Genomic DNA, 72,089 nt, shown 5'->3' with positions numbered 1-72,089 from the left:
GTTTGGAGAGGCTGATACATGGTCAGTAAAAAAAAAGAAAATACATTGTTTAGGCAAGATTGCAACTATGAAGGGAAAGCAAAACAAAAACTTGTTACATTGCATTTAAGAAGAATGTGCAAGATCTATATTTTACAATAACTGTGACCATAGCGTCGCGAAAAAAGACGCAGTGGAAGTTAGCTGTTCTGCACAGAAACCTCCTCCTGCAGCAGTGATAACAGACAAACGCGAGTATAAACTGAATGAAGCTAGCTAGAGTTCTCAAGTATGAGCAATTAGCCAGCTAACTAGCTAGCTATGTCGCCAGGTACCTTTAGGATCAGAGTACAGGTCGCATCAAACTTGTCCTGATCCAACGGAAAAGGCTCCCGATCCTCCAGTTCTGCGAAAGATGTTTAAATAACCAGTGAAATATTTAACAAAAAGAATGTGGCTAGCTAGCTACAACATAGCCTTAGCTAAATATTAGCCGTTAAAAGGGTAAATTAGTTAGCGCTAGCTAAGAAGCTGAATTTCTTTTTTGTTACTGCAGCAATCCGTTGCCTTAGAAACAATAAAATGCAAACAAAAAACCCCTTTATGCTAAATTTAGTTATTAAATAGACGGGGTCTGACCGAAGAGAAACACTATGTTGTATCCATGACGGCGGAAGGTGATGTTACAAAAGTCGTAGAAGAGTGTGATTAAAACAGACGAACAAGCTAGCGTTAGCTAAGATAAGCTAAGCAACTAGCCAGCGTCATATAGTAGTTAGTTCTGCGAGGAATCAAGCTACGGCAGCTAGTTAGCTAGATAACTTATGTAGTTAGCTGGCCTGACTTTCAAATACAATAGTCCGTTCTTCGCTAGCTTGGTTAGTTAGCTAACTCACGGTCGCTGGGCTCAGTGTGGGTCGCAGCTTCTTCCACCGCCAGCTGCCGATCCCGGACACGCCACCTGTAAACAAGAAAAGAAGTGACAGCTACGGCTGAAATGCCAGCGGCACAAAGGACCGCCGGTCGAAGCCGGATACTAAGGACACGCAGAAGAAACTTCATATTCATAGCAGAGGATTCTGTTTAAGTGTAATGTAGCTCGAGCAAACTCTGAAAGCGCCTTGTTAGTTTGAGGGTCGGTATACGACTGAATGGTTTTAGGGTTTTGGCTTCGTCACCGTTCCACATAACATTCGATCACCTTGGTGATCTAAATTTATGTCAAAACATCTTGTTTTCCCAGACTACAATATGCAAAATTACACGTAGCAACGTGAGAGAAAACATTTAAAAAAAAATAGGCAAATGTTGGCAAAAGAGGAATTACCCGATACAGAGTAACAGCCTAAAAAAACGCCACAAAAAATATGTTGTCTCTATTTTTAAGGCTAATTTGCTAAAACGTTTTCATTATTACTTTGATATTCATCTGCAGGCCACATTTGGCACAAAAGTAGAAAAAGTCATAAAGACTGAATAACAGTGCTATTCAGTCATTCTTTCTGATTCATGCATGCGTGTATTCATTATTTAAAGGGCACATATGAAAAATTAACCTTTTAAGTGCTTGTGCACATATATTTGGCTATCTTGAGTGCCTACCAACACACCAACTGTGAAATAAGACAACTCAGTGTGATGGAAAATATTATTTGATCATGTATTATCATGTGATTCATATGTGATGATTCCTATATAATTATGTTAATCCTTTCCATCATATAATCCTATATGAATGGTTTAGTCTGCATACTCTGTCTCTGTATATTGTGTGAACAAATGATTGTGTTGTGACCTGCAGGGGTCGTAAAGAGGGATTAGGCTTTTGTTTTCTTGCAAATGGTGTCTGTCCTTTGAAGCGTCCTGGCATATGCAGGAATGTTCATCACCAAATGGAGCAGGGAGTGCGTGAACAAGATCACAGAGCACCACCTCCCTGGGGAGGGGGTTGAAGTTTAGATATAAGGAGTAGTCAGTCTACCCCTTTAGAGCTTTCGCTTTCGAGCATTAGCCCTCACACAGCTGTGTGTCCTTTTGTGTGTCCTATTTTCGTTATTATATGACTCTCTTAATCACGTGTGACTTGCTGTTTGTTCAAAATTCCACCACATCAGTAAGCATTTTAGTGGGCTGCCCATGTCAGAAAACATGAACTAAAACAAGCTGTTCAGATTTGGCTTCCCTTTCTACCCCAAAAGGGAGCCATTCGCTTTATGCCACCCCCGGTCTCAGTGTCTGCACCCACGGCTTGATAACTACCTTTGCGGAAGTGCGCAATTTATTTTGTCACACACGCCAGGTCCGCTATCACGTTGAAGGTAAGAGCCAACCCAGGCCATTTCAGTGAACACGTGTTATCTCCAACTCTAGGAGTCATGTTACATAGCTCATGGATGCTTTTCCTAAAATTGTAAACATTGCTTTTGCCTACCAACAAAAAATAAACATAAATGAATAATGTCTAATTGTATCAGGTCACTACTAATTCAACTCCCATCTTAATGTGCTTTTCTCAGCACAATCTACTGCATATTTGTTGTTTCTGATCATGCTGAGCTTTAGGAAATTAAGGACATTCACGCTTTGCCTTGGATTCATGTGGTAGCATAAGACAGGTGGATATTACTTCCCAAAACTGCTCAACAGCAGTAAACAAATTCATTCTTCTCCCAGCTGTCTGTCTATTTCTTCTTATAGTTTGGGTGTCTCAACCAAACCTACCTCTATGATAACGGCCTTGGGATGTTCTTCATAGTTTATTTGTTCTTATTCCATCTCTGGATCAAATCCTGTGGGGACTGACCAGTACAGGATCAGAGATCAATGTGGATCTCTGAGCTTTCTATCCATCAGGTGATGGTCATGTCTTTGTAGTTAGGTGGGTCTTAGAACGCAGTGTAGATCTACACCTTGAATGCATATTTGTCGACTGGAGTTTGGAAAGGATTCTGCCCCTAGACACACCCACTTCATTATACTGGCTCTCAACTTAAATTGTAAAGTGAGTGCTTGTAGGTTATTCAACAAAACATAAGCTCCTCCTGATGATGGAATAAGGAGATATATCCCAGATTTATTCCCCTATCTTATTTTCAGTCATAGTTTAGATTAACAAAAGCTACTTTTGTTTATGCATATTACTTGACTGATTAACTGGTTGGACCACGCATAAGAGTTAATGAGGAAAATACTGAATCACTCAAATGCCATTTCTGGATACATTCAACGTAAAACATGTTAGCCTGTAACTCACTAATGATGCATACAACAAACACTGAAGGTGAAAACAAGAAAATGTGACTCCCTTACAATGAAAGAAAATCATTTATTGATAAATATTTATAAAGCTGTAACAAACATTATTTACAAAATGTACAAAACATGATGAGGACGACTGCAGTGGTGATGATCTGGTGATGACCACTCCATGGATGGTGATTTTGTCCAACTCTTCGACGATGGTGATGGCACTAATAATCCTGAAGGATCAATTCTCTATGGCGATCGGTCCGCTGATTGGCCTTGTCTTTGTAGTCTGGTGTAGACCACAAAGTCTCAAATTAGCCTGAAGAACATCTTGTAAAGCCTTGTTGTTCTGGCCTGGTCCAAAAACTGATGTTGGCCTCTTGTCCTGGTGGGTTTCTTGGTGAGCTTCAGGTTGTCCCGTTGTCTGTAATCCAGGAAAAAGCCTGCACTGGAGAACTGCATGATGGAAAAGCAGGAAAAAGACTCAGCAAACATGGTTAGATGTTTTACTGAGAAATCTGGGAGATGTTTTAGGGTGACACAAACCTAAAAAGATGGAAAATTAAACAGGTGTAGGGGGTAAAGGGAAAAGAGAAGAAAGGTACAGACCTAAACTGCTCCAGTTTGGTGATCAGTCCATGTGATGCTCAAGCTTCTTGCGCCAACAGGTCAAGACCTAGGCCTCACATGGCTATGTGAAAACAGACTGCATCTGAAAAACACCCACATGCATACAAGAGCATTGAGGGTAAAATAAATTGTATGATACATAGCATATAATAAATCCTAAATGTGTATAATGTCAATCAAAGTGTTCTGTGGGTTATTAAAAGCCTGGAGGAGGAGGTGGAGGGGGTCCTCTTGGTGATCATGGTCCGTTAGAAAACACAGCGGGGTGCAGCGTCTCGACGGTCTGGGTGTGACTGTACTCAGATGACCTGAAAAGGCGATCTGAATCGATGGAAACACCCTTAAACGTCATGGACACCATGGTTTGCTGCAAAATACACACAGAGTAAAAATGTCACAAAATATAATTTTCTTAAAATGCCCACATCTCAAGCAAGTCTAATTCAAACCGATGCATTCAGGCAGGAGAAAGCACTAACCAGAAAAATATTCTGCACCGATGACTCTGTTGACTCGGCGCACAGGTAGAAGGTCGCCCCAGTGATGCCGGTTCCTCTGCGCTGAATTAACGGAGTAGATCCTGATTAATGTGACTCAAAATGGGACAAGCTAGTTAAAATGCTTTTAGTTGAGACAGATATTTACCTTGATGCCGGCCACAGCATTAACGCTGGCAAAGTTCTGGAGGGTAAGCTGCAAAAGCAATAAAAAGGTTAGGTGAGGGAAACAACCGTCATGTCCATTCTCACTGAAATTGGGAACTTGTTCCCATGACTTAGTCTCACCTCTGCACACACGTGGTAAAATGTATTGCTGAGCACCCACCAGTGCTCGCTCTCCAGCCCACTGTAGATGGATTTGTGCTGGAGCTTCACCTCTACCATCTACAATCATGCAGAAAAAAAGCATCTCAATCAACGTTACCACGACACCGGCTAGTGGAAACTCTCAGCTAACAAAATGTTTCTCTGTGCCAAAAGGCCTATTATAAAATGATTAAAAATTCAAGGGAACCTTTGTATCTGCAGAAAACATCTGCGATAAGGTGTAGGCAAACATCCTGTTTGCGTTGTGCAGAGTTTGGAGAGGCTGATACATGGTCAGTAAAAAAAAAGAAAATACATTGTTTAGGCAAGATTGCAACTATGAAGGGAAAGCAAAACAAAAACTTGTTACATTGCATTTAAGAAGAATGTGCAAGATCTATATTTTACAATAACTGTGACCATAGCGTCGCGAAAAAAGACGCAGTGGAAGTTAGCTGTTCTGCACAGAAACCTCCTCCTGCAGCAGTGATAACAGACAAATGCGAGTATAAACTGAATGAAGCTAGCTAGAGTTCTCAAGTATGAGCAATTAGCCAGCTAACTAGCTAGCTATGTCGCCAGGTACCTTTAGGATCAGAGTACAGGTCGCATCAAACTTGTCCTGATCCAACGGAAAAGGCTCCCGATCCTCCAGTTCTGCGAAAGATGTTTAAATAACCAGTGAAATATTTAACAAAAAGAATGTGGCTAGCTAGCTACAACATAGCCTTAGCTAAATATTAGCCGTTAAAAGGGTAAATTAGTTAGCGCTAGCTAAGAAGCTGAATTTCTTTTTTGTTACTGCAGCAATCCGTTGCCTTAGAAACAATAAAATGCAAACAAAAAAAACCCTTTATGCTAAATTTAGTTATTAAATAGACGGGGTCTGACCGAAGAGAAACATTATGTTGTATCCATGACGGCGGAAGGTGATGTTACAAAAGTCGTAGAAGAGTGTGATTAAAACAGACGAACAAGCTAGCGTTAGCTAAGATAAGCTAAGCAACTAGCCAGCGTCATATAGTAGTTAGTTCTGCGAGGAATCAAGCTACGGCAGCTAGTTAGCTAGATAACTTATGTAGTTAGCTGGCCTGACTTTCAAATACAATAGTCCGTTCTTCGCTAGCTTGGTTAGTTAGCTAACTCACGGTCGCTGGGCTCAGTGTGGGTCGCAGCTTCTTCCACCGCCTGCTGCCGATCCCGGACACGCCACCTGTAAACAAGAAAAGAAGTGACAGCTACGGCTGAAATGCCAGCGGCACAAAGGACCGCCGGTCGAAGCCGGATACTAAGGACACGCAGAAGAAACTTCATATTCATAGCAGAGGATTCTGTTTAAGTGTAATGTAGCTCGAGCAAACTCTGAAAGCGCCTTGTTAGTTTGAGGGTCGGTATACGACTGAATGGTTTTAGGGTTTTGGCTTCGTCACCGTTCCACATAACATTCGATCACCTTGGTGATCTAAATTTATGTCAAAACATCTTGTTTTCCCAGACTACAATATGCAAAATTACACGTAGCAACGTGAGAGAAAACATTTAAAAAAAAATAGGCAAATGTTGGCAAAAGAGGAATTACCCGATACAGAGTAACAGCCTAAAAAAACGCCACAAAAAATATGTTGTCTCTATTTTTAAGGCTAATTTGCTAAAACGTTTTCATTATTACTTTGATATTCATCTGCAGGCCACATTTGGCACAAAAGTAGAAAAAGTCATAAAGACTGAATAACAGTGCTATTCAGTCATTCTTTCTGATTCATGCATGCGTGTATTCATTATTTAAAGGGCACATATGAAAAATTAACCTTTTAAGTGCTTGTGCACATATATTTGGCTATCTTGAGTGCCTACCAACACACCAACTGTGAAATAAGACAACTCAGTGTGATGGAAAATATTATTTGATCATGTATTATCATGTGATTCATATGTGATGATTCCTATATAATTATGTTAATCCTTTCCATCATATAATCCTATATGAATGGTTTAGTCTGCATACTCTGTCTCTGTATATTGTGTGAACAAATGATTGTGTTGTGACCTGCAGGGGTCGTAAAGAGGGATTAGGCTTTTGTTTTCTTGCAAATGGTGTCTGTCCTTTGAAGCGTCCTGGCATATGCAGGAATGTTCATCACCAAATGGAGCAGGGAGTGCGTGAACAAGATCACAGAGCACCACCTCCCTGGGGAGGGGGTTGAAATTTAGATATAAGGAGTAAGTCTACCCCTTTAGAGCTTTCGCTTTCGAGCATTAGCCCTCACACAGCTGTGTGTCCTTTTGTGTGTCCTATTTTCGTTATTAAATGACTCTCTTAATCACGTGTGACTTGCTGTTTGTTCAAAATTCCACCACATCAGTAAGCATTTTAGTGGGCTGCCCATGTCAGAAAACATGAACTAAAACAAGCTGTTCAGATTTGGCTTCCCTTTCTACCCCAAAAGGGAGCCATTCGCTTTATGCCACCCCCGGTCTCAGTGTCTGCACCCACGGCTTGATAACTACCTTTGCGGAAGTGCGCAATTTATTTTGTCACACACGCCAGGTCCGCTATCACGTTGAAGGTAAGAGCCAACCCAGGCCATTTCAGTGAACACGTGTTATCTCCAACTCTAGGAGTCATGTTACATAGCTCATGGATGCTTTTCCTAAAATTGTAAACATTGCTTTTGCCTACCAACAAAAAATAAACATAAATGAATAATGTCTAATTGTATCAGGTCACTACTAATTCAACTCCCATCTTAATGTGCTTTTCTCAGCACAATCTACTGCATATTTGTTGTTTCTGATCATGCTGAGCTTTAGGAAATTAAGGACATTCACGTTTTGCCTTGGATTCATGTGGTAGCATAAGACAGGTGGATATTACTTCCCAAAACTGCTCAACAGCAGTAAACAAATTCATTCTTCTCCCAGCTGTCTGTCTATTTCTTCTTATAGTTTGGGTGTCTCAACCAAACCTACCTCTATGATAACGGCCTTGGGATGTTCTTCATAGTTTATTTGTTCTTATTCCATCTCTGGATCAAATCCTGTGGGGACTGACCAGTACAGGATCAGAGATCAATGTGGATCTCTGAGCTTTCTATCCATCAGGTGATGGTCATGTCTTTGTAGTTAGGTGGGTCTTAGAACGCAGTGTAGATCTACACCTTGAATGCATATTTGTCGACTGGAGTTTGGAAAGGATTCTGCCCCTAGACACACCCACTTCATTATACTGGCTCTCAACTTAAATTGTAAAGTGAGTGCTTGTAGGTTATTCAACAAAACATAAGCCCCTCCTGATGATGGAATAAGGAGATATATCCCAGATTTATTCCCCTATCTTATTTTCAGTCATAGTTTAGATTAACAAAAGCTACTTTTGTTTATGCATATTACTTGACTGATTAACTGGTTGGACCACGCATAAGAGTTAATGAGGAAAATACTGAATCACTCAAATGCCATTTCTGGATACATTCAACGTAAAACATGTTAGCCTGTAACTCACTAATGATGCATACAACAAACACTGAAGGTGAAAACAAGAAAATGTGACTCCCTTACAATGAAAGAAAATCATTTATTGATAAATATTTATAAAGCTGTAACAAACATTATTTACAAAATGTACAAAACATGATGAGGACGACTGCAGTGGTGATGATCTGGTGATGACCACTCCATGGATGGTGATTTTGTCCAACTCTTCGACGATGGTGATGGCACTAATAATCCTGAAGGATCAATTCTCTATGGCGATCGGTCCGCTGATTGGCCTTGTCTTTGTAGTCTGGTGTAGACCACAAAGTCTCAAATTAGCCTGAAGAACATCTTGTAAAGCCTTGTTGTTCTGGCCTGGTCCAAAAACTGATGTTGGCCTCTTGTCCTGGTGGGTTTCTTGGTGAGCTTCAGGTTGTCCCGTTGTCTGTAATCCAGGAAAAAGCCTGCACTGGAGAACTGCATGATGGAAAAGCAGGAAAAAGACTCAGCAAACATGGTTAGATGTTTTACTGAGAAATCTGGGAGATGTTTTAGGGTGACACAAACCTAAAAAGATGGAAAATTAAACAGGTGTAGGGGGTAAAGGGAAAAGAGAAGAAAGGTACAGACCTAAACTGCTCCAGTTTGGTGATCAGTCCATGTGATGCTCAAGCTTCTTGCGCCAACAGGTCAAGACCTAGGCCTCACATGGCTATGTGAAAACAGACTGCATCTGAAAAACACCCACATGCATACAAGAGCATTGAGGGTAAAAGAAATTGTATGATACATAGCATATAATAAATCCTAAATGTGTATAATGTCAATCAAAGTGTTCTGTGGGTTATTAAAAGCCTGGAGGAGGAGGTGGAGGGGGTCCTCTTGGTGATCATGGTCCGTTAGAAAACACAGCGGGGTGCAGCGTCTCGACGGTCTGGGTGTGACTGTACTCAGATGACCTGAAAAGGCCATCTGAATCGATGGAAACACCCTTAAACGTCATGGACACCATGGTTTGCTGCAAAATACACACAGAGTAAAAATGTCACAAAATATAATTTTCTTAAAATGCCCACATCTCAAGCAAGTCTAATTCAAACCGATGCATTCAGGCAGGAGAAAGCACTAACCAGAAAAATATTCTGCACCGATGACTCTGTTGACTCGGCGCACAGGTAGAAGGTCGCCCCAGTGATGCCGGTTCCTCTGCGCTGAATTAACGGAGTAGATCCTGATTAATGTGACTCAAAATGGGACAAGCTAGTTAAAATGCTTTTAGTTGAGACAGATATTTACCTTGATGCAGGCCACAGCATTAACGCTGGCAAAGTTCTGGAGGGTAAGCTGCAAAAGCAATAAAAAGGTTAGGTGAGGGAAACAACCGTCATGTCCATTCTCACTGAAATTGGGAACTTGTTCCCATGACTTAGTCTCACCTCTGCACACACGTGGTAAAATGTATTGCTGAGCACCCACCAGTGCTCGCTCTCCAGCCCACTGTAGATGGATTTGTGCTGGAGCTTCACCTCTACCATCTACAATCATGCAGAAAAAAAGCATCTCAATCAACGTTACCACGACACCGGCTAGTGGAAACTCTCAGCTAACAAAATGTTTCTCTGTGCCAAAAGGCCTATTATAAAATGATTAAAAATTCAAGGGAACCTTTGTATCTGCAGAAAACATCTGCGATAAGGTGTAGGCAAACATCCTGTTTGCGTTGTGCAGAGTTTGGAGAGGCTGATACATGGTCAGTAAAAAAAAAGAAAATACATTGTTTAGGCAAGATTGCAACTATGAAGGGAAAGCAAAACAAAAACTTGTTACATTGCATTTAAGAAGAATGTGCAAGATCTATATTTTACAATAACTGTGACCATAGCGTCGCGAAAAAAGACGCAGTGGAAGTTAGCTGTTCTGCACAGAAACCTCCTCCTGCAGCAGTGATAACAGACAAATGCGAGTATAAACTGAATGAAGCTAGCTAGAGTTCTCAAGTATGAGCAATTAGCCAGCTAACTAGCTAGCTATGTCGCCAGGTACCTTTAGGATCAGAGTACAGGTCGCATCAAACTTGTCCTGATCCAACGGAAAAGGCTCCCGATCCTCCAGTTCTGCGAAAGATGTTTAAATAACCAGTGAAATATTTAACAAAAAGAATGTGGCTAGCTAGCTACAACATAGCCTTAGCTAAATATTAGCCGTTAAAAGGGTAAATTAGTTAGCGCTAGCTAAGAAGCTGAATTTCTTTTTTGTTACTGCAGCAATCCGTTGCCTTAGAAACAATAAAATGCAAACAAAAAAAACCCTTTATGCTAAATTTAGTTATTAAATAGACGGGGTCTGACCGAAGAGAAACATTATGTTGTATCCATGACGGCGGAAGGTGATGTTACAAAAGTCGTAGAAGAGTGTGATTAAAACAGACGAACAAGCTAGCGTTAGCTAAGATAAGCTAAGCAACTAGCCAGCGTCATATAGTAGTTAGTTCTGCGAGGAATCAAGCTACGGCAGCTAGTTAGCTAGATAACTTATGTAGTTAGCTGGCCTGACTTTCAAATACAATAGTCCGTTCTTCGCTAGCTTGGTTAGTTAGCTAACTCACGGTCGCTGGGCTCAGTGTGGGTCGCAGCTTCTTCCACCGCCTGCTGCCGATCCCGGACACGCCACCTGTAAACAAGAAAAGAAGTGACAGCTACGGCTGAAATGCCAGCGGCACAAAGGACCGCCGGTCGAAGCCGGATACTAAGGACACGCAGAAGAAACTTCATATTCATAGCAGAGGATTCTGTTTAAGTGTAATGTAGCTCGAGCAAACTCTGAAAGCGCCTTGTTAGTTTGAGGGTCGGTATACGACTGAATGGTTTTAGGGTTTTGGCTTCGTCACCGTTCCACATAACATTCGATCACCTTGGTGATCTAAATTTATGTCAAAACATCTTGTTTTCCCAGACTACAATATGCAAAATTACACGTAGCAACGTGAGAGAAAACATTTAAAAAAAAATAGGCAAATGTTGGCAAAAGAGGAATTACCCGATACAGAGTAACAGCCTAAAAAAACGCCACAAAAAATATGTTGTCTCTATTTTTAAGGCTAATTTGCTAAAACGTTTTCATTATTACTTTGATATTCATCTGCAGGCCACATTTGGCACAAAAGTAGAAAAAGTCATAAAGACTGAATAACAGTGCTATTCAGTCATTCTTTCTGATTCATGCATGCGTGTATTCATTATTTAAAGGGCACATATGAAAAATTAACCTTTTAAGTGCTTGTGCACATATATTTGGCTATCTTGAGTGCCTACCAACACACCAACTGTGAAATAAGACAACTCAGTGTGATGGAAAATATTATTTGATCATGTATTATCATGTGATTCATATGTGATGATTCCTATATAATTATGTTAATCCTTTCCATCATATAATCCTATATGAATGGTTTAGTCTGCATACTCTGTCTCTGTATATTGTGTGAACAAATGATTGTGTTGTGACCTGCAGGGGTCGTAAAGAGGGATTAGGCTTTTGTTTTCTTGCAAATGGTGTCTGTCCTTTGAAGCGTCCTGGCATATGCAGGAATGTTCATCACCAAATGGAGCAGGGAGTGCGTGAACAAGATCACAGAGCACCACCTCCCTGGGGAGGGGGTTGAAGTTTAGATATAAGGAGTAAGTCTACCCCTTTAGAGCTTTCGCTTTCGAGCATTAGCCCTCACACAGCTGTGTGTCCTTTTGTGTGTCCTATTTTCGTTATTAAATGACTCTCTTAATCACGTGTGACTTGCTGTTTGTTCAAAATTCCACCACATCAGTAAGCATTTTAGTGGGCTGCCCATGTCAGAAAACATGAACTAAAACAAGCTGTTCAGATTTGGCTTCCCTTTCTACCCTAAAAGGGAGCCATTCGCTTTATGCCACCCCCGGTCTCAGTGTCTGCACCCACGGCTTGATAACTACCTTTGCGGAAGTGCGCAATTTATTTTGTCACACACGCCAGGTCCGCTATCACGTTGAAGGTAAGAGCCAACCCAGGCCATTTCAGTGAACACGTGTTATCTCCAACTCTAGGAGTCATGTTACATAGCTCATGGATGCTTTTCCTAAAATTGTAAACATTGCTTTTGCCTACCAACAAAAAATAAACATAAATGAATAATGTCTAATTGTATCAGGTCACTACTAATTCAACTCCCATCTTAATGTGCTTTTCTCAGCACAATCTACTGCATATTTGTTGTTTCTGATCATGCTGAGCTTTAGGAAATTAAGGACATTCACGCTTTGCCTTGGATTCATGTGGTAGCATAAGACAGGTGGATATTACTTCCCAAAACTGCTCAACAGCAGTAAACAAATTCATTCTTCTCCCAGCTGTCTGTCTATTTCTTCTTATAGTTTGGGTGTCTCAACCAAACCTACCTCTATGATAACGGCCTTGGGATGTTCTTCATAGTTTATTTGTTCTTATTCCATCTCTGGATCAAATCCTGTGGGGACTGACCAGTACAGGATCAGAGATCAATGTGGATCTCTGAGCTTTCTATCCATCAGGTGATGGTCATGTCTTTGTAGTTAGGTGGGTCTTAGAACGCAGTGTAGATCTACACCTTGAATGCATATTTGTCGACTGGAGTTTGGAAAGGATTCTGCCCCTAGACACACCCACTTCATTATACTGGCTCTCAACTTAAATTGTAAAGTGAGTGCTTGTAGGTTATTCAACAAAACATAAGCTCCTCCTGATGATGGAATAAGGAGATATATCCCAGATTTATTCCCCTATCTTATTTTCAGTCATAGTTTAGATTAACAAAAGCTACTTTTGTTTATGCATATTACTTGACTGATTAACTGGTTGGACCACGCATAAGAGTTAATGAGGAAAATACTGAATCACTCAAATGCCATTTCTGGATACATTCAACGTAAAACATGTTAGCCTGTAACTCACTAATGATGCATACAACAAACACTGAAGGTGAAAACAAGAAAATGTGACTCCCTTACAATGAAAGAAAATCATTTATTGATAAATATTTATAAAGCTGTAACAAACATTATTTACAAAATGTACAAAACATGATGAGGACGACTGCAGTGGTGATGATCTGGTGATGACCACTCCATGGATGGTGATTTTGTCCAACTCTTCGACGATGGTGATGGCACTAATAATCCTGAAGGATCAATTCTCTATGGCGATCGGTCCGCTGATTGGCCTTGTCTTTGTAGTCTGGTGTAGACCACAAAGTCTCAAATTAGCCTGAAGAACATCTTGTAAAGCCTTGTTGTTCTGGCCTGGTCCAAAAACTGATGTTGGCCTCTTGTCCTGGTGGGTTTCTTGGTGAGCTTCAGGTTGTCCCGTTGTCTGTAATCCAGGAAAAAGCCTGCACTGGAGAACTGCATGATGGAAAAGCAGGAAAAAGACTCAGCAAACATGGTTAGATGTTTTACTGAGAAATCTGGGAGATGTTTTAGGGTGACACAAACCTAAAAAGATGGAAAATTAAACAGGTGTAGGGGGTAAAGGGAAAAGAGAAGAAAGGTACAGACCTAAACTGCTCCAGTTTGGTGATCAGTCCATGTGATGCTCAAGCTTCTTGCGCCAACAGGTCAAGACCTAGGCCTCACATGGCTATGTGAAAACAGACTGCATCTGAAAAACACCCACATGCATACAAGAGCATTGAGGGTAAAAGAAATTGTATGATACATAGCATATAATAAATCCTAAATGTGTATAATGTCAATCAAAGTGTTCTGTGGGTTATTAAAAGCCTGGAGGAGGAGGTGGAGGGGGTCCTCTTGGTGATCATGGTCCGTTAGAAAACACAGCGGGGTGCAGCGTCTCGACGGTCTGGGTGTGACTGTACTCAGATGACCTGAAAAGGCCATCTGAATCGATGGAAACACCCTTAAACGTCATGGACACCATGGTTTGCTGCAAAATACACACAGAGTAAAAATGTCACAAAATATAATTTTCTTAAAATGCCCACATCTCAAGCAAGTCTAATTCAAACCGATGCATTCAGGCAGGAGAAAGCACTAACCAGAAAAATATTCTGCACCGATGACTCTGTTGACTCGGCGCACAGGTAGAAGGTCGCCCCAGTGATGCCGGTTCCTCTGCGCTGAATTAACGGAGTAGATCCTGATTAATGTGACTCAAAATGGGACAAGCTAGTTAAAATGCTTTTAGTTGAGACAGATATTTACCTTGATGCAGGCCACAGCATTAACGCTGGCAAAGTTCTGGAGGGTAAGCTGCAAAAGCAATAAAAAGGTTAGGTGAGGGAAACAACCGTCATGTCCATTCTCACTGAAATTGGGAACTTGTTCCCATGACTTAGTCTCACCTCTGCACACACGTGGTAAAATGTATTGCTGAGCACCCACCAGTGCTCGCTCTCCAGCCCACTGTAGATGGATTTGTGCTGGAGCTTCACCTCTACCATCTACAATCATGCAGAAAAAAAGCATCTCAATCAACGTTACCACGACACCGGCTAGTGGAAACTCTCAGCTAACAAAATGTTTCTCTGTGCCAAAAGGCCTATTATAAAATGATTAAAAATTCAAGGGAACCTTTGTATCTGCAGAAAACATCTGCGATAAGGTGTAGGCAAACATCCTGTTTGCGTTGTGCAGAGTTTGGAGAGGCTGATACATGGTCAGTAAAAAAAAAGAAAATACATTGTTTAGGCAAGATTGCAACTATGAAGGGAAAGCAAAACAAAAACTTGTTACATTGCATTTAAGAAGAATGTGCAAGATCTATATTTTACAATAACTGTGACCATAGCGTCGCGAAAAAAGACGCAGTGGAAGTTAGCTGTTCTGCACAGAAACCTCCTCCTGCAGCAGTGATAACAGACAAATGCGAGTATAAACTGAATGAAGCTAGCTAGAGTTCTCAAGTATGAGCAATTAGCCAGCTAACTAGCTAGCTATGTCGCCAGGTACCTTTAGGATCAGAGTACAGGTCGCATCAAACTTGTCCTGATCCAACGGAAAAGGCTCCCGATCCTCCAGTTCTGCGAAAGATGTTTAAATAACCAGTGAAATATTTAACAAAAAGAATGTGGCTAGCTAGCTACAACATAGCCTTAGCTAAATATTAGCCGTTAAAAGGGTAAATTAGTTAGCGCTAGCTAAGAAGCTGAATTTCTTTTTTGTTACTGCAGCAATCCGTTGCCTTAGAAACAATAAAATGCAAACAAAAAAAACCCTTTATGCTAAATTTAGTTATTAAATAGACGGGGTCTGACCGAAGAGAAACATTATGTTGTATCCATGACGGCGGAAGGTGATGTTACAAAAGTCGTAGAAGAGTGTGATTAAAACAGACGAACAAGCTAGCGTTAGCTAAGATAAGCTAAGCAACTAGCCAGCGTCATATAGTAGTTAGTTCTGCGAGGAATCAAGCTACGGCAGCTAGTTAGCTAGATAACTTATGTAGTTAGCTGGCCTGACTTTCAAATACAATAGTCTGTTCTTCGCTAGCTTGGTTAGTTAGCTAACTCACGGTCGCTGGGCTCAGTGTGGGTCGCAGCTTCTTCCACCGCCTGCTGCCGATCCCGGACACGCCACCTGTAAACAAGAAAAGAAGTGACAGCTACAGCTGAAATGCCAGCGGCACAAAGGACCGCCGGTCGAAGCCGGATACTAAGGACACGCAGAAGAAACTTCATATTCATAGCAGAGGATTCTGTTTAAGTGTAATGTAGCTCGAGCAAACTCTGAAAGCGCCTTGTTAGTTTGAGGGTCGGTATACGACTGAATGGTTTTAGGGTTTTGGCTTCGTCACCGTTCCACATAACATTCGATCACCTTGGTGATCTAAATTTATGTCAAAACATCTTGTTTTCCCAGACTACAATATGCAAAATTACACGTAGCAACGTGAGAGAAAACATTTAAAAAAAAATAGGCAAATGTTGGCAAAAGAGGAATTACCCGATACAGAGTAACAGCCTAAAAAAACGCCACAAAAAATATGTTGTCTCTATTTTTAAGGCTAATTTGCTAAAACGTTTTCATTATTACTTTGATATTCATCTGCAGGCCACATTTGGCACAAAAGTAGAAAAAGTCATAAAGACTGAATAACAGTGCTATTCAGTCATTCTTTCTGATTCATGCATGCGTGTATTCATTATTTAAAGGGCACATATGAAAAATTAACCTTTTAAGTGCTTGTGCACATATATTTGGCTATCTTGAGTGCCTACCAACACACCAACTGTGAAATAAGACAACTCAGTGTGATGGAAAATATTATTTGATCATGTATTATCATGTGATTCATATGTGATGATTCCTATATAATTATGTTAATCCTTTCCATCATATAATCCTATATGAATGGTTTAGTCTGCATACTCTGTCTCTGTATATTGTGTGAACAAATGATTGTGTTGTGACCTGCAGGGGTCGTAAAGAGGGATTAGGCTTTTGTTTTCTTGCAAATGGTGTCTGTCCTTTGAAGCGTCCTGGCATATGCAGGAATGTTCATCACCAAATGGAGCAGGGAGTGCGTGAACAAGATCACAGAGCACCACCTCCCTGGGGAGGGGGTTGAAGTTTAGATATAAGGAGTAAGTCTACCCCTTTAGAGCTTTCGCTTTCGAGCATTAGCCCTCACACAGCTGTGTGTCCTTTTGTGTGTCCTATTTTCGTTATTATATGACTCTCTTAATCACGTGTGACTTGCTGTTTGTTCAAAATTCCACCACATCAGTAAGCATTTTAGTGGGCTGCCCATGTCAGAAAACATGAACTAAAACAAGCTGTTCAGATTTGGCTTCCCTTTCTACCCCAAAAGGGAGCCATTCGCTTTATGCCACCCCCGGTCTCAGTGTCTGCACCCACGGCTTGATAACTACCTTTGCGGAAGTGCGCAATTTATTTTGTCACACACGCCAGGTCCGCTATCACGTTGAAGGTAAGAGCCAACCCAGGCCATTTCAGTGAACACGTGTTATCTCCAACTCTAGGAGTCATGTTACATAGCTCATGGATGCTTTTCCTAAAATTGTAAACATTGCTTTTGCCTACCAACAAAAAATAAACATAAATGAATAATGTCTAATTGTATCAGGTCACTACTAATTCAACTCCCATCTTAATGTGCTTTTCTCAGCACAATCTACTGCATATTTGTTGTTTCTGATCATGCTGAGCTTTAGGAAATTAAGGACATTCACGCTTTGCCTTGGATTCATGTGGTAGCATAAGACAGGTGGATATTACTTCCCAAAACTGCTCAACAGCAGTAAACAAATTCATTCTTCTCCCAGCTGTCTGTCTATTTCTTCTTATAGTTTGGGTGTCTCAACCAAACCTACCTCTATGATAACGGCCTTGGGATGTTCTTCATAGTTTATTTGTTCTTATTCCATCTCTGGATCAAATCCTGTGGGGACTGACCAGTACAGGATCAGAGATCAATGTGGATCTCTGAGCTTTCTATCCATCAGGTGATGGTCATGTCTTTGTAGTTAGGTGGGTCTTAGAACGCAGTGTAGATCTACACCTTGAATGCATATTTGTCGACTGGAGTTTGGAAAGGATTCTGCCCCTAGACACACCCACTTCATTATACTGGCTCTCAACTTAAATTGTAAAGTGAGTGCTTGTAGGTTATTCAACAAAACATAAGCTCCTCCTGATGATGGAATAAGGAGATATATCCCAGATTTATTCCCCTATCTTATTTTCAGTCATAGTTTAGATTAACAAAAGCTACTTTTGTTTATGCATATTACTTGACTGATTAACTGGTTGGACCACGCATAAGAGTTAATGAGGAAAATACTGAATCACTCAAATGCCATTTCTGGATACATTCAACGTAAAACATGTTAGCCTGTAACTCACTAATGATGCATACAACAAACACTGAAGGTGAAAACAAGAAAATGTGACTCCCTTACAATGAAAGAAAATCATTTATTGATAAATATTTATAAAGCTGTAACAAACATTATTTACAAAATGTACAAAACATGATGAGGACGACTGCAGTGGTGATGATCTGGTGATGACCACTCCATGGATGGTGATTTTGTCCAACTCTTCGACGATGGTGATGGCACTAATAATCCTGAAGGATCAATTCTCTATGGCGATCGGTCCGCTGATTGGCCTTGTCTTTGTAGTCTGGTGTAGACCACAAAGTCTCAAATTATCCTGAAGAACATCTTGTAAAGCCTTGTTGTTCTGGCCTGGTCCAAAAACTGATGTTGGCCTCTTGTCCTGGTGGGTTTCTTGGTGAGCTTCAGGTTGTCCAGTTGTCTGTAATCCAGGAAAAAGCCTGCACTGGAGAACTGCATGATGGAAAAGCAGGAAAAAGACTCAGCAAACATGGTTAGATGTTTTACTGAGAAATCTGGGAGATGTTTTAGGGTGACACAAACCTAAAAAGATGGAAAATTAAACAGGTGTAGGGGGTAAAGGGAAAAGAGAAGAAAGGTACAGACCTAAACTGCTCCAGTTTGGTGATCAGTCCATGTGATGCTCAAGCTTCTTGCGCCAACAGGTCAAGACCTAGGCCTCACATGGCTATGTGAAAACAGACTGCATCTGAAAAACACCCACATGCATACAAGAGCATTGAGGGTAAAAGAAATTTTATGATACATAGCATATAATAAATCCTAAATGTGTATAATGTCAATCAAAGTGTTCTGTGGGTTATTAAAAGCCTGGAGGAGGAGGTGGAGGGGGTCCTCTTGGTGATCATGGTCCGTTAGAAAACACAGCGGGGTGCAGCGTCTCGACGGTCTGGGTGTGACTGTACTCAGATGACCTGAAAAGGCCATCTGAATCGATGGAAACACCCTTAAACGTCATGGACACCATGGTTTGCTGCAAAATACACACAGAGTAAAAATGTCACAAAATATAATTTTCTTAAAATGCCCACATCTCAAGCAAGTCTAATTCAAACCGATGCATTCAGGCAGGAGAAAGCACTAACCAGAAAAATATTCTGCACCGATGACTCTGTTGACTCGGCGCACAGGTAGAAGGTCGCCCCAGTGATGCCGGTTCCTCTGCGCTGAATTAACGGAGTAGATCCTGATTAATGTGACTCAAAATGGGACAAGCTAGTTAAAATGCTTTTAGTTGAGACAGATATTTACCTTGATGCAGGCCACAGCATTAACGCTGGCAAAGTTCTGGAGGGTAAGCTGCAAAAGCAATAAAAAGGTTAGGTGAGGGAAACAACCGTCATGTCCATTCTCACTGAAATTGGGAACTTGTTCCCATGACTTAGTCTCACCTCTGCACACACGTGGTAAAATGTATTGCTGAGCACCCACCAGTGCTCGCTCTCCAGCCCACTGTAGATGGATTTGTGCTGGAGCTTCACCTCTACCATCTACAATCATGCAGAAAAAAAGCATCTCAATCAACGTTACCACGACACCGGCTAGTGGAAACTCTCAGCTAACAAAATGTTTCTCTGTGCCAAAAGGCCTATTATAAAATGATTAAAAATTCAAGGGAACCTTTGTATCTGCAGAAAACATCTGCGATAAGGTGTAGGCAAACATCCTGTTTGCGTTGTGCAGAGTTTGGAGAGGCTGATACATGGTCAGTAAAAAAAAAGAAAATACATTGTTTAGGCAAGATTGCAACTATGAAGGGAAAGCAAAACAAAAACTTGTTACATTGCATTTAAGAAGAATGTGCAAGATCTATATTTTACAATAACTGTGACCATAGCGTCGCGAAAAAAGACGCAGTGGAAGTTAGCTGTTCTGCACAGAAACCTCCTCCTGCAGCAGTGATAACAGACAAATGCGAGTATAAACTGAATGAAGCTAGCTAGAGTTCTCAAGTATGAGCAATTAGCCAGCTAACTAGCTAGCTATGTCGCCAGGTACCTTTAGGATCAGAGTACAGGTCGCATCAAACTTGTCCTGATCCAACGGAAAAGGCTCCCGATCCTCCAGTTCTGCGAAAGATGTTTAAATAACCAGTGAAATATTTAACAAAAAGAATGTGGCTAGCTAGCTACAACATAGCCTTAGCTAAATATTAGCCGTTAAAAGGGTAAATTAGTTAGCGCTAGCTAAGAAGCTGAATTTCTTTTTTGTTACTGCAGCAATCCGTTGCCTTAGAAACAATAAAATGCAAACAAAAAACCCCTTTATGCTAAATTTAGTTATTAAATAGACGGGGTCTGACCGAAGAGAAACACTATGTTGTATCCATGACGGCGGAAGGTGATGTTACAAAAGTCGTAGAAGAGTGTGATTAAAACAGACGAACAAGCTAGCGTTAGCTAAGATAAGCTAAGCAACTAGCCAGCGTCATATAGTAGTTAGTTCTGCGAGGAATCAAGCTACGGCAGCTAGTTAGCTAGATAACTTATGTAGTTAGCTGGCCTGACTTTCAAATACAATAGTCCGTTCTTCGCTAGCTTGGTTAGTTAGCTAACTCACGGTCGCTGGGCTCAGTGTGGGTCGCAGCTTCTTCCACCGCCTGCTGCCGATCCCGGACACGCCACCTGTAAACAAGAAAAGAAGTGACAGCTACGGCTGAAATGCCAGCGGCACAAAGGACCGCCGGTCGAAGCCGGATACTAAGGACACGCAGAAGAAACTTCATATTCATAGCAGAGGATTCTGTTTAAGTGTAATGTAGCTCGAGCAAACTCTGAAAGCGCCTTGTTAGTTTGAGGGTCGGTATACGACTGAATGGTTTTAGGGTTTTGGCTTCGTCACCGTTCCACATAACATTCGATCACCTTGGTGATCTAAATTTATGTCAAAACATCTTGTTTTCCCAGACTACAATGTGCAAAATTACACGTAGCAACGTGAGAGAAAACATTTAAAAAAAAAATAGGCAAATGTTGGCAAAAGAGGAATTACCCGATACAGAGTAACAGCCTAAAAAAACGCCACAAAAAATATGTTGTCTCTATTTTTAAGGCTAATTTGCTAAAACGTTTTCATTATTACTTTGATATTCATCTGCAGGCCACATTTGGCACAAAAGTAGAAAAAGTCATAAAGACTGAATAACAGTGCTATTCAGTCATTCTTTCTGATTCATGCATGCGTGTATTCATTATTTAAAGGGCACATATGAAAAATTAACCTTTTAAGTGCTTGTGCACATATATTTGGCTATCTTGAGTGCCTACCAACACACCAACTGTGAAATAAGACAACTCAGTGTGATGGAAAATATTATTTGATCATGTATTATCATGTGATTCATATGTGATGATTCCTATATAATTATGTTAATCCTTTCCATCATATAATCCTATATGAATGGTTTAGTCTGCATACTCTGTCTCTGTATATTGTGTGAACAAATGATTGTGTTGTGACCTGCAGGGGTCGTAAAGAGGGATTAGGCTTTTGTTTTCTTGCAAATGGTGTCTGTCCTTTGAAGCGTCCTGGCATATGCAGGAATGTTCATCACCAAATGGAGCAGGGAGTGCGTGAACAAGATCACAGAGCACCACCTCCCTGGGGAGGGGGTTGAAGTTTAGATATAAGGAGTAGTCAGTCTACCCCTTTAGAGCTTTCGCTTTCGAGCATTAGCCCTCACACAGCTGTGTGTCCTTTTGTGTGTCCTATTTTCGTTATTAAATGACTCTCTTAATCACGTGTGACTTGCTGTTTGTTCAAAATTCCACCACATCAGTAAGCATTTTAGTGGGCTGCCCATGTCAGAAAACATGAACTAAAACAAGCTGTTCAGATTTGGCTTCCCTTTCTACCCCAAAAGGGAGCCATTCGCTTTATGCCACCCCCGGTCTCAGTGTCTGCACCCACGGCTTGATAACTACCTTTGCGGAAGTGCGCAATTTATTTTGTCACACACGCCAGGTCCGCTATCACGTTGAAGGTAAGAGCCAACCCAGGCCATTTCAGTGAACACGTGTTATCTCCAACTCTAGGAGTCATGTTACATAGCTCATGGATGCTTTTCCTAAAATTGTAAACATTGCTTTTGCCTACCAACAAAAAATAAACATAAATGAATAATGTCTAATTGTATCAGGTCACTACTAATTCAACTCCCATCTTAATGTGCTTTTCTCAGCACAATCTACTGCATATTTGTTGTTTCTGATCATGCTGAGCTTTAGGAAATTAAGGACATTCACGTTTTGCCTTGGATTCATGTGGTAGCATAAGACAGGTGGATATTACTTCCCAAAACTGCTCAACAGCAGTAAACAAATTCATTCTTCTCCCAGCTGTCTGTCTATTTCTTCTTATAGTTTGGGTGTCTCAACCAAACCTACCTCTATGATAACGGCCTTGGGATGTTCTTCATAGTTTATTTGTTCTTATTCCATCTCTGGATCAAATCCTGTGGGGACTGACCAGTACAGGATCAGAGATCAATGTGGATCTCTGAGCTTTCTATCCATCAGGTGATGGTCATGTCTTTGTAGTTAGGTGGGTCTTAGAACGCAGTGTAGATCTACACCTTGAATGCATATTTGTCGACTGGAGTTTGGAAAGGATTCTGCCCCTAGACACACCCACTTCATTATACTGGCTCTCAACTTAAATTGTAAAGTGAGTGCTTGTAGGTTATTCAACAAAACATAAGCCCCTCCTGATGATGGAATAAGGAGATATATCCCAGATTTATTCCCCTATCTTATTTTCAGTCATAGTTTAGATTAACAAAAGCTACTTTTGTTTATGCATATTACTTGACTGATTAACTGGTTGGACCACGCATAAGAGTTAATGAGGAAAATACTGAATCACTCAAATGCCATTTCTGGATACATTCAACGTAAAACATGTTAGCCTGTAACTCACTAATGATGCATACAACAAACACTGAAGGTGAAAACAAGAAAATGTGACTCCCTTACAATGAAAGAAAATCATTTATTGATAAATATTTATAAAGCTGTAACAAACATTATTTACAAAATGTACAAAACATGATGAGGACGACTGCAGTGGTGATGATCTGGTGAGGACCACTCCATGGATGGTGATTTTGTCCAACTCTTCGACGATGGTGATGGCACTAATAATCCTGAAGGATCAATTCTCTATGGCGATCGGTCCGCTGATTGGCCTTGTCTTTGTAGTCTGGTGTAGACCACAAAGTCTCAAATTATCCTGAAGAACATCTTGTAAAGCCTTGTTGTTCTGGCCTGGTCCAAAAACTGATGTTGGCCTCTTGTCCTGGTGGGTTTCTTGGTGAGCTTCAGGTTGTCCCGTTGTCTGTAATCCAGGAAAAAGCCTGCACTGGAGAACTGCATGATGGAAAAGCAGGAAAAAGACTCAGCAAACATGGTTAGATGTTTTACTGAGAAATCTGGGAGATGTTTTAGGGTGACACAAACCTAAAAAGATGGAAAATTAAACAGGTGTAGGGGGTAAAGGGAAAAGAGAAGAAAGGTACAGACCTAAACTGCTCCAGTTTGGTGATCAGTCCATGTGATGCTCAAGCTTCTTGCGCCAACAGGTCAAGACCTAGGCCTCACATGGCTATGTGAAAACAGACTGCATCTGAAAAACACCCACATGCATACAAGAGCATTGAGGGTAAAAGAAATTGTATGATACATAGCATATAATAAATCCTAAATGTGTATAATGTCAATCAAAGTGTTCTGTGGGTTATTAAAAGCCTGGAGGAGGAGGTGGAGGGGGTCCTCTTGGTGATCATGGTCCGTTAGAAAACACAGCGGGGTGCAGCGTCTCGACGGTCTGGGTGTGACTGTACTCAGATGACCTGAAAAGGCCATCTGAATCGATGGAAACACCCTTAAACGTCATGGACACCATGGTTTGCTGCAAAATACACACAGAGTAAAAATGTCACAAAATATAATTTTCTTAAAATGCCCACATCTCAAGCAAGTCTAATTCAAACCGATGCATTCAGGCAGGAGAAAGCACTAACCAGAAAAATATTCTGCACCGATGACTCTGTTGACTCGGCGCACAGGTAGAAGGTCGCCCCAGTGATGCCGGTTCCTCTGCGCTGAATTAACGGAGTAGATCCTGATTAATGTGACTCAAAATGGGACAAGCTAGTTAAAATGCTTTTAGTTGAGACAGATATTTACCTTGATGCAGGCCACAGCATTAACGCTGGCAAAGTTCTGGAGGGTAAGCTGCAAAAGCAATAAAAAGGTTAGGTGAGGGAAACAACCGTCATGTCCATTCTCACTGAAATTGGGAACTTGTTCCCATGACTTAGTCTCACCTCTGCACACACGTGATAAAATGTATTGCTGAGCACCCACCAGTGCTCGCTCTCCAGCCCACTGTAGATGGATTTGTGCTGGAGCTTCACCTCTACCATCTACAATCATGCAGAAAAAAAGCATCTCAATCAACGTTACCACGACACCGGCTAGTGGAAACTCTCAGCTAACAAAATGTTTCTCTGTGCCAAAAGGCCTATTATAAAATGATTAAAAATTCAAGGGAACCTTTGTATCTGCAGAAAACATCTGCGATAAGGTGTAGGCAAACATCCTGTTTGCGTTGTGCAGAGTTTGGAGAGGCTGATACATGGTCAGTAAAAAAAAAGAAAATACATTGTTTAGGCAAGATTGCAACTATGAAGGGAAAGCAAAACAAAAACTTGTTACATTGCATTTAAGAAGAATGTGCAAGATCTATATTTTACAATAACTGTGACCATAGCGTCGCGAAAAAAGACGCAGTGGAAGTTAGCTGTTCTGCACAGAAACCTCCTCCTGCAGCAGTGATAACAGACAAATGCGAGTATAAACTGAATGAAGCTAGCTAGAGTTCTCAAGTATGAGCAATTAGCCAGCTAACTAGCTAGCTATGTCGCCAGGTACCTTTAGGATCAGAGTACAGGTCGCATCAAACTTGTCCTGATCCAACGGAAAAGGCTCCCGATCCTCCAGTTCTGCGAAAGATGTTTAAATAACCAGTGAAATATTTAACAAAAAGAATGTGGCTAGCTAGCTACAACATAGCCTTAGCTAAATATTAGCCGTTAAAAGGGTAAATTAGTTAGCGCTAGCTAAGAAGCTGAATTTCTTTTTTGTTACTGCAGCAATCCGTTGCCTTAGAAACAATAAAATGCAAACAAAAAAAACCCTTTATGCTAAATTTAGTTATTAAATAGACGGGGTCTGACCGAAGAGAAACATTATGTTGTATCCATGACGGCGGAAGGTGATGTTACAAAAGTCGTAGAAGAGTGTGATTAAAACAGACGAACAAGCTAGCGTTAGCTAAGATAAGCTAAGCAACTAGCCAGCGTCATATAGTAGTTAGTTCTGCGAGGAATCAAGCTACGGCAGCTAGTTAGCTAGATAACTTATGTAGTTAGCTGGCCTGACTTTCAAATACAATAGTCCGTTCTTCGCTAGCTTGGTTAGTTAGCTAACTCACGGTCGCTGGGCTCAGTGTGGGTCGCAGCTTCTTCCACCGCCTGCTGCCGATCCCGGACACGCCACCTGTAAACAAGAAAAGAAGTGACAGCTACGGCTGAAATGCCAGCGGCACAAAGGACCGCCGGTCGAAGCCGGATACTAAGGACACGCAGAAGAAACTTCATATTCATAGCAGAGGATTCTGTTTAAGTGTAATGTAGCTCGAGCAAACTCTGAAAGCGCCTTGTTAGTTTGAGGGTCGGTATACGACTGAATGGTTTTAGGGTTTTGGCTTCGTCACCGTTCCACATAACATTCGATCACCTTGGTGATCTAAATTTATGTCAAAACATCTTGTTTTCCCAGACTACAATGTGCAAAATTACACGTAGCAACGTGAGAGAAAACATTTAAAAAAAAAATAGGCAAATGTTGGCAAAAGAGGAATTACCCGATACAGAGTAACAGCCTAAAAAAACGCCACAAAAAATATGTTGTCTCTATTTTTAAGGCTAATTTGCTAAAACGTTTTCATTATTACTTTGATATTCATCTGCAGGCCACATTTGGCACAAAAGTAGAAAAAGTCATAAAGACTGAATAACAGTGCTATTCAGTCATTCTTTCTGATTCATGCATGCGTGTATTCATTATTTAAAGGGCACATATGAAAAATTAACCTTTTAAGTGCTTGTGCACATATATTTGGCTATCTTGAGTGCCTACCAACACACCAACTGTGAAATAAGACAACTCAGTGTGATGGAAAATATTATTTGATCATGTATTATCATGTGATTCATATGTGATGATTCCTATATAATTATGTTAATCCTTTCCATCATATAATCCTATATGAATGGTTTAGTCTGCATACTCTGTCTCTGTATATTGTGTGAACAAATGATTGTGTTGTGACCTGCAGGGGTCGTAAAGAGGGATTAGGCTTTTGTTTTCTTGCAAATGGTGTCTGTCCTTTGAAGCGTCCTGGCATATGCAGGAATGTTCATCACCAAATGGAGCAGGGAGTGCGTGAACAAGATCACAGAGCACCACCTCCCTGGGGAGGGGGTTGAAGTTTAGATATAAGGAGTAGTCAGTCTACCCCTTTAGAGCTTTCGCTTTCGAGCATTAGCCCTCACACAGCTGTGTGTCCTTTTGTGTGTCCTATTTTCGTTATTAAATGACTCTCTTAATCACGTGTGACTTGCTGTTTGTTCAAAATTCCACCACATCAGTAAGCATTTTAGTGGGCTGCCCATGTCAGAAAACATGAACTAAAACAAGCTGTTCAGATTTGGCTTCCCTTTCTACCCTAAAAGGGAGCCATTCGCTTTATGCCACCCCCGGTCTCAGTGTCTGCACCCACGGCTTGATAACTACCTTTGCGGAAGTGCGCAATTTATTTTGTCACACACGCCAGGTCCGCTATCACGTTGAAGGTAAGAGCCAACCCAGGCCATTTCAGTGAACACGTGTTATCTCCAACTCTAGGAGTCATGTTACATAGCTCATGGATGCTTTTCCTAAAATTGTAAACATTGCTTTTGCCTACCAACAAAAAATAAACATAAATGAATAATGTCTAATTGTATCAGGTCACTACTAATTCAACTCCCATCTTAATGTGCTTTTCTCAGCACAATCTACTGCATATTTGTTGTTTCTGATCATGCTGAGCTTTAGGAAATTAAGGACATTCACGTTTTGCCTTGGATTCATGTGGTAGCATAAGACAGGTGGATATTACTTCCCAAAACTGCTCAACAGCAGTAAACAAATTCATTCTTCTCCCAGCTGTCTGTCTATTTCTTCTTATAGTTTGGGTGTCTCAACCAAACCTACCTCTATGATAACGGCCTTGGGATGTTCTTCATAGTTTATTTGTTCTTATTCCATCTCTGGATCAAATCCTGTTGGGACTGACCAGTACAGGATCAGAGATCAATGTGGATCTCTGAGCTTTCTATCCATCAGGTGATGGTCATGTCTTTGTAGTTAGGTGGGTCTTAGAACGCAGTGTAGATCTACACCTTGAATGCATATTTGTCGACTGGAGTTTGGAAAGGATTCTGCCCCTAGACACACCCACTTCATTATACTGGCTCTCAACTTAAATTGTAAAGTGAGTGCTTGTAGGTTATTCAACAAAACATAAGCTCCTCCTGATGATGGAATAAGGAGATATATCCCAGATTTATTCCCCTATCTTATTTTCAGTCATAGTTTAGATTAACAAAAGCTACTTTTGTTTATGCATATTACTTGACTGATTAACTGGTTGGACCACGCATAAGAGTTAATGAGGAAAATACTGAATCACTCAAATGCCATTTCTGGATACATTCAACGTAAAACATGTTAGCCTGTAACTCACTAATGATGCATACAACAAACACTGAAGGTGAAAACAAGAAAATGTGACTCCCTTACAATGAAAGAAAATCATTTATTGATAAATATTTATAAAGCTGTAACAAACATTATTTACAAAATGTACAAAACATGATGAGGACGACTGCAGTGGTGATGATCTGGTGATGACCACTCCATGGATGGTGATTTTGTCCAACTCTTCGACGATGGTGATGGCACTAATAATCCTGAAGGATCAATTCTCTATGGCGATCGGTCCGCTGATTGGCCTTGTCTTTGTAGTCTGGTGTAGACCACAAAGTCTCAAATTATCCTGAAGAACATCTTGTAAAGCCTTGTTGTTCTGGCCTGGTCCAAAAACTGATGTTGGCCTCTTGTCCTGGTGGGTTTCTTGGTGAGCTTCAGGTTGTCCCGTTGTCTGTAATCCAGGAAAAAGCCTGCACTGGAGAACTGCATGATGGAAAAGCAGGAAAAAGACTCAGCAAACATGGTTAGATGTTTTACTGAGAAATCTGGGAGATGTTTTAGGGTGACACAAACCTAAAAAGATGGAAAATTAAACAGGTGTAGGGGGTAAAGGGAAAAGAGAAGAAAGGTACAGACCTAAACTGCTCCAGTTTGGTGATCAGTCCATGTGATGCTCAAGCTTCTTGCGCCAACAGGTCAAGACCTAGGCCTCACATGGCTATGTGAAAACAGACTGCATCTGAAAAACACCCACATGCATACAAGAGCATTGAGGGTAAAAGAAATTGTATGATACATAGCATATAATAAATCCTAAATGTGTATAATGTCAATCAAAGTGTTCTGTGGGTTATTAAAAGCCTGGAGGAGGAGGTGGAGGGGGTCCTCTTGGTGATCATGGTCCGTTAGAAAACACAGCGGGGTGCAGCGTCTCGACGGTCTGGGTGTGACTGTACTCAGATGACCTGAAAAGGCCATCTGAATCGATGGAAACACCCTTAAACGTCATGGACACCATGGTTTGCTGCAAAATACACACAGAGTAAAAATGTCACAAAATATAATTTTCTTAAAATGCCCACATCTCAAGCAAGTCTAATTCAAACCGATGCATTCAGGCAGGAGAAAGCACTAACCAGAAAAATATTCTGCACCGATGACTCTGTTGACTCGGCGCACAGGTAGAAGGTCGCCCCAGTGATGCCGGTTCCTCTGCGCTGAATTAACGGAGTAGATCCTGATTAATGTGACTCAAAATGGGACAAGCTAGTTAAAATGCTTTTAGTTGAGACAGATATTTACCTTGATGCAGGCCACAGCATTAACGCTGGCAAAGTTCTGGAGGGTAAGCTGCAAAAGCAATAAAAAGGTTAGGTGAGGGAAACAACCGTCATGTCCATTCTCACTGAAATTGGGAACTTGTTCCCATGACTTAGTCTCACCTCTGCACACACGTGGTAAAATGTATTGCTGAGCACCCACCAGTGCTCGCTCTCCAGCCCACTGTAGATGGATTTGTGCTGGAGCTTCACCTCTACCATCTACAATCATGCAGAAAAAAAGCATCTCAATCAACGTTACCACGACACCGGCTAGTGGAAACTCTCAGCTAACAAAATGTTTCTCTGTGCCAAAAGGCCTATTATAAAATGATTAAAAATTCAAGGGAACCTTTGTATCTGCAGAAAACATCTGCGATAAGGTGTAGGCAAACATCCTGTTTGCGTTGTGCAGAGTTTGGAGAGGCTGATACATGGTCAGTAAAAAAAAAGAAAATACATTGTTTAGGCAAGATTGCAACTATGAAGGGAAAGCAAAACAAAAACTTGTTACATTGCATTTAAGAAGAATGTGCAAGATCTATATTTTACAATAACTGTGACCATAGCGTCGCGAAAAAAGACGCAGTGGAAGTTAGCTGTTCTGCACAGAAACCTCCTCCTGCAGCAGTGATAACAGACAAATGCGAGTATAAACTGAATGAAGCTAGCTAGAGTTCTCAAGTATGAGCAATTAGCCAGCTAACTAGCTAGCTATGTCGCCAGGTACCTTTAGGATCAGAGTACAGGTCGCATCAAACTTGTCCTGATCCAACGGAAAAGGCTCCCGATCCTCCATTTCTGCGAAAGATGTTTAAATAACCAGTGAAATATTTAACAAAAAGAATGTGGCTAGCTAGCTACAACATAGCCTTAGCTAAATATTAGCCGTTAAAAGGGTAAATTAGTTAGCGCTAGCTAAGAAGCTGAATTTCTTTTTTGTTACTGCAGCAATCCGTTGCCTTAGAAACAATAAAATGCAAACAAAAAAAACCCTTTATGCTAAATTTAGTTATTAAATAGACGGGGTCTGACCGAAGAGAAACATTATGTTGTATCCATGACGGCGGAAGGTGATGTTACAAAAGTCGTAGAAGAGTGTGATTAAAACAGACGAACAAGCTAGCGTTAGCTAAGATAAGCTAAGCAACTAGCCAGCGTCATATAGTAGTTTGTTCTGCGAGGAATCAAGCTACGGCAGCTAGTTAGCTAGATAACTTATGTAGTTAGCTGGCCTGACTTTCAAATACAATAGTCCGTTCTTCGCTAGCTTGGTTAGTTAGCTAACTCACGGTCGCTGGGCTCAGTGTGGGTCGCAGCTTCTTCCACCGCCTGCTGCCGATCCCGGACACGCCACCTGTAAACAAGAAAAGAAGTGACAGCTACGGCTGAAATGCCAGCGGCACAAAGGACCGCCGGTCGAAGCCGGATACTAAGGACACGCAGAAGAAACTTCATATTCATAGCAGAGGATTCTGTTTAAGTGTAATGTAGCTCGAGCAAACTCTGAAAGCGCCTTGTTAGTTTGAGGGTCGGTATACGACTGAATGGTTTTAGGGTTTTGGCTTCGTCACCGTTCCACATAACATTCGATCACCTTGGTGATCTAAATTTATGTCAAAACATCTTGTTTTCCCAGACTACAATGTGCAAAATTACACGTAGCAACGTGAGAGAAAACATTTAAAAAAAAAATAGGCAAATGTTGGCAAAAGAGGAATTACCCGATACAGAGTAACAGCCTAAAAAAACGCCACAAAAAATATGTTGTCTCTATTTTTAAGGCTAATTTGCTAAAACGTTTTCATTATTACTTTGATATTCATCTGCAGGCCACATTTGGCACAAAAGTAGAAAAAGTCATAAAGACTGAATAACAGTGCTATTCAGTCATTCTTTCTGATTCATGCATGCGTGTATTCATTATTTAAAGGGCACATATGAAAAATTAACCTTTTAAGTGCTTGTGCACATATATTTGGCTATCTTGAGTGCCTACCAACACACCAACTGTGAAATAAGACAACTCAGTGTGATGGAAAATATTATTTGATCATGTATTATCATGTGATTCATATGTGATGATTCCTATATAATTATGTTAATCCTTTCCATCATATAATCCTATATGAATGGTTTAGTCTGCATACTCTGTCTCTGTATATTGTGTGAACAAATGATTGTGTTGTGACCTGCAGGGGTCGTAAAGAGGGATTAGGCTTTTGTTTTCTTGCAAATGGTGTCTGTCCTTTGAAGCGTCCTGGCATATGCAGGAATGTTCATCACCAAATGGAGCAGGGAGTGCGTGAACAAGATCACAGAGCACCACCTCCCTGGGGAGGGGGTTGAAGTTTAGATATAAGGAGTAGTCAGTCTACCCCTTTAGAGCTTTCGCTTTCGAGCATTAGCCCTCACACAGCTGTGTGTCCTTTTGTGTGTCCTATTTTCGTTATTAAATGACTCTCTTAATCACGTGTGACTTGCTGTTTGTTCAAAATTCCACCACATCAGTAAGCATTTTAGTGGGCTGCCCATGTCAGAAAACATGAACTAAAACAAGCTGTTCAGATTTGGCTTCCCTTTCTACCCTAAAAGGGAGCCATTCGCTTTATGCCACCCCCGGTCTCAGTGTCTGCACCCACGGCTTGATAACTACCTTTGCGGAAGTGCGCAATTTATTTTGTCACACACGCCAGGTCCGCTATCACGTTGAAGGTAAGAGCCAACCCAGGCCATTTCAGTGAACACGTGTTATCTCCAACTCTAGGAGTCATGTTACATAGCTCATGGATGCTTTTCCTAAAATTGTAAACATTGCTTTTGCCTACCAACAAAAAATAAACATAAATGAATAATGTCTAATTGTATCAGGTCACTACTAATTCAACTCCCATCTTAATGTGCTTTTCTCAGCACAATCTACTGCATATTTGTTGTTTCTGATCATGCTGAGCTTTAGGAAATTAAGGACATTCACGTTTTGCCTTGGATTCATGTGGTAGCATAAGACAGGTGGATATTACTTCCCAAAACTGCTCAACAGCAGTAAACAAATTCATTCTTCTCCCAGCTGTCTGTCTATTTCTTCTTATAGTTTGGGTGTCTCAACCAAACCTACCTCTATGATAACGGCCTTGGGATGTTCTTCATAGTTTATTTGTTCTTATTCCATCTCTGGATCAAATCCTGTTGGGACTGACCAGTACAGGATCAGAGATCAATGTGGATCTCTGAGCTTTCTATCCATCAGGTGATGGTCATGTCTTTGTAGTTAGGTGGGTCTTAGAACGCAGTGTAGATCTACACCTTGAATGCATATTTGTCGACTGGAGTTTGGAAAGGATTCTGCCCCTAGACACACCCACTTCATTATACTGGCTCTCAACTTAAATTGTAAAGTGAGTGCTTGTAGGTTATTCAACAAAACATAAGCCCCTCCTGATGATGGAATAAGGAGATATATCCCAGATTTATTCCCCTATCTTATTTTCAGTCATAGTTTAGATTAACAAAAGCTACTTTTGTTTATGCATATTACTTGACTGATTAACTGGTTGGACCACGCATAAGAGTTAATGAGGAAAATACTGAATCACTCAAATGCCATTTCTGGATACATTCAACGTAAAACATGTTAGCCTGTAACTCACTAATGATGCATACAACAAACACTGAAGGTGAAAACAAGAAAATGTGACTCCCTTACAATGAAAGAAAATCATTTATTGATAAATATTTATAAAGCTGTAACAAACATTATTTACAAAATGTACAAAACATGATGAGGACGACTGCAGTGGTGATGATCTGGTGATGACCACTCCATGGATGGTGATTTTGTCCAACTCTTCGACGATGGTGATGGCACTAATAATCCTGAAGGATCAATTCTCTATGGCGATCGGTCCGCTGATTGGCCTTGTCTTTGTAGTCTGGTGTAGACCACAAAGTCTCAAATTATCCTGAAGAACATCTTGTAAAGCCTTGTTGTTCTGGCCTGGTCCAAAAACTGATGTTGGCCTCTTGTCCTGGTGGGTTTCTTGGTGAGCTTCAGGTTGTCCCGTTGTCTGTAATCCAGGAAAAAGCCTGCACTGGAGAACTGCATGATGGAAAAGCAGGAAAAAGACTCAGCAAACATGGTTAGATGTTTTACTGAGAAATCTGGGAGATGTTTTAGGGTGACACAAACCTAAAAAGATGGAAAATTAAACAGGTGTAGGGGGTAAAGGGAAAAGAGAAGAAAGGTACAGACCTAAACTGCTCCAGTTTGGTGATCAGTCCATGTGATGCTCAAGCTTCTTGCGCCAACAGGTCAAGACCTAGGCCTCACATGGCTATGTGAAAACAGACTGCATCTGAAAAACACCCACATGCATACAAGAGCATTGAGGGTAAAAGAAATTGTATGATACATAGCATATAATAAATCCTAAATGTGTATAATGTCAATCAAAGTGTTCTGTGGGTTATTAAAAGCCTGGAGGAGGAGGTGGAGGGGGTCCTCTTGGTGATCATGGTCCGTTAGAAAACACAGCGGGGTGCAGCGTCTCGACGGTCTGGGTGTGACTGTACTCAGATGACCTGAAAAGGCCATCTGAATCGATGGAAACACCCTTAAATGTCATGGACACCATGGTTTGCTGCAAAATACACACAGAGTAAAAATGTCACAAAATATAATTTTCTTAAAATGCCCACATCTCAAGCAAGTCTAATTCAAACAGATGCATTCAGGCAGGAGAAAGCACTAACCAGAAAAATATTCTGCACCGATGACTCTGTTGACTCGGCGCACAGGTAGAAGGTCGCCCCAGTGATGCCGGTTCCTCTGCGCTGAATTAACGGAGTAGATCCTGATTAATGTGACTCAAAATGGGACAAGCTAGTTAAAATGCTTTTAGTTGAGACAGATATTTACCTTGATGCAGGCCACAGCATTAACGCTGGCAAAGTTCTGGAGGGTAAGCTGCAAAAGCAATAAAAAGGTTAGGTGAGGGAAACAACCGTCATGTCCATTCTCACTGAAATTGGGAACTTGTTCCCATGACTTAGTCTCACCTCTGCACACACGTGGTAAAATGTATTGCTGAGCACCCACCAGTGCTCGCTCTCCAGCCCACTGTAGATGGATTTGTGCTGGAGCTTCACCTCTACCATCTACAATCATGCAGAAAAAAAGCATCTCAATCAACGTTACCACGACACCGGCTAGTGGAAACTCTCAGCTAACAAAATGTTTCTCTGTGCCAAAAGGCCTATTATAAAATGATTAAAAATTCAAGGGAACCTTTGTATCTGCAGAAAACATCTGCGATAAGGTGTAGGCAAACATCCTGTTTGCGTTGTGCAGAGTTTGGAGAGGCTGATACATGGTCAGTAAAAAAAAAGAAAATACATTGTTTAGGCAAGATTGCAACTATGAAGGGAAAGCAAAACAAAAACTTGTTACATTGCATTTAAGAAGAATGTGCAAGATCTATATTTTACAATAACTGTGACCATAGCGTCGCGAAAAAAGACGCAGTGGAAGTTAGCTGTTCTGCACAGAAACCTCCTCCTGCAGCAGTGATAACAGACAAATGCGAGTATAAACTGAATGAAGCTAGCTAGAGTTCTCAATATGAGCAATTAGCCAGCTAACTAGCTAGCTATGTCGCCAGGTACCTTTAGGATCAGAGTACAGGTCGCATCAAACTTGTCCTGATCCAACAGAAAAGGCTCCCGATCCTCCAGTTCTGCGAAAGATGTTTAAATAACCAGTGAAATATTTAACAAAAAGAATGTGGCTAGCTAGCTACAACATAGCCTTAGCTAAATATTAGCCGTTAAAAGGGTAAATTAGTTAGCGCTAGCTAAGAAGCTGAATTTCTTTTTTGTTACTGCAGCAATCCGTTGCCTTAGAAACAATAAAATGCAAACAAAAAAAACCCTTTATGCTAAATTTAGTTATTAAATAGACGGGGTCTGACCGAAGAGAAACATTATGTTGTATCCATGACGGCGGAAGGTGATGTTACAAAAGTCGTAGAAGAGTGTGATTAAAACAGACGAACAAGCTAGTGTTAGCTAAGATAAGCTAAGCAACTAGCCAGCGTCATATAGTAGTTAGTTCTGCGAGGAATCAAGCTACGGCAGCTAGTTAGCTAGATAACTTATGTAGTTAGCTGGCCTGACTTTCAAATACAATAGTCCGTTCTTCGCTAGCTTGGTTAGTTAGCTAACTCACGGTCGCTGGGCTCAGTGTGGGTCGCAGCTTCTTCCACCGCCTGCTGCCGATCCCGGACACGCCACCTGTAAACAAGAAAAGAAGTGACAGCTACGGCTGAAATGCCAGCGGCACAAAGGACCGCCGGTCGAAGCCGGATACTAAGGACACGCAGAAGAAACTTCATATTCATAGCAGAGGATTCTGTTTAAGTGTAATGTAGCTCGAGCAAACTCTGAAAGCGCCTTGTTAGTTTGAGGGTCGGTATACGACTGAATGGTTTTAGGGTTTTGGCTTCGTCACCGTTCCACATAACATTCGATCACCTTGGTGATCTAAATTTATGTCAAAACATCTTGTTTTCCCAGACTACAATGTGCAAAATTACACGTAGCAACGTGAGAGAAAACATTTAAAAAAAAAATAGGCAAATGTTGGCAAAAGAGGAATTACCCGATACAGAGTAACAGCCTAAAAAAACGCCACAAAAAATATGTTGTCTCTATTTTTAAGGCTAATTTGCTAAAACGTTTTCATTATTACTTTGATATTCATCTGCAGGCCACATTTGGCACAAAAGTAGAAAAAGTCATAAAGACTGAATAACAGTGCTATTCAGTCATTCTTTCTGATTCATGCATGCGTGTATTCATTATTTAAAGGGCACATATGAAAAATTAACCTTTTAAGTGCTTGTGCACATATATTTGGCTATCTTGAGTGCCTACCAACACACCAACTGTGAAATAAGACAACTCAGTGTGATGGAAAATATTATTTGATCATGTATTATCATGTGATTCATATGTGATGATTCCTATATAATTATGTTAATCCTTTCCATCATATAATCCTATATGAATGGTTTAGTCTGCATACTCTGTCTCTGTATATTGTGTGAACAAATGATTGTGTTGTGACCTGCAGGGGTCGTAAAGAGGGATTAGGCTTTTGTTTTCTTGCAAATGGTGTCTGTCCTTTGAAGCGTCCTGGCATATGCAGGAATGTTCATCACCAAATGGAGCAGGGAGTGCGTGAACAAGATCACAGAGCACCACCTCCCTGGGGAGGGGGTTGAAGTTTAGATATAAGGAGTAGTCAGTCTACCCCTTTAGAGCTTTCGGTTTCGAGCATTAGCCCTCACACAGCTGTGTGTCCTTTTGTGTGTCCTATTTTCGTTATTAAATGACTCTCTTAATCACGTGTGACTTGCTGTTTGTTCAAAATTCCACCACATCAGTAAGCATTTTAGTGGGCTGCCCATGTCAGAAAACATGAACTAAAACAAGCTGTTCAGATTTGGCTTCCCTTTCTACCCTAAAAGGGAGCCATTCGCTTTATGCCACCCCCGGTCTCAGTGTCTGCACCCACGGCTTGATAACTACCTTTGCGGAAGTGCGCAATTTATTTTGTCACACACGCCAGGTCCGCTATCACGTTGAAGGTAAGAGCCAACCCAGGCCATTTCAGTGAACACGTGTTATCTCCAACTCTAGGAGTCATGTTACATAGCTCATGGATGCTTTTCCTAAAATTGTAAACATTGCTTTTGCCTACCAACAAAAAATAAACATAAATGAATAATGTCTAATTGTATCAGGTCACTACTAATTCAACTCCCATCTTAATGTGCTTTTCTCAGCACAATCTACTGCATATTTGTTGTTTCTGATCATGCTGAGCTTTAGGAAATTAAGGACATTCACGTTTTGCCTTGGATTCATGTGGTAGCATAAGACAGGTGGATATTACTTCCCAAAACTGCTCAACAGCAGTAAACAAATTCATTCTTCTCCCAGCTGTCTGTCTATTTCTTCTTATAGTTTGGGTGTCTCAACCAAACCTACCTCTATGATAACGGCCTTGGGATGTTCTTCATAGTTTATTTGTTCTTATTCCATCTCTGGATCAAATCCTGTGGGGACTGACCAGTACAGGATCAGAGATCAATGTGGATCTCTGAGCTTTCTATCCATCAGGTGATGGTCATGTCTTTGTAGTTAGGTGGGTCTTAGAACGCAGTGTAGATCTACACCTTGAATGCATATTTGTCGACTGGAGTTTGGAAAGGATTCTGCCCCTAGACACACCCACTTCATTATACTGGCTCTCAACTTAAATTGTAAAGTGAGTGCTTGTAGGTTATTCAACAAAACATAAGCCCCTCCTGATGATGGAATAAGGAGATATATCCCAGATTTATTCCCCTATCTTATTTTCAGTCATAGTTTAGATTAACAAAAGCTACTTTTGTTTATGCATATTACTTGACTGATTAACTGGTTGGACCACGCATAAGAGTTAATGAGGAAAATACTGAATCACTCAAATGCCATTTCTGGATACATTCAACGTAAAACATGTTAGCCTGTAACTCACTAATGATGCATACAACAAACACTGAAGGTGAAAACAAGAAAATGTGACTCCCTTACAATGAAAGAAAATCATTTATTGATAAATATTTATAAAGCTGTAACAAACATTATTTACAAAATGTACAAAACATGATGAGGACGACTGCAGTGGTGATGATCTGGTGATGACCACTCCATGGATGGTGATTTTGTCCAACTCTTCGACGATGGTGATGGCACTAATAATCCTGAAGGATCAATTCTCTATGGCGATCGGTCCGCTGATTGGCCTTGTCTTTGTAGTCTGGTGTAGACCACAAAGTCTCAAATTATCCTGAAGAACATCTTGTAAAGCCTTGTTGTTCTGGCCTGGTCCAAAAACTGATGTTGGCCTCTTGTCCTGGTGGGTTTCTTGGTGAGCTTCAGGTTGTCCAGTTGTCTGTAATCCAGGAAAAAGCCTGCACTGGAGACCTGCATGATGGAAAAGCAGGAAAAAGACTCACCAAACATGGTTAGATGTTTTACTGAGAAATCTGGGAGATGTTTTAGGGTGACACAAACCTAAAAAGATGGAAAATTAAACAGGTGTAGGGGGTAAAGGGAAAAGAGAAGAAAGGTACAGACCTAAACTGCTCCAGTTTGGTGATCAGTCCATGTGATGCTCAAGCTTCTTGCGCCAACAGGTCAAGACCTAGGCCTCACATGGCTATGTGAAAACAGACTGCATCTGAAAAACACCCACATGCATACAAGAGCATTGAGGGTAAAAGAAATTGTATGATACATAGCATATAATAAATCCTAAATGTGTATAATGTCAATCAAAGTGTTCTGTGGGTTATTAAAAGCCTGGAGGAGGAGGTGGAGGGGGTCCTCTTGGTGATCATGGTCCGTTAGAAAACACAGCGGGGTGCAGCGTCTCGACAGTCTGGGTGTGACTGTACTCAGATGACCTGAAAAGGCCATCTGAATCGATGGAAACACCCTTAAACGTCATGGACACCATGGTTTGCTGCAAAATACACACAGAGTAAAAATGTCACAAAATATAATTTTCTTAAAATGCCCACATCTCAAGCAAGTCTAATTCAAACAGATGCATTCAGGCAGGAGAAAGCACTAACCAGAAAAATATTCTGCACCGATGACTCTGTTGACTCGGCGCACAGGTAGAAGGTCGCCCCAGTGATGCCGGTTCCTCTGCGCTGAATTAACGGAGTAGATCCTGATTAATGTGACTCAAAATGGGACAAGCTAGTTAAAATGCTTTTAGTTGAGACAGATATTTACCTTGATGCAGGCCACAGCATTAACGCTGGCAAAGTTCTGGAGGGTAAGCTGCAAAAGCAATAAAAAGGTTAGGTGAGGGAAACAACCGTCATGTCCATTCTCACTGAAATTGGGAACTTGTTCCCATGACTTAGACTCACCTCTGCACACACGTGGTAAAATGTATTGCTGAGCACCCACCAGTGCTCGCTCTCCAGCCCACTGTAGATGGATTTGTGCTGGAGCTTCACCTCTACCATCTACAATCATGCAGAAAAAAAGCATCTCAATCAACGTTACCACGACACCGGCTAGTGGAAACTCTCAGCTAACAAAATGTTTCTCTGTGCCAAAAGGCCTATTATAAAATGATTAAAAATTCAAGGGAACCTTTGTATCTGCAGAAAACATCTGCGATAAGGTGTAGGCAAACATCCTGTTTGCGTTGTGCAGAGTTTGGAGAGGCTGATACATGGTCAGTAAAAAAAAAGAAAATACATTGTTTAGGCAAGATTGCAACTATGAAGGGAAAGCAAAACAAAAACTTGTTACATTGCATTTAAGAAGAATGTGCAAGATCTATATTTTACAATAACTGTGACCATAGCGTCGCGAAAAAAGACGCAGTGGAAGTTAGCTGTTCTGCACAGAAACCTCCTCCTGAAGCAGTGATAACAGACAAACGCGAGTATAAACTGAATGAAGCTAGCTAGAGTTCTCAAGTATGAGCAATTAGCCAGCTAACTAGCTAGCTATGTCGCCAGGTACCTTTAGGATCAGAGTACAGGTCGCATCAAACTTGTCCTGATCCAACGGAAAAGGCTCCCGATCCTCCAGTTCTGCGAAAGATGTTTAAATAACCAGTGAAATATTTAACAAAAAGAATGTGGCTAGCTAGCTACAACATAGCCTTAGCTAAATATTAGCCGTTAAAAGGGTAAATTAGTTAGCGCTAGCTAAGAAGCTGAATTTCTTTTTTGTTACTGCAGCAATCCGTTGCCTTAGAAACAATAAAATGCAAACAAAAAACCCCTTTATGCTAAATTTAGTTATTAAATAGACGGGGTCTGACCGAAGAGAAACACTATGTTGTATCCATGACGGCGGAAGGTGATGTTACAAAAGTCGTAGAAGAGTGTGATTAAAACAGACGAACAAGCTAGCGTTAGCTAAGATAAGCTAAGCAACTAGCCAGCGTCATATAGTAGTTAGTTCTGCGAGGAATCAAGCTACGGCAGCTAGTTAGCTAGATAACTTATGTAGTTAGCTGGCCTGACTTTCAAATACAATAGTCCGTTCTTCGCTAGCTTGGTTAGTTAGCTAACTCACGGTCGCTGGGCTCAGTGTGGGTCGCAGCTTCTTCCACCGGCTGCTGCCGATCCCGGACACGCCACCTGTAAACAAGAAAAGAAGTGACAGCTACGGCTGAAATGCCAGCGGCACAAAAGACCGCCGGTCGAAGCCGGATACTAAGGACACGCAGAAGAAACTTCATATTCATAGCAGAGGATTCTGTTTAAGTGTAATGTAGCTCGAGCAAACTCTGAAAGCGCCTTGTTAGTTTGAGGGTCGGTATACGACTGAATGGTTTTAGGGTTTTGGCTTCGTCACCGTTCCACATAACATTCGATCACCTTGGTGATCTAAATTTATGTCAAAACATCTTGGTTTCCCAGACTACAATGTGCAAAATTACACGTAGCAACGTGAGAGAAAACATTTAAAAAAAAATAGGCAAATGTTGGCAAAAGAGGAATTACCCGATACAGAGTAACAGCCTAAAAAAACGCCACAAAAAATATGTTGTCTCTATTTTTAAGGCTAATTTGCTAAAACGTTTTCATTATTACTTTGATATTCATCTGCAGGCCACATTTGGCACAAAAGTAGAAAAAGTCATAAAGACTGAATAACAGTGCTATTCAGTCATTCTTTCTGATTCATGCATGCGTGTATTCATTATTTAAAGGGCACATATGAAAAATTAACCTTTTAAGTGCTTGTGCACATATATTTGGCTATCTTGAGTGCCTACCAACACACCAACTGTGAAATAAGACAACTCAGTGTGATGGAAAATATTATTTGATCATGTATTATCATGTGATTCATATGTGATGATTCCTATATAATTATGTTAATCCTTTCCATCATATAATCCTATATGAATGGTTTAGTCTGCATACTCTGTCTCTGTATATTGTGTGAACAAATGATTGTGTTGTGACCTGCAGGGGTCGTAAAGAGGGATTAGGCTTTTGTTTTCTTGCAAATGGTGTCTGTCCTTTGAAGCGTCCTGGCATATGCAGGAATGTTCATCACCAAATGGAGCAGGGAGTGCGTGAACAAGATCACAGAGCACCACCTCCCTGGGGAGGGGGTTGAAGTTTAGATATAAGGAGTAGTCAGTCTACCCCTTTAGAGCTTTCGCTTTCGAGCATTAGCCCTCACACAGCTGTGTGTCCTTTTGTGTGTCCTATTTTCGTTATTAAATGACTCTCTTAATCACGTGTGACTTGCTGTTTGTTCAAAATTCCACCACATCAGTAAGCATTTTAGTGGGCTGCCCATGTCAGAAAACATGAACTAAAACAAGCTGTTCAGATTTGGCTTCCCTTTCTACCCCAAAAGGGAGCCATTCGCTTTATGCCACCCCCGGTCTCAGTGTCTGCACCCACGGCTTGATAACTACCTTTGCGGAAGTGCGCAATTTATTTTGTCACACACGCCAGGTCCGCTATCACGTTGAAGGTAAGAGCCAACCCAGGCCATTTCAGTGAACACGTGTTATCTCCAACTCTAGGAGTCATGTTACATAGCTCATGGATGCTTTTCCTAAAATTGTAAACATTGCTTTTGCCTACCAACAAAAAATAAACATAAATGAATAATGTCTAATTGTATCAGGTCACTACTAATTCAACTCCCATCTTAATGTGCTTTTCTCAGCACAATCTACTGCATATTTGTTGTTTCTGATCATGCTGAGCTTTAGGAAATTAAGGACATTCACGTTTTGCCTTGGATTCATGTGGTAGCATAAGACAGGTGGATATTACTTCCCAAAACTGCTCAACAGCAGTAAACAAATTCATTCTTCTCCCAGCTGTCTGTCTATTTCTTCTTATAGTTTGGGTGTCTCAACCAAACCTACCTCTATGATAACGGCCTTGGGATGTTCTTCATAGTTTATTTGTTCTTATTCCATCTCTGGATCAAATCCTGTGGGGACTGACCAGTACAGGATCAGAGATCAATGTGGATCTCTGAGCTTTCTATCCATCAGGTGATGGTCATGTCTTTGTAGTTAGGTGGGTCTTAGAACGCAGTGTAGATCTAGACCTTGAATGCATATTTGTCGACTGGAGTTTGGAAAGGATTCTGCCCCTAGACACACCCACTTCATTATACTGGCTCTCAACTTAAATTGTAAAGTGAGTGCTTGTAGGTTATTCAACAAAACATAAGCTCCTCCTGATGATGGAATAAGGAGATATATCCCAGATTTATTCCCCTATCTTATTTTCAGTCATAGTTTAGATTAACAAAAGCTACTTTTGTTTATGCATATTACTTGACTGATTAACTGGTTGGACCACGCATAAGAGTTAATGAGGAAAATACTGAATCACTCAAATGCCATTTCTGGATACATTCAACGTAAAACATGTTAGCCTGTAACTCACTAATGATGCATACAACAAACACTGAAGGTGAAAACAAGAAAATGTGACTCCCTTACAATGAAAGAAAATCATTTATTGATAAATATTTATAAAGCTGTAACAAACATTATTTACAAAATGTACAAAACATGATGAGGACGACTGCAGTGGTGATGATCTGGTGATGACCACTCCATGGATGGTGATTTTGTCCAACTCTTCGACGATGGTGATGGCACTAATAATCCTGAAGGATCAATTCTCTATGGCGATCGGTCCGCTGATTGGCCTTGTCTTTGTAGTCTGGTGTAGACCACAAAGTCTCAAATTATCCTGAAGAACATCTTGTAAAGCCTTGTTGTTCTGGCCTGGTCCAAAAACTGATGTTGGCCTCTTGTCCTGGTGGGTTTCTTGGTGAGCTTCAGGTTGTCCAGTTGTCTGTAATCCAGGAAAAAGCCTGCACTGGAGACCTGCATGATGGAAAAGCAGGAAAAAGACTCACCAAACATGGTTAGATGTTTTACTGAGAAATCTGGGAGATGTTTTAGGGTGACACAAACCTAAAAAGATGGAAAATTAAACAGGTGTAGGGGGTAAAGGGAAAAGAGAAGAAAGGTACAGACCTAAACTGCTCCAGTTTGGTGATCAGTCCATGTGATGCTCAAGCTTCTTGCGCCAACAGGTCAAGACCTAGGCCTCACATGGCTATGTGAAAACAGACTGCATCTGAAAAACACCCACATGCATACAAGAGCATTGAGGGTAAAAGAAATTGTATGATACATAGCATATAATAAATCCTAAATGTGTATAATGTCAATCAAAGTGTTCTGTGGGTTATTAAAAGCCTGGAGGAGGAGGTGGAGGGGGTCCTCTTGGTGATCATGGTCCGTTAGAAAATACAGCGGGGTGCAGCGTCTCGACGGTCTGGGTGTGACTGTACTCAGATGACCTGAAAAGGCCATCTGAATCGATGGAAACACCCTTAAACGTCATGGACACCATGGTTTGCTGCAAAATACACACAGAGTAAAAATGTCACAAAATATAATTTTCTTAAAATGCCCACATCTCAAGCAAGTCTAATTCAAACCGATGCATTCAGGCAGGAGAAAGCACTAACCAGAAAAATATTCTGCACCGATGACTCTGTTGACTCGGCGCACAGGTAGAAGGTCGCCCCAGTGATGCCGGTTCCTCTGCGCTGAATTAACGGAGTAGATCCTGATTAATGTGACTCAAAATGGGACAAGCTAGTTAAAATGCTTTTAGTTGAGACAGATATTTACCTTGATGCCGGCCACAGCATTAACGCTGGCAAAGTTCTGGAGGGTAAGCTGCAAAAGCAATAAAAAGGTTAGGTGAGGGAAACAACCGTCATGTCCATTCTCACTGAAATTGGGAACTTGTTCCCATGACTTAGACTCACCTCTGCACACACGTGGTAAAATGTATTGCTGAGCACCCACCAGTGCTCGCTCTCCAGCCCACTGTAGATGGATTTGTGCTGGAGCTTCACCTCTACCATCTACAATCATGCAGAAAAAAAGCATCTCAATCAACGTTACCACGACACCGGCTAGTGGAAACTCTCAGCTAACAAAATGTTTCTCTGTGCCAAAAGGCCTATTATAAAATGATTAAAAATTCAAGGGAACCTTTGTATCTGCAGAAAACATCTGCGATAAGGTGTAGGCAAACATCCTGTTTGCGTTGTGCAGAGTTTGGAGAGGCTGATACATGGTCAGTAAAAAAAAAGAAAATACATTGTTTAGGCAAGATTGCAACTATGAAGGGAAAGCAAAACAAAAACTTGTTACATTGCATTTAAGAAGAATGTGCAAGATCTATATTTTACAACAAATGTGACCATAGCGTCGCGAAAAAAGACGCAGTGGAAGTTAGCTGTTCTGCACAGAAACCTCCTCCTGAAGCAGTGATAACAGACAAACGCGAGTATAAACTGAATGAAGCTAGCTAGAGTTCTCAAGTATGAGCAATTAGCCAGCTAACTAGCTAGCTATGTCGCCAGGTACCTTTAGGATCAGAGTACAGGTCGCATCAAACTTGTCCTGATCCAACGGAAAAGGCTCCCGATCCTCCAGTTCTGCGAAAGATGTTTAAATAACCAGTGAAATATTTAACAAAAAGAATGTGGCTAGCTAGCTACAACATAGCCTTAGCTAAATATTAGCCGTTAAAAGGGTAAATTAGTTAGCGCTAGCTAAGAAGCTGAATTTCTTTTTTGTTACTGCAGCAATCCGTTGCCTTAGAAACAATAAAATGCAAACAAAAAACCCCTTTATGCTAAATTTAGTTATTAAATAGACGGGGTCTGACCGAAGAGAAACACTATGTTGTATCCATGACGGCGGAAGGTGATGTTACAAAAGTCGTAGAAGAGTGTGATTAAAACAGACGAACAAGCTAGCGTTAGCTAAGATAAGCTAAGCAACTAGCCAGCGTCATATAGTAGTTAGTTCTGCGAGGAATCAAGCTACGGCAGCTAGTTAGCTAGATAACTTATGTAGTTAGCTGGCCTGACTTTCAAATACAATAGTCCGTTCTTCGCTAGCTTGGTTAGTTAGCTAACTCACGGTCGCTGGGCTCAGTGTGGGTCGCAGCTTCTTCCACCGCCTGCTGCCGATCCCGGACACGCCACCTGTAAATGCAGACAGTATTCAGACAGGGAATCGATTTAGCGAGGAATATTTGCTCGTCAACTTTTGGGATAATGGCAAAAAGGGTAGGTTGGGCAAATGTTTTAAAAAGAGAATACTTGTTTAATACTACCTTACAACCAAGTTTTATCTAACTTTGTACTGAGAATTTTTGCTTCTTAACCCCCAGACCCTCTATAACCCTCTATTGGAGGATGATGAAGTAACATCTGATGATGCCTTTTGTATGGACCCATTGTGTCCGGTAAGATAAGGCTGTATTTTCAGACATTGAGTACTGTTAATAGAATAAAGTCTATGGGATGGATCTTTTCACATCCAGAATGAAATGTTACCACTCCAAAATCTATTTTTCTCTGTGTTTTGTCTGAAGGATTTTAAGGGGGCATTTTGGGGTCAAGTTGTGGTAAGTAGCACTACCTTTTCACAGATGTTTCAATAGGCTAAAGCTTTTACCCATAAAGCATGTTTTCAAGCACTGTCATGTGTCTTCTGAGTCAAACATGATCTTTTGTAAACAAATTAACTTGGTTAATGATAAATAATAAATAAATGATTGACATTCCTCATGATAAGAGGCTCATTCCACAGAAGTAGTTCTAAGTGTGACAGAGTAATGTCCTGACACACAAAACCACTGCAGTGGAATCAGACCTCTTTTTAGAGGTTTTTCTTATACATCTAGACCTAGACCTTTATACTCCACCTGGGTCTTATAGGAGGACAATGTGGAGACCCCCTTTGGCACTGTATGCTGCACCATGGCAGGTATCCCCAGGGATAACCGACCGGTCATCCTCACCTACCATGACATCGGAATGAACCGTAAGACTCTGATACTGTTGCTTGTGGCACGTAGCTGATTGCTCTAAAGTCTAAAACTTAGCATAAGCGTCATTTATTGTGTTGTAATGACCCTGGAATGCATGTCTGCAGACAAAACTTGCTTCGACGTTCTTTTCTATGATGAGGACATGCAGGAAATCATGCGACACTTTGCCGTGTGTCAGGTCAACGCTCCTGGGCAACATGAGGGTGCCAGCACCTTCCCTGCAGGGTGAGCGTGAGTGCACCATATGCCACAATGTTCTTTCAGGGGCTGAAAGACATTCCAAGGTTAAATCTAATCTAAAATGTGACCTTCAGCTACCCCATACAATTTTTTCCAGAATGTATATTTATCAGAACCTACTCCATAGCCCTCCGTCTGCCCTCAGACCACTCCTTCCTGGCAGTCAGACAGGACGACTCTATGCCATGGTGTTGGTGCCCACCTAAACTAACATCTGGAGGCCCTGACTGTCAGCATGTCTAGCTGGCACCGGCTTGTCATGCACCAGGGTTTCTTTCATGAACTTTTTTCTTAGCGTTCATATGCTACATTGATGGCTGTGGCTCCCAGTACATCATAGCTAGGTTTAGCAGGTTCAAATCCTGAAGAATCAGTGGCGTCCCTTAGAATTATAACTCACTCAGGGCAATTTTTTCCTGTAGATTCACATATCCCTCAATGGACAAGCTCTCCGAGACCCTCCCAATTGTGCTCAAGCATTTTAAGTGAGTGAACCAGATTAGCCATTTACTCTGAGATTAAACTGTCAATCCTTGTTCTAATCTGAAACCTTGCGCTTTAATGGTTTAAAGTTATGTACATTTTTTTCTCTCCACAGAATTAAGAGTGTTATTGGAATGGGTGTTGGAGCAGGAGCAAACATCCTCACACGGTTCGCTGTGAGTTGTAGCACTGTCTTTCTTCCCAATAGATTTTAACACAATGATCAAACAAGGATTACTCCTTGGTGAAATTCTTGCTTTGTAACAAAGTGTTGATACTTGCAGCATAATCCTAATCATTACACTGTCAAGATAGCTAGACATCAACTCTCCAGAATACTGACACTTCACTATTGTTCCTCTGCTTGCACATGTAAACAAACCTTTTTCTAAGTGCAATGTAAAGTGCAAGAATGCCAAATATGGAGACTCTTAATTGCTCATTTAACTACAACAGTTTGACATATAGTAAGTAATTTTGCCCTGAAGGTTCATCTCCCTTTGACTGCTCATGCATAAATGTCTTGCAGTTGAAGTACCCAGACTTGGTTGAGGGCCTTGTCCTGATGAACATTAATGCTCAGGCAGAGGGCTGGGCAGACCGGGCAGCATCCAAGGTATCACAGTCTAATGCAATAGTAATTATCATTCTGTTAACACCCTGCTTAATCATCACGATCCCTGTATCTCTACAATTATGTCGTTTAGCTGGTCCCACCTAGCGTCCATGTCTATGGTTTCCCTGTCTCATGTCTTTTGTTTTGCTTTACTTCCTTGTTGTGGTTCCGTTCCTTAGCTTCATTTTCTCCGCTCCTTATTATTTGCACCTGTCTTGTTTAACTCTTATTACTTCATGTATTTAAACTGTCTTGTTCCCTGTGTCTTGGCTGTTCACTGAATCCATATAACTTTCAATGTGATAACAAATAGTTCTCAGCATATTACTCTTAGTTTTCTGCAGTTTCCAGTTAACCTTTCATGCCAATCATATGCTGACAATCGACCCTATATTTTTATTCTTTTGGGATCCTTAGAAAAGTGTCAAGCCTCTTTTAATAAAGTAATGTATTTGATCAAAGCTTATGTGTACTCCAGCCACTAAAGATCAACCCACACTTTCCACAGATTTCCAGCTGGGCCCTTGGTCCCCCCAGTGTTGTCATCTCCCACCTGTTCGGTCAGGTACGAAATAACGCCTAAAATGAAATGTATATTGTATGTATTATTGAGCAGTACTTGTCAACCCAGTCCTTGTGATACATCTGACATCCCACATTTTCCCTCTATCCCAGCTCCTGACAACATCATCCTAGCTCCTAAACCAAGCCATTAGGAAAATGAACACCTGGTACAGTTGTACTGGGCTGGGTTAGAATAAACATGTGGGCCATTTCATGTGTACTGTGGACTGGGTCACTAAACACTGAACTAGAATATTTAAAAGTTAAATGCCTTATTACTAAAGATGAGTGTTCCAAATGAGCTGTCCTGAATTTAGACTGTGTCCTTTTCGTAACTAAAGAACCAGATGCCTACATTATTGTCCATCAAAAGGTCAACAATGTTTTTTTTTTTTTTTTTACATATTCCTTTTATTATACATTTCTGTCTCGAGTGCCTGTGCAGACTGTGCATATAGAGGAAGAGACATTTAAATTCATATTCACATCAAGTTTTAATGTTTTGTGACTGATTGCGTCTTGGACTGACTCCTTTATGGCACCGTGGCAGGAGGAGATTAAGAAGAAGGCAGAATTTGTAAAGACCTTCCGTCACAACATCAGCAAAAGGATTAACCAGACCAACCTTCTGCATTTTATGAAGTCCTACAACAGGTATGACTGACATCTGCATTCTATGGAATCTTCTGAGCTCTCTGCTTCTAGACTTGTTTGTCATATGAACAGCTCCCAGTCTTATTAGATCTGATCAATTTTCAGCCGAAGTAAACTGAACATTAAGAGAACTTCTCTGGGTAGAAAGACTCTAAAGTAAGTGAGAAACTGTTTCTCTTTTATCCTTATTCCATGTTATTTTTTGATGTAAAATGCCCCTGTGCCACCACATGCCTGAAAGGTTTTGTTGCTGTAGGTGTCACACTCTTCTGGTGGTAGGAGATGACTCTCCTGTGGTGGATGCTGTGGTATGTACAGCTTGTTTTACATGCAGAAGTTTAAAAACAACATTCAAAATCCAACCCAGCATTCAAATCAAACTTCTATATGTACCTGGGAGCCTGCGTGCAAATGTTTGTGTTTTCTGTCGTAGGTTGACTGCAATTCCAAAATGAATCCCTCAAAGACAACCCTCCTCAAAGTTAGTGACCTTCAAACCTCAGCAAAGCAATACTTAAAATGTTATGTTTTGCTTTTTTTATTTGACTCTCATTATAAATGCAGAAGTCATTATATGTCACTGGGGGCTTATAAATCATGAACGTTGTGATGAACTTGTGGTGAATAACATTGTCCTTCATGTTGTCCCTCATGAAGATGGCTGACTGTGGAGGTCTACCACAGCTTGATCAGGTCTGTCGTTACCCATTAAAATAATGCTCTTGCATTCAAACTGAGTGATGCACTGTGTAATCTATTGTGTCCTGTTCTTACCTTATAGCCTGGCAAGCTGGCAGAAGCCTTGAAATACTTCATTCAAGGACTGGGCTACAGTAAGTAAATACTGTAAACACACTGTCAAAAGGTCGAAATTAAAAATCGTTCAGCCTCTGCGCAATGTAAAACCCATAAATCCAGTTTAGAAAAGTTCATTACTGCCTGTTGTAGACCTTCAGGCTTTCACAACTATCTTTAAGTTATGCATGCTTTCTAAATGGTGCAGTTAAGTAGGGACCTTGAGCTATGTTACTTCACCTTGTCCTTCTGCTTATCTGCCTCTGACAGTGTCTTCTGCAGGCATGACACACCTGTCTCATTGGCACCCCACCTTCTCCACCAGAATGGCATTCTTCCACCCCTGGGCCATCACTTCCATGGAGAGCACCTCCAAGCAACGCTGAAGATGAGGCTCTCCTACCCGCTGCTCCATCCCAGTGTTGTCATGCTCAGTTGGGCTCCATTTCAAATAAAAAATACTCTAAATTGAGGGACCATTGATGTGTTGGTGTTAGTGTTTGTGTGTCATTGTCCCAGTGGACTAATTTAGACTTGCACAAAAGGGAAAAAAAAAAACCTAAATAATAAAAAGCTGTTTAAAATGTTTATACTTATCAGGCTCAGTGTTGTACCTTTATTTAGTAGCCATAAAAAAGTTGATGTATAGTACATCAATCAATGTATAACACTTTTAGTACTTAGTATATGAATCAATGTATAATATTTGGACTGTTTTAACACCAGTACAAAAGTTTAATATAATAAAGAAATAATGCACTGTGATTACGTGTGGCGGCCCGAGTGCCGTAGGGCGAGGGGCAGGACGCACAGACTCCACCGACTGGGACGAACATTTATTAACATAAATGACAGCGGCACTCACGTATTAGAAACAATAAACATGGACCTGAAACAAATGAAGTTAAACAAACATATAACACAAGAATACATCTAACATAAACACGTTACATTCAGACATTACACCGACAATGACCAACACCCTGTACACTTTAACACGGGTTTATATACATTGAGACGAACAAGGTGCAGGTGTGGTTGCAAACACAGTCCTCCCACTGAACGTGGCAGGCCAAACCACATGACTCGGGGGAGGCTAACATTCCATGACATTATGCTTCATCTTGTAAAAGCTTTACATGACTGACAATTTCAGCTTTTTCAGAGGACCTATTTAATTCTTTCTTACATTGTACTTCTTTCCATTCCTAGTCTAATCTTGAAATAAATTTAATTTTAATGGAAGTCTTCATAATGTGTGTTTCAGGTTATGCAAATACTTTGGGAGTAGTTTAAATCAGTCAATCTACTGAATTCCCCACCAACAACAGTATGAATAATTAATTGTCATTTACATTTATAACTTTTAACATACTAGCAGCATGAGTTTCATGAATTTGTACTTCATTAACTTTTTGTATCACATTATTTACATTACTGTTGTAATAGTAAAAATTCAATGGTAATAGGGCACATTGATTTGACACAGTTCAATGGCATTAAACTGCTATTAAATGAGTTCCAGTGAAGTAACTTGCTACTTGAGTATTCTTGTAACAGATACTTTCTTACTTTTTCTTAAGTAATAATTTAAATGACTACTTTTACTTCTACTTCAGTAGTTATTATTTTAAAGTAACAGTAATTTTACTTGATGACAGTTTTGCCTACTCTACCGACCTCTCTCTGTATTACAGTTAATGTCTTGATCTTTATCAAAAACCCATGTAGTGCCTGCATGGAGGGACTTCGTGTTGTATTGGAAAACTGTAATAAATGTCTGTATAACTGTACCCATCTTTCAGCTACGTACTCAGCTGCCGCTAAAAATAGGGATTTCACATATTTTTTAAACTTTTGACTTATTTTCCCAATGACCAAAATGTCAGCGCAACCCTGTAGTAACATCACAATGTCTATGACGTCACAATGGCTACGACATCACTACATCTATTTTAAAGGTGAGCGCAAGCATCTATATGTTATTTCACTTGACACACTTCAGCAGTTCAAAGGTTGGGAGACAATAGGGTGAATTAAACCTAACCATAGGTGGTGGATTACTACTGAATTTTACAGAACAAGGTACAGTGGAATCTTTAGTCTCTTAGGGATCATTTTGATGCATTTCAAACAGAGAAGGTCTGTCAGAAAAACAGCTGTAACATCCAAAACATACTTCATCAAGCATTAAAAAGTGGCATGGTGTTCTTGTCATATAGATTTTAGGGAATCTGTCATTAAACTGCTCAAAAGTATTTTAGTGATGTCATAATATTACTATTACAGGAGAGCTGCAAATATTCTAAATTGGAACTGCACAGCCTAATATCCAAATAAGTCTGTACTGAATCTCTGTGACCAAAAGGAAACGACCCTTACAGTGGCACCAGCAATGCAGACGGTATTCAGACAGGGAATCGATTTAGCGAGGAATATTTGCTCGTCAACTTTTGGGATAATGGCAAAAAGGGTAGGTTGGGCAAATGTTTTAAAAAGAGAATACTTGTTTAATACTACCTTACAACCAAGTTTTATCTAACTTTGTACTGAGAATTTTTGCTTCTTAACCCCCAGGCCCTCTATAACCCTCTATTGGAGGATGATGAAGAAACATCTGATGATGCCTTTTGTATGGACCCGTTGTGTCCGGTAAAATAAGGCTGTATTTTCAGACATTGAGTACTGTTAATAGAATAAAGTCTATGGGATGGATCTTTTCACATCCAGAATGAAATGTTACCACTCCAAAATCTATTTTTCTCTGTGTTTTGTCTGAAGGATTTTAAGGGGGCATTTTGGGGTCAAGTTGTGGTAAGTAGCACTACCTTTTCACAGATGTTTCAATAGGCTAAAGCTTTTACCCATAAAGCATGTTTTCAAGCACTGTCATGTGTCTTCTGAGTCAAACATGATCTTTTGTAAACAAATTAACTTGGTTAATGATAAATAATAAATAAATGATTGACATTCCTCATGATAAGAGGCTCATTCCACAGAAGTAGTTCTAAGTGTGACAGAGTAATGTCCTGACACACAAAACCACTGCAGTGGAATCAGACCTCTTTTTAGAGGTTTTTCTTATACATCTAGACCTAGACCTTTATACTCCACCTGGGTCTTATAGGAGGACAATGTGGAGACCCCCTTTGGCACTGTATGCTGCACCATGGCAGGTATCCCCAGGGATAACCGACCGGTCATCCTCACCTACCATGACATCGGAATGAACCGTAAGACTCTGATACTGTTGCTTGTGGCACGTAGCTGATTGCTCTAAAGTCTAAAACTTAGCATAAGCGTCATTTATTGTGTTGTAATGACCCTGGAATGCATGTCTGCAGACAAAACTTGCTTCGACGTTCTTTTCTATGATGAGGACATGCAGGAAATCATGCGACACTTTGCCGTGTGTCAGGTCAACGCTCCTGGGCAACATGAGGGTGCCAGCACCTTCCCTGCAGGGTGAGCGTGAGTGCACCATATGCCACAATGTTCTTTCAGGGGCTGAAAGACATTCCAAGGTTAAATCTAATCTAAAATGTGACCTTCAGCTACCCCATACAATTTTTTCCAGAATGTATATTTATCAGAACCTACTCCATAGCCCTCCGTCTGCCCTCAGACCACTCCTTCCTGGCAGTCAGACAGGACGACTCTATGCCATGGTGTTGGTGCCCACCTAAACTAACATCTGGAGGCCCTGACTGTCAGCATGTCTAGCTGGCACCGGCTTGTCATGCACCAGGGTTTCTTTCATGAACTTTTTTCTTAGCGTTCATATGCTACATTGATGGCTGTGGCTCCCAGTACATCATAGCTAGGTTTAGCAGGTTCAAATCCTGAAGAATCAGTGGCGTCCCTTAGAATTATAACTCACTCAGGGCAATTTTTTCCTGTAGATTCACATATCCCTCAATGGACAAGCTCTCCGAGACCCTCCCAATTGTGCTCAAGCATTTTAAGTGAGTGAACCAGATTAGCCATTTACTCTGAGATTAAACTGTCAATCCTTGTTCTAATCTGAAACCTTGCGCTTTAATGGTTTAAAGTTATGTACATTTTTTTCTCTCCACAGAATTAAGAGTGTTATTGGAATGGGTGTTGGAGCAGGAGCAAACATCCTCACACGGTTCGCTGTGAGTTGTAGCACTGTCTTTCTTCCCAATAGATTTTAACACAATGATCAAACAAGGATTACTCCTTGGTGAAATTCTTGCTTTGTAACAAAGTGTTGATACTTGCAGCATAATCCTAATCATTACACTGTCAAGATAGCTAGACATCAACTCTCCAGAATACTGACACTTCACTATTGTTCCTCTGCTTGCACATGTAAACAAACCTTTTTCTAAGTGCAATGTAAAGTGCAAGAATGCCAAATATGGAGACTCTTAATTGCTCATTTAACTACAACAGTTTGACATATAGTAAGTAATTTTGCCCTGAAGGTTTATCTCCCTTTGACTGCTCATGCATAAATGTCTTGCAGTTGAAGTACCCAGACTTGGTTGAGGGCCTTGTCCTGATGAACATTAATGCTCAGGCAGAGGGCTGGGCAGACCGGGCAGCATCCAAGGTATCACAGTCTAATGCAATAGTAATTATCATTCTGTTAACACCCTGCTTAAACATCACGATCCCTGTATCTCTACAATTATGTCGTTTAGCTGGTCCCACCTAGCGTCCATGTCTATGGTTTCCCTGTCTCATGTCTTTTGTTTTGCTTTACTTCCTTGTTGTGGTTCCGTTGCTTAGTTTCATTTTCTTTGCTCCTTATTATTTGCACCTGTCTTGTTTAACTCTTATTACTTCATGTATTTAAACCGTCTTGTTCCCTGTGTCTTGGCTGTTCACTGAATCCATATAACTTTCAATGTGATAACAAATAGTTCTCAGCATATTACTCTTAGTTTTCTGCAGTTTCCAGTTAACCTTTCATGCCAATCATATGGTGACAATCGACCCTATATTTTTATTCTTTTGGGATCCTTAGAAAAGTGTCAAGCCTCTTTTAATAAAGTAATGTATTTGATCAAAGCTTATGTGTACTCCAGCCACTAAAGATCAACCCACACTTTCCACAGATTTCCAGCTGGGCCCTTGGTCCCCCCAGTGTTGTCATCTCCCACCTGTTCGGTCAGGTACGAAATAACGCCTAAAATGAAATGTATATTGTATGTATTATTGAGCAGTACTTGTCAACCCAGTCCTTGTGATACATCTGACATCCCACATTTTCCCTCTATCCCAGCTCCTGACAACATCATCCTAGCTCCTAAACCAAGCCATTAGGAAAATGAACACCTGGTACAGGTGTACTGGGCTGGGTTAGAATAAACATGTGGGCCATTTCATGTGTACTGTGGACTGGGTCACTAAACACTGAACTAGAATATTTAAAAGTTAAATGCCTTATTACTAAAGATGAGTGTTCCAAATGAGCTGTCCTGAATTTAGACTGTGTCCTTTTCGTAACTAAAGAACCAGATGCCTACATTATTGTCCATCAAAAGGTCAACCATGTTTTGTTTTTTTTTACATATTCCTTTTATTATACATTTCTGTCTCGAGTGCCTGTGCAGACTGTGCATATAGAGGAAGAGACATTTAAATTCATATTCACATCAAGTTTTAATGTTTTGTGACTGATTGCGTCTTGGACTGACTCCTTTATGGCACCGTGGCAGGAGGAGATTAAGAAGAAGGCAGAATTTGTAAAGACCTTCCGTCACAACATCAGCAAAAGGATTAACCAGACCAACCTTCTGCATTTTATGAAGTCCTACAACAGGTATGACTGACATCTGCATTCTATGGAATCTTCTGAGCTCTCTGCTTCTAGACTTGTTTGTCATATGAACAGCTCCCAGTCTTATTAGATCTGATCAATTTTCAGCCGAAGTAAACTGAACATTAAGAGAACTTCTCTGGGTAGAAAGACTCTAAAGTAAGTGAGAAACTGTTTCTCTTTTATCCTTATTCCATGTTATTTTTTGATGTAAAATGCCCCTGTGCCACCACATGCCTGAAAGGTTTTGTTGCTGTAGGTGTCACACTCTTCTGGTGGTAGGAGATGACTCTCCTGTGGTGGATGCTGTGGTATGTACAGCTTGTTTTACATGCAGAAGTTTAAAAACAACATTCAAAATCCAACCCAGCATTCAAATCAAACTTCTATATGTACCTGGGAGCCTGCGTGCAAATGTTTGTGTTTTCCGTCGTAGGTTGACTGCAATTCCAAAATGAATCCCTCAAAGACAACCCTCCTCAAAGTTAGTGACCTTCAAACCTCAGCAAAGCGATACTTAAAATGTTATGTTTTGCTTTTTTTATTTGACTCTCATTATAAATGCAGAAGTCATTATATGTCACTGGGGGCTTATAAATCTAGAACTTTGTGATGAACTTGTGGTGAATAACATTGTCCTTCATGTTGTCCCTCATGAAGATGGCTGACTGTGGAGGTCTACCACAGCTTGATCAGGTCTGTCGTTACCCATTAAAATAATGCTCTTGCATTCAAACTGAGTGATGCACTGTGTAATCTATTGTGTCCTGTTCTTACCTTATAGCCTGGCAAGCTGGCAGAAGCCTTGAAATACTTCATTCAAGGACTGGGCTACAGTAAGTAAATACTTTAAACACACTGTCAAAAGGTCGAAATTAAAAATCGTTCAGCCTCTGCGCAATGTAAAACCCATAAATCCAGTTTAGAAAAGTTCATTACTGCCTGTTGTAGACCTTCAGGCTTTCACAACTATCTTTAAGTTATGCATGCTTTCTAAATGGTGCAGTTAAGTAGGGACCTTGAGCTATGTTACTTCACCTTGTCCTTCTGCTTATCTGCCTCTGACAGTGTCTTCTGCAGGCATGACACACCTGTCTCATTGGCACCCCACCTTCTCCACCAGAATGGCATTCTTCCACCCCTGGGCCATCACTTCCATGGAGAGCACTTCCAAGCAACGCTGAAGATGAGGCTCTCCTACCCGCTGCTCCATCCCAGTGTTGTCATGCTCAGTTCGGCTCCATTTCAAATAAAAAATACTCTAAATTGAGGGACCATTGATGTGTTGCTGTTAGTGTTTGTGTGTCATTGTCCCAGTGGACTAATTTAGACTTGCACAAAAGGAAAAAAAAACCCTAAACGATAAAAAGCTGTTTAAAATGTTTATACTTATCAGGCTCAGTGTTGTACCTTTATTTAGTAGCCATAAAAAAGTTGATGTATAGTTTTCTCCGCATCAATCAATGTATAACACTTTTAGTACTTAGTATATGAATCAATGTATAATATTTGGACTGTTTTAACACCAGTACAAAAGTTTAATATAATAAAGAAATAATGCACTGTGATTACGTGTGGCGGCCCGAGTGCCATAGGGCGAGGGGCAGGACACACAGACTCCACCGACTGGGACGAACATTTATTAACATAAATGACAGCGGCACTCACGTATTAGAAACAATAAACATGGACCTGAAACAAATGAAGTTAAACAAACATGATACACAAGAATACATCTAACATAAACACGTTACATTCAGACATTACACCGACAATGACCAACACCCTGTACACTTTAACACGGGTTTATATACATTGAGACGAACAAGGTGCAGGTGTGGTTGCAAACACAGCCCTCCCACTGAACGTGGCAGGCCAAACCACATGACTCGGGGGAGGCTAACATTCCATGACATTATGCTTCATCTTGTAAAAGCTTTACATGACTGACAATTTCAGCTTTTTCAGAGGACCTATTTGATTTTTTCTTACATTGTACTTCTTTCCGTTCCTAGTCTAATCTTGAAATAAATTTAATTTTAATGGAAGTCTTCATAATGTGTGTTTCAGGTTATGCAAATACTTTGGGAGTTGTTTAAATCAGTCAATCTACTGAATTCCCCACCAACAACAGTATGAATAATTAATTGTCATTTACATTTATAACTTTTAACATACTAGCAGCATGTGAGTTTCATGAATTTGTACTTCATTAACTATTTGTATCACATTTTTTACATTACTGTTGTAATAGTAATAGTAAAAATTCAATGGTAATAGGGCACATTGATTTGACACAGTTCAATGGTATTAAGTACCCAATGCTCTGCTTTGAAGAAGAAGAAGTACAACATTGAATTATTTTACTGCACTTGTACTGCATATTTTCAATGTATTTACATCATTTTAGAGAATGCCATATTAAGGAATAAATAAATAAATAAAGTTTATTTACCTGCTATTGTTCTTACGTCCACTGAAGTCCAAAATAATCTTTAAGGCTCTAGGTTACTTAATAGCAAATACATTTCTGTGGTATTCTGATTTATTTTCTACTTGAAAGACAGGGAATATTCTGATGTCTTTATTAGTAACTTTAATGCACCTAATGCACCCTTTTGGGGCACCCTAAAACTCTGACTAGTATTACGTGAGTAATCGCTCTAGAGCAGGGAATTGAAGATAACAGGATAATTGAGGAAAAAAGGGGAAATTTTGTTTTTTTTTCTAAAATGAATGATGTAGCCAGCGATATGAAGCCCACCCAGCCTGTTTCACTATTTGGTATCTATAGGCCACCACGGCCCTACTCAGAACTTATTAAGGAATTTTCAGATTTCCTTTCTAATCTAGTCACTTTTGTAGAAAGAGCCATTATTTTTTGTGATTTCAATATTCACCTTGATAATGCCCAAGACCCTTTGAGATTGGCCTTTAGCTGTATATCAGAATCAATTGGTTTCATCCAATGTATAAGAGAACCCACACACTCTGATGGACATGCGCTTGACTTACTATTGACATACGGTGGACACGGAGAACATAGTCAGACTACCCCAGTCGGATGCCATCTCAGACCATTCCTTAATTTCATTTGAACTACATACAAGCCACAATATAATAACCTCGCCTCGCTATCATAGCAGACGCACGATCACATCAGCCACTGCATCCCCTGTAGATTCACACACTGTTCTTTATAAAGGCATCTCTCACAGTTTAGTTACATGTAACATTTTAGCTTTTAAGCATGTAGCCACCTTTCCATATCCTTTTCTAACCTTTAAAGGGAGATGTTTCTAGCATCACCTTTGACCACATTTCCATACTTTCAAATGCAATAAATTCTTTACAAGAGGTGGTCCCTGTTATTACTGAGGTAATAACATGCGTGTTTACAGGGAAAAGAGGCCTAACAGTGCATTGGACAGATTAATAACATAAAACATAAGGGAGTTTAGAGATTCTGTGTCCTTTCAGAATGACTTGCATACAGGGCTTCAGGCTTCAGTAAAGGATCCTGCGTAGGCTTTTGGTGGACCTCAGGGTAAGATATATGAACTCTCCACCAGGCTCAGGACCATATAGAAAAACAATCTTCTTTAGGACAAGGCTAATACAAATCTTCTCTTGGAATGTAGTGGTAATGGCTTCCAACTGGTGTGGGTATTGAATAGCAGTTTGCATATATTGACTACTGTGTGGTTCAGATGTAATGGTGGTGAATGCAAACACTAATATGTAAAGGAAGGTGGGGTGAATACATAACCACTTCTGAAAAGTGTATAAAAATATGGGTTCTCTGTTTGACAGTTAGACCTTCACGAAGGGTGCCTCAATAATGTTTGTTAAGGTTAACCGGCAATAAAGGATGGGACCAGCTATTCTCTTTAACTAATTCTGAAGGCTGACTCTTCATGTTATGTTTGAATGTTTAACTTTAAAACTAACTGACTGGGTATTTAGGAACGACATTACTTTCCAAACTTCATTACTACTTTTCATCCCTTCTCATACCTTTCGGTTTCTACCCTTTATCATCTTTGTTAGCTGCACAGCAGGGGCAGGATATTGGTGGAATCCTGCAAGGCATTCCAGCACTCTCTTACAAAACTATTAAAACTGTTTTTTGCCATATCCATATAAGATATCTCAAATGTGTATAGAATGTAGGTAAGCAATTCTGCTTCCTCCATGGTGCAAATTTGGTATAGATTGAATAACCCTATTTATAATCTTCAGTAGCATATAAGAAATCCAGATCCTCCAATAGCCACATTAGAAATTGTAATTTGGTACAATTTTAAATGCTTGTCTATCACAGGGTAGACTTAGATTGAGACACCATGTTTGACAATTGTATTCGAAACCACCATACCTAGTAAAATTTACTGGGCTCAACCAACCCTTGTAATTGCACATCTTCCTACATCTCACAAGGGACAACTTTCTGGAGGGACATTACTTCACATAATGTCATTCCTTTAATCTAGCATCTTAAACACTGATGATGGGTTTACTCCAGCTACACAAGCTAATGCTAACACTTGCTAATGTCCTCTTTTCTCAGGCCTGATGTACTTCCTCCTTTCTAACAAAAGGCCGTTTAATCTTGTCAATGATTTGTGATACCCAGTTTGTTTTCTTTGTATCATCATTTTAAAATCAAGTGAAAATCTAAGACTTACAATAGTACACTTACATTGCTTTAGGTAGTTTGGTTAATCAGCCTTGGTTACTACCAAAGAGCTGCACATATGTAATCATGATGTCAGGACATCTCAAGGATTACACTATGAACCGGATGGACAAGTTGACTTGTGGAATTGATCACCTGCAAGTGGATATTACAGTAAACCTGGACTGCATGGATAACCGTTTGTGCTCTTCAGGACTATGACATCAGCCCCAGCCTGAAGACCAAGGGGGGAAATTTAGGTACCATGCCAATCGAGCAGATAGCAGCACCATCATCACCGCATTGAGCAAACTTGCATCAAATGGAAGAAAGAGGGTGTGCCTAAAAGCAGGTGGAATTCAGGTGTCTTAAATACCCTGATCAACAGACCTTTACTCTCTCCCTGGTTTTTCCTCCATCAAGGTTAGACCTAAAAGAGGGGCTTTGTCATCTCTCTCTCAGATACTTTCTTCACTCAGCACCATGTGGACAGTTAACAGCAAACAGCTGAGAATCATATTTCTCCATTTAATTGATCCAAGAGATGGTGGAATCTAGACTAACGTCTTGTTACCACCCCGTCTAGGCTATGGCACCGTACCAAGGAAAAAGAATGATAAACGGCTAAAGGAATGGAACATGCAACTGTTAAAGAGTAACAGAAAGAAACATAAGCACAAATGGTAGACTCTTTTTAGTGTATTGTTGTATAATACAGAAGTTACAAATAAACACACTGGTGCAATTTCTTCTGAAGTGACCCAGGCCAAAACAATAAATAAGACACACACCAGCGAAAGAAAATTGAGGTCCAAGCAAGGAAAAGAAGGTCATACACACAAATGATACAATTACAAACAAGCCAAAACCGACTGCTGAACTAGCTGCCACTGCCGCCACCCCCGCTGCCGCCGCTGCCTCACTGCCTCCAACAGCCTCACTGCCTCCCTCCTCTTCTGCCTTCGGGAGGGGCCTTTATATAGGAGTGGCCAGGAGTGGCCAGCAGGCAGGTAGACCTGGGGAGGAACAGAGCAGAGTCAAGTTCAGAAAAGGTGAGGAAACCTGGCACCGGATCTGGATTCTGAGATACACCTAGAGAAAGGAAACACATACACACACGCTTACAGACAGAAATCTGATCAACATTACCACAGCAACAGGTTCACCAAATTTCTTCAAGCAAGCTTGCAAATGCGGTCAGTTCCCTCTTGTTAAACTGCGGATGGAACTCATATTCCCAGCATACCTTGACGACGTCACATTTTATCAACAAGAAACCAGGGGTGGAAATTCCCTCCTAATTGTAGACAAACTGAGTGAGGATGACCAACTGAGATAATCACCAAAAATCATCAACATGTGAGACTTTTATCTGGGCATAGTTTATAGTCGGGCATATCTGGGCAAAAGTATATAGGTTACATTTAGCTGATGCTTTTATCCAAAGCAACTGAGTACAACTTGAGCAATTGAGGGCCTTGCTCCGATGCCCAACAGTGGACCTTGATCCAGCAACCTTCTGATTATAACTCAAGTAACTCAAGTAACAGCTGCCACTGCTTGAATTAAACAGTAAAGTTTAATCAAGATCCTAGTACTTTCTTGAAAGTATTTGGGCTTGGTGTACATACCATTTTGTTTGGATAATCTTAAGTAATATTTGTACAGACTGGAAGTTCTTTTTCCTCTTTGCATACAATCTCTCTATGTCTTGCTTTTTACTAGCAAACATAGGTATCATCATGTCACTTCAATAGGCACAGACACATTGACCTTATTGTTCAGTTAGTAAACCTGCCATTACCCTTTGTTCTAACATCACGTGAGAACAAGCCAGCTGAGCTCATTAACATACAGTCACATTGCTGTTTAAATTCTGCACCATTTTATTGCTGGCACAATAGCATGTCTGCCTCCTTCTCGCTCTCGCGAGCGTGTACCGACCTGCATGAAAGCATTCGCTCTCCTCTCCTTTTACATACTCACACACATAAACACATGCTCGCTATATTTTAGCTTGTTTTTCTGTAAATATACAGATTGTTTATGCTATTGTTTGTGATTTAGAGTAGTTGCGTTAATAAATGTATCATTTATTCTCACCAAGTTGTCTGTCTTGATATCATTCAGATTGTGCTTGTTGCCAATATCCTCAAACAAATGACTGTAATTTAAATCTTTCAGGGATCAAATCATTAATGTTACTTTCTTTGTTAAAAATGAAAGATTGTGATTTCAATATTTGAGATGATTTAATGGGACTGATTAGTGTGTCAAACCACTACAGTGGGCCTGTCCCTCTTGCTGGGCGCCCAGCGCACTGTGACAGCATGACTTTAAACTTAGCAAACAGGAACTGTTTGGATTGCTTCAACCACAGTGGCAACAAGACTAAAGATATGTGAGGAGGCTTCTCAAATAAGCTTCTCACTTTATTCAACATGAATTGGCATTTCATTTTCGTTTTCATCATTTGATGTAAGTTATTTTCTATGCAATACTACAATATATACATTGTTAGTTTTTTTTGTTTTTTTTTTCATATGTAGCATTTTTTAATTCCTTAGCAGAAACAAGAATTCTTGTGTTCCAGTAACAGTGGTGCTGGGTTGTATATGCAGGCACTGAGAAATGGAATTGGTCACAGAAGTAGTTAACTCTTCAGAGTGGAGCATCTGTCAACATCTGAAATATAAACAACATAAGAAATACTGGTGCTGTGAGCGTGTAACAGCATTCAATTACTGCACGATTATGGCATATGCCAACAATACAAACAAGAAAGTGACAGTAACTGATAACCCAGCTCAGACTCTCTTTACTGTCACTGTGAGGGATCTACAGGAGAGAAACACTGGAGCATATTGGTGTGCAGTGGAGATTTCAGGAATATTTCAACCAGATGTCAAAACACAGCTATATATCACTGTGAAATCAGGTATTACAAATTCTTTATGAATATTGAATATTCAGTTTAGTGACATTTTTCATGTTGCATATATTTCATCCATACATATTCATACAAAAGTGCCTTTCTTTGTTTTCAGCTCCTGCTGTGTCTGTGACCAAGAGCAGAGTGAGTGGAGAGGAGGGGAGCAGTGTCAGTGTCCAGTGTCTCTACAGCGCTGCATATAAGAAAGAGGCGAAGAAGTGGTGCAGATCTATAGACTGGACCTGCTACACAGTGGGGAGGACCAACACATCCCAGAATTCAGCAGTGCAGATCAGTGATGATGGGAAAGGCACCTTCACGGTGTTGATGACTGGACTGAAGAAGACTGATGCTGGCTGGTACTGGTGCTCCACTGGAGGTCTAGAAGTTCCTGTTCACTTTGACGTCACTGATGCACTTGCAGGTATATTGTTTTGTATCTAATCAATTAAATGGTGTAAAAATTATTAATGTTGTTTAACCTTTAAAAGATGACAACAGTGATTAAAGAAAGAAAAAAAACTATGCATAGGGTGCCTTATTAGATTTGGTTATGTCACGTTGCAGCCCCGCCCCTCCTCAAACGTCTTGGTGTGTACGTGTGTGTGTTCGTCCATGTCGCCGCGCCCTTTCGTGTCGTCCACCTGTTCTGTATTATGTGTAATCCTCGTGTGTGTGTATATATGTCTCTTGTGTTGTAGTACATGTTGTTGGTGTTTGAACGGTGTTTAGTGAGGTGTGCGGTGTTAGATGTGTCGTCTGTGTTAAATAAAAATGTGTGTTTGAACGTGCCCCTACTCCACATACTGTTAGCCTCGAATCATCACAGAAACACCAACCAAAGAAGGATGCCTGGGAAGGGCAAGAAGAAGGGGAAGAAGGGGAAAAGACGCACTTCCCCAAATAGTGCCTGCAATCCCTCCGTGCTCTTGGGTACCCTCCTGACTCCTGCTGCAGAAGAGCGTGGTCTGGGGGCAGAGGTGGAGGAGTCACACGGGATTACGTCTGACCATAATGACTGGTATAACTATTTCCAGTCCTCGGAGTCGGACACCGCGGACTTTTCCTGTACCAGGGTGAGGCCATCACTCATCCTGTCTTCGCTCCATGGGATCACAACAGAGCAGGGACCTGCTGGGTACTACGGAGACCTACCTATTTATGAGGACAGGTACTTGGAGGTGGAATCCGCAGAGTCCTACATGGACCTTACAGAGGGATATGCGGAGTATGGCGAGCGAGGGGAGTGCCGTAACGTCACCCTAGAGTCAGACTTGGGGTCGGATCATGAGGAGGACCCGTCGATGGAGGTGGAGGAGGTACCTCAGGGGAATCTAGGCGCTCTGGAGTCAGCAAGCAGCCCTGGGTGACTGGTGGAGAGATGGCATCATCAACAGAGGAGGACATTCCTCCCCCTAGGGCGAGGACCTATGCCTAAGTCTCGGGGAGGTAAAAAGGCAGCGGCACCGAGGTCTGCTCTGCCGGGGTCTGGCAGGGTCACCAGGGTCTGCTCCAACACCTGATGGTGAATGACATCTCAAAACTATTCTTGAACGTACTTTTTCAGATTTGAATTCCTTACTGAGAAGTTTGAAAGAACTTAGGAGTCGTTGTTGAGTTACGAAAAAATGTGTCTGGAGTGTGAATGGCCATCATAACTTGCGTTTTTCATCGGAGCCTTGCTCACTAAAGCTGTTATTTTAACTAAGCCTACTCGCTGGTTGAGTTAGCTAGACAGGCAAGCTTGTTAAGGTTTAATTCCCGAAGTTTGGGCCCTGCTGTCGGCTTGTATGTCGACACGTAGCCCCCAGGAGAGAGAGTTTCGCCTGGTTTGGGCTCCTACGCGACAGCAAGGATTGTATTTTGCACTGGAAAACTTAAATCAGATTGTGAGCTAAGAAAAGGGGGAGAGAGACAAGTACTCATGCATGTGAGCACACAGCTTGACAACATGGAAAAAAGACACCCAACATGCAGCAGGAGTGGCTAAAGCCATACAGAAAACAACGCATCTGGTAATGGGACATCCAATCACGGTACTAACCACACACAGTGTAATAGCATACGTGAACTCACAAGCCTTCACCTTGACAGCACTAAGGCAACAGAGGATCAGCAAAATTTTGGAAGCACCACACATCACATACACACATGAAGGAATCAACATGGCAGACATGATGGGAGGAGGAGAGCCTCATCAGTGCGAACAGGAAGTCAAAAAGCAGGAGAAGGTGAGACCAGACCTAGAAGGAGAACCAATTCCAGGAGCAGGGAACATGTTCACTGATGGGTGTGGATTTAGAGGACCAGATGGGGATATAAAAGCAGGGTATGCAGTGGTGGCAGAAACACAGGGAGAAGTAGATGAATTTTGGACGGTGAAAGCAGAAAGGCTGAAAGGTTAGCAATCAGCACAGCGAGCTGAGGTAATGGCAGTAGTGGAGGCCTTGAAGTTAGCAAAGGGTAAGGAAGTGAATATTTATACTGACTCTGCTTACACGGTAGGGGCAGCACATGTGGAGCTAAGACAATGGATGAGAGCAGGGTTTAGGACAGCGGGAAACAAACCAATTAAACATGAGGCAGAAATGAGGGAGCTGGCAAAGGCCTTGCAGGGACCAGAAAGAGTAGCTATCATAGAGTGCAGGGGACATGTAGAGTATGTCAACAGTACAATCCCAAACCTACAATTAAGGTGGCACCCGGTAAGTATCCGTTGTCATTAACACCAAGGGAAGAGATAGTAATTGACTACACAGACATGGTGGACTCAGCACAGGGGTACACGTACGAATTGATGTGCGTAGACAACTACACAGGGTGGCCGGAAGCGTGGCCAACAAAACGGGAAGACAGTGCTTCAGTGGTAAAGTTCCTGGTGAACCAGTACATTCCTCACCATGGGTTTCAGAGAAAGGTGAGATCAGATAATGGCACTCATTTTAAAGCGCGCAATTTGCAGGAGTTAGAGAAAATGCTGGGTCTGAAACATTCATTTGGGGCAGTGTATCATCCTCAGTCTCAAGGTAAGGTGGAAAGGATGAATCTAAATGCGAAAAACAAAGTGGCCAAAATCTGTGCACAGATAAAATTAAATTGGGTTGATGCCTTACCTTTGGCAATAAATGAGAAAAGAAAAACATCTCACACACACATCATACTTTAATGAATTGCAAAGTATCGTTTCAGCTTTCTCCACGCAGGAGGGGGACCGGACGGGGAGCAGACAAACACAGACGATACCCGTTACGGACTGGGGGCTGCTGAGAGTCATCAAGAGAAAATGGAGTGAGCCGAGGTGGACAGGTCCATTCCAGGTGACAGAAAGAACCAGCCACGCCGTATGCCAGAACGGTACAGGGGAAACGTGGTTTCATCTGAGCAAGTGCGCCGCCGCAGAGTCACCGCAGAGGAGTCTGCAAGAGACAGCGAGGGACCTTGCTGAAACATCACCTAACTCACCTGACCCGGAAGGGGCAGAATAATCCCCAGGAGCAAAAGGGTCAAGGTAGTCCACCCTTAGACCCCGAAGTAAGAAGAACAGAACACCAGTGATGACTTCTGGACAATTGTGTTGTTTGATTATTTGTTGGTGTATTGTGTTGTGTGTTTCCATTTACAGTTTGGTCACGCTTGGGTTAAATAATAGCATGGCAGTAGGAAAGGATTAAAACATTAACAACAAGACGGTGAAGAAGAATGGGGGTAGAGATTGGTGGATGTGTAGCATGTGCAGCCGCAAGACCCAGACTTATAACCACCCCGGCACCCCTATTCCCACAAAAAGACCCCAAGGGTTATGCGTGCATGATTGGCCTGACTAAGGAAAGAAACCCTAAGAATTGTGACACTTTGAGCGTTATTTTCCCCCCCATCAGTAACAGAACCAGGACAGGACTATTTTCACTCGAAAAGGGGGAGGGGAACTACACGTGCTTCGTTAGAAGTTCAAGCACACCTCAAGTACGCTTGGCGCACATCCCGGCGGAATGGTGTAACCGCACGGTCACTGGGAACGAGTCTGTGGGTTCATGGGCACGAGCAGGATTGTATGATTATTGTGGAAGGATGACTTTGGTTGTTAACATGCCAGAGAATTCGGAGGCGACATGCACCATGGTCAGGTTAGCAGCTCCTTTATTACTGATAGGCAAAAAACTACACAGGGACCCGGTAACTGATGCAGCAAGACAGTAGCGAGAGGCATACCATTTTGATTTAACAAGGAATACCCCCACATACATAGATACCATTTTGATTTAACAAGGAATACCCCCACATACATAGATGCAATAGGAATACCTCGCGGAGTTCCGGACAGATATAAGTTAGCAGACCAGATAGCAGGGGGATTTGAGAATATTCCGATACTTTCTGCATTATTCCCCATTACTCCAAATAAAAATGTGGATCGGATTAACTATGTACATTATAATGTCCTCAGGCTAGCCAACCTGACTAGGGATGCAGTGGAAGGACTTAGAGATCAGCTGGGACCAACCTCACTGATGGCGGTCCAAAATCGTATGGCATTAGACATGTTGTTGGCGGAAAAGGGGGGTGTCTGCGCTATGCTTGAGGATGTGTGTTGTACATTCATTCCTAATAATACCGCTCCGGAAGGGTCAGTTAGTAGAGCATTGGATGGTTTGAAGACCCTATCAGAGGAAATGCATGAGAATTCAGGCATAAACAACCAGTTGGAATCCTGGATGGTGAGCCGGTTCGGTCAGTGGAAAGACTTAATTGTGTCATTGATGGTTTCATTAGCCACATTCACGGGAATTGCTGTGACATGCGGGTGCTGCTGTATTCCATGTATTAGGGCGTTAATGGTTAGACTAATCTCAGCTATGATAGAAAGGAAAGATGTGCATGAGGGTACCACGATGATGCCACTGATACAGGGGGAAAGGGACGTAGAGACAGGAGATGCCAGAATAAAGGAGTGTGATTGGTGATCTCTTTGTAGAGATCAAAAGGGGGAATTGTGGAGTTTCAGAAATTAAATGAATGCTAAGCTTACACTAGTAGAGAATAATGTGCAGAATGGAATAGGACTAATGCTTGAATAAATAAAATAATTACTGTATGTCCAGACATAACAGGAAATGCCCTAGACGTGCATATGTGTGATTATGCAAGAAGACGTGTACGAGACGGTCAAACAGAGGTGACGGCTGAGATGGAAAAACACAAAAGCAGAAGTGGCACAAGGCGAGAGAAATATAAGTCTGTCTGTTGCAAAGTTATGCTTTAGATCTCACTCGCACTGTGTTGTGAAGTGACATCTCCAGAGCTCTGCATTAATAAAAGGCCACAGGGTAACGCACTGTTTCCTGTCTCTTCTTTCCTGCATCAACGGACACGACACTAACTAATGATATAACAGAATCTGGCCCTTAGCTATTTTATTAGCTTTTTATCAGGGCATGCTTAGTAAAACGTCACATCTCTACATCAACTTTTTAGAAAAATTAACAGGCAATCAAATTATTTTGGCTATACTAAAACCTGTCCTGGAGCAATGCCTAGCTAGCTGGATAGCTAACACTAACATGCAAGACTGGGTTTGTTTTGCAGAAGTAGCAGATGCTAAATAGCTGCCTTGTAAAAGAGGTTTGCATTGGGGACTGTTTGTATTTGATGCATGCACTTTAGGTATTATTGCATAACGCTATTTGTGATGTATTTTTGTTTTTCAATCAGTCACATTCCGAGCCAAACTTCTCTTAGGTATCTTGTATCAGTGGAGAACTACTTTTGAAGGCATTGTTACTAGCTAACTGTTAGCTAGCAAGGTAACAAGGTAACTCTTTTTAAACAACAAAAAGAAAAAACACTTTACTGTGATTAACAACTATGAATTTACTAAGTTGTGATTGTTTCATAGAAGGTCTGATTAGCTAGCCTAGCTAAAGCTATGTTTGATACGTTTTGATACGTCTAACGACACTGGCATTTTTGGACAAGAGTAGCTTTATAGTTGCTTAGCTAATGTCACAGAATTAAAAGTAGAATCAGAAGGAAATGTTGAATATTGTGTCATTGCACCAGCCATGAGGCATTAAAGTGTCTGGACAAGAACATAGCTAGCTAGCTAACTGGCTTAGATCACTACTGCAGCTCTCACACCTCGGTTTATTACATCATAATAGGTAATGTGGAATTTTTAAGGACCATTGTTGCGTCTGATAACCCGTTCAGAAAAGGTGTTCTTCAGCTGACTGAACAGATACTGAAACGAACACTAAAGAGATCATCCAACATTAAAGATATTTCAGTAGACACACTAGTGGAAGAGCTGCTGAGGTTCCTGAGCCATGAATGTCCGGCCTCCAGCATCTACTCTGGACAGGTATGTCACCGCCTTGCACCAGGACGCAGAGATCCATGAGCATGACTGAGATGTAATTATAACTATATACACCTCATTAGTCTGATGCTAATGAGCACACATGCACACCTGCCGTCCAGTTCTTTAACATCCATATCCGTCACCTTGATTTATCTTAGTAAGTTGCTGCTGAAGCTCTGTCTCTCTTTCTCTCTTTCCCCATGCCTCCTTCCCTTCCTGTAGGAGTGTGGATACACCAATGGCGTTGTTGCCTGATGCACCTCCTTTGGAAGAGGACACGGTCCACTGTCAGAACTGGCAGGAGACAGTGGAGCCGCACACACTCGCCTCTCTCGGCTCCCGGGAGATCGAACGGCAGGCTGTCATATATGGTAAAACAGCAAATGTGGTGCACAGCAACTGACTATAAAAGACAACTCCCAGTACACAGTTAACATGTAAAATGAAAAAAATTATTTACTGATCTAACTTAAACTAAATAGCTACTAAATCTTTTGAACATACAGTATTCTATTTATTATGCACATATGATAATTCTATCCTGACTCATGAAAATGTGGAATTCTGAATTGTGTAACGTTTGTAAGAAATTGTAGTGACTTTGCTATATCCTCTTCCTCAGAGCTGTTCACAACGGAAGCATCTCACTTGCGGACTCTCAGGGTTCTCGATCAGGTGTTCTTCCAGAAGATGAGGAACCTTTTGACCGTCGAAGAACTTTCCTGTATCTTCCCCAACCTGCCCCAGGTCTACAGTCTACATGGTCAGTCTCTCTGTGTGCGAGCGTGTGTGTGTGCGTGCAAATCCGCTCCATTTGTCTTAATGTGTTTTCAAACCTAAATTTCTGAAGCCTACTTGGTGTCTAAATCATAATCAAGATTAAAGAAGTGTAAAACCCACCCAAACTGAGAATTTAATGACAGAACAATATCAGCTATCGGCACCATGCCATTACTGTGAGCAGGTATGGACTGGAGGCTGTACATGTTGTTTCTGCGGTGGCCTTCATGACACAAGTAGAGTTCTGTTGCCCACTGACACAACTTTCTAACAAACCACATATACACTGGCTCGCTTAAACAGATTCTGTTTTGTGGTGTTGCATTTGTGTTTCAGCGAATCTGTGTGAGTCCATGAAGAGGCTGAGGGACTCTTCTATAGTTCAAGGCATCGGAGACATCATGGTGTCTAGAGTGAGAGCTGGCTAGTGTTACTCCCTTTCTAGTTCACATCATCTTTTGGTGCTGTCTAAAATGAAGGGGTTGTTCTGTGTAGTGTGGGATATACTTGTTGCTTTACTTGATATGTCAGTAGCTCATGTGTTTGTGTGTGTGCGTGATAGTTTGAAGACGCTGCAGGAGAGGAGTTCCAGGAGCAGGTGTCTCACCTGTGCAGTCAGCAGAGTCAGGCACTGGAGCTCATTAAAAATAAATGCAAAGACCCGCGTTTCGCGCACCTTATACAGGTAACACTTTTTAGAGGTATAAAGCCTTTGGACAAACCTACAAACACTAGAGCTTCTGCCATATTTGTTAGTGGGCTGGGTTGTGAATTGGTTGACCCATACTTTGAATTGGAGACTATCCAGTCTTTTATATTTGACTTTTATTGCAGCACATAACTTCTAGTGATGCTGTTTTAGGTATAAATTGGTGTTGCAGTCAACAGAATCCACATTTGGACTTAGATGTCCTTGGCTCATTCGTGTGTGTGTGTGTGTGTGTGTTAGGAATGTGAAGCCAGCCCTCACTGCCGCCGACTACAATTAAAGGACCTTCTAGTGTCTGAGATGCAGAGACTCACCAAATACCCCTTGCTGCTGGATAACATCATCAGACACACAGAAGGCATGTATAGAAACACTCACACACAATGTATTGAACCATGAAAACACTTCAGTATACACACACATACCAGTTTACCAAGGAGGCAAGCACACACACCCTTTCTCCTGGATTAACACTAGTATGTGCCCCCACAACAGCTGGTTCTCCAGACCTGCAGACATTGGTGAGGGCACAGGCGTGCTGCCGTGGGATACTACGAGCTGTCAATGAGGTCGTCAGGGAGACGGAGCACCGGCGACTGCTCAGCCGTTATCAGCGCAGGCTAGACTTGTCCCCTCTGGAGAGGCAGGCCAGTCCTGTCGCTGCTCAGTTCAAGGTACGGCCTTACTATGTATCCACCATCTGCCTTCCAAACAGCTTCTCTGGTCTTGGAGCACCTGATCCAGAGTATGAATTATTAACTATATTCTTTTTCTATGTAGAATCTGGACCTGACCACTAAAAAAATGATCCACGAAGGACCGTTGACTTGGAAAGTTAGTAAAGATAAAGCTATAGGTAAGAGATCATCACAGCTGAACAAATCACATTTTTGTTTTTCCTCTTGCAAATGATTACTTGACAGGTCCATTCTCACTCTGTGTGTGTGTGTGTGTGTGTGTGTGTGTTTCAGACATTCATGCTCTGCTTCTCTCAGACCTGTTGGTGCTACTCCAAAGGGGTTCAGGTGACCGTTTGATCTTGCGATGTCCTGCGCGCTCACTGGGTGGGGTTTGGGGTAGGAACACGGACCTCAAAACCCCCTTTTGCCCCGTTGTTCGCTTGGATTCATCTCTTGTCAGATCTGTGGCTACAGGTATATTTGTAGTTATTCTTACAGCTATGAATAGCCAGAATAGATGAATGGGTCTGGAATAACTAAGTCTTTATTTTATTTTTAAAAAATTAAGAAGCCAGTTACAAATTGCATTTGGGTTAGTTTGAATACATTGTTTGACAGCCT

The 72,089-nt window shown here is 41.1% G+C and overlaps 3 protein-coding genes and 2 long non-coding RNA genes across 5 annotated transcripts; all 5 read left to right on the top strand.

The window, feature by feature from the left end:
- Nucleotides 1-45,928: 45,928 nt before the first annotated feature.
- Nucleotides 45,929-47,882, top strand: LOC145655860 (protein NDRG1-like). The gene is made up of 6 exons (XM_081709325.1): nucleotides 45,929-46,181; nucleotides 46,293-46,413; nucleotides 46,851-46,913; nucleotides 47,027-47,087; nucleotides 47,441-47,527; nucleotides 47,862-47,882. The coding sequence occupies exons 1-6, from the start codon at nucleotides 46,118-46,120 to the stop codon at nucleotides 47,880-47,882; spliced, it is 417 nt and encodes a 138-aa protein (XP_081565451.1). The 5' UTR covers nucleotides 45,929-46,117.
- A 151-nt stretch (nucleotides 47,883-48,033) lies between these two features.
- LOC145655874 (uncharacterized) lies at nucleotides 48,034-49,019 on the top strand. The gene is made up of 3 exons (XR_014121745.1): nucleotides 48,034-48,092; nucleotides 48,642-48,745; nucleotides 48,851-49,019. It is a non-coding gene; the product is annotated as an uncharacterized LOC145655874 (long non-coding RNA).
- Nucleotides 49,020-52,520: 3,501 nt separating this feature from the next.
- On the top strand, nucleotides 52,521-54,566 carry LOC145655859 (protein NDRG1-like). The gene is made up of 6 exons (XM_081709324.1): nucleotides 52,521-52,773; nucleotides 52,885-53,005; nucleotides 53,443-53,505; nucleotides 53,619-53,679; nucleotides 54,033-54,119; nucleotides 54,537-54,566. The coding sequence occupies exons 1-6, from the start codon at nucleotides 52,710-52,712 to the stop codon at nucleotides 54,564-54,566; spliced, it is 426 nt and encodes a 141-aa protein (XP_081565450.1). The 5' UTR covers nucleotides 52,521-52,709.
- Nucleotides 54,567-54,625: 59 nt separating this feature from the next.
- LOC145655873 (uncharacterized) lies at nucleotides 54,626-55,608 on the top strand. The gene is made up of 3 exons (XR_014121744.1): nucleotides 54,626-54,684; nucleotides 55,231-55,334; nucleotides 55,440-55,608. It is a non-coding gene; the product is annotated as an uncharacterized LOC145655873 (long non-coding RNA).
- A 7,032-nt stretch (nucleotides 55,609-62,640) lies between these two features.
- LOC145655880 (polymeric immunoglobulin receptor-like) lies at nucleotides 62,641-64,311 on the top strand. Its single transcript, XM_081709341.1, has 3 exons — nucleotides 62,641-62,947; nucleotides 63,057-63,365; nucleotides 63,899-64,311. Exons 1-3 carry the CDS (start codon nucleotides 62,641-62,643, stop codon nucleotides 64,309-64,311), a joined length of 1,029 nt encoding a protein of 342 aa, XP_081565467.1.
- The last annotated feature ends 7,778 nt before the right edge of the window (nucleotides 64,312-72,089 follow it).

Source organism: Electrophorus electricus, unplaced genomic scaffold (genome assembly GCF_041902795.1).
Source record: "Electrophorus electricus isolate QZ-2024a unplaced genomic scaffold, ASM4190279v1 Scaffold38, whole genome shotgun sequence".
NCBI lineage: Eukaryota > Metazoa > Chordata > Actinopteri > Gymnotiformes > Gymnotidae > Electrophorus > Electrophorus electricus.
The sequence above is the reverse complement of the archived record's forward strand: the minus strand, read 5'-3'. Positions and strand labels throughout refer to the sequence as shown.

Bases quoted from the DNA above. Each gene is read 5' to 3' on its own strand.
- LOC145655880 (XM_081709341.1), top strand. From the start codon at position 62,641: ATGGAATTGGTCACAGAAGTAGTTAACTCTTCAGAGTGGAGCATCTGT. The intron at 62,948-63,056 runs GTATTACAAATT...CTTTGTTTTCAG, and splicing joins ATATATCACTGTGAAATCAG to CTCCTGCTGTGTCTGTGACC. The intron at 63,366-63,898 runs GTATATTGTTTT...CTCCTGCTGCAG, and splicing joins CGTCACTGATGCACTTGCAG to AAGAGCGTGGTCTGGGGGCA.
- LOC145655860 (XM_081709325.1), top strand. From the start codon at position 46,118: ATGGCAGGTATCCCCAGGGATAACCGACCGGTCATCCTCACCTACCAT. The intron at 46,414-46,850 runs GTGAGCGTGAGT...TTTTTCCTGTAG, and splicing joins GCCAGCACCTTCCCTGCAGG to ATTCACATATCCCTCAATGG. The intron at 47,528-47,861 runs GTATCACAGTCT...TATTACTCTTAG, and splicing joins CAGACCGGGCAGCATCCAAG to TTTTCTGCAGTTTCCAGTTA.
- LOC145655859 (XM_081709324.1), top strand. From the start codon at position 52,710: ATGGCAGGTATCCCCAGGGATAACCGACCGGTCATCCTCACCTACCAT. The intron at 52,774-52,884 runs GTAAGACTCTGA...GCATGTCTGCAG, and splicing joins CCATGACATCGGAATGAACC to ACAAAACTTGCTTCGACGTT. The intron at 54,120-54,536 runs GTATCACAGTCT...TGGGATCCTTAG, and splicing joins CAGACCGGGCAGCATCCAAG to AAAAGTGTCAAGCCTCTTTT.